At 45.0% G+C, this 72,089-nt stretch overlaps 2 long non-coding RNA genes and 1 other non-coding gene across 3 annotated transcripts; all 3 read left to right on the top strand.

The window, feature by feature from the left end:
• Positions 1-17,615: 17,615 nt before the first annotated feature.
• LOC120657921 lies at positions 17,616-17,722 on the top strand. Its single transcript, XR_005668450.1, has one exon. It is a non-coding gene; the product is annotated as a small nucleolar RNA R71 (small nucleolar RNA).
• Positions 17,723-35,916: 18,194 nt separating this feature from the next.
• Positions 35,917-48,200, top strand: LOC120653988. Its single transcript, XR_005666922.1, has 3 exons — positions 35,917-36,038; positions 36,173-36,205; positions 48,105-48,200. It is a non-coding gene; the product is annotated as an uncharacterized LOC120653988 (long non-coding RNA).
• Positions 48,201-48,314: 114 nt separating this feature from the next.
• Positions 48,315-48,965, top strand: LOC120653987. The gene is made up of 2 exons (XR_005666921.1): positions 48,315-48,407; positions 48,605-48,965. It is a non-coding gene; the product is annotated as an uncharacterized LOC120653987 (long non-coding RNA).
• Positions 48,966-72,089: the final 23,124 nt, after the last annotated feature.

The raw sequence follows: 72,089 nt of genomic DNA, 5'->3' as shown, positions 1-72,089 counted from the left end.
CATGGCCGTGGCTTTCCAGATGCCTCCAGAGTTATGCGAGGAGTTCGAGCAGTTGAGTCTGGGCTTCTTGCATCATACTTCCAGTGCAGCATTTGAGGCAGTACCGACTCTAGAGTCAGAGATCAGGCAGCATCAGAAAGATGATGAGAAGCTGCAGGAGATTCGTGAGTTGCTCAAGAAGGGCAAGGCTCCTCATTTCAGAGAGGATGATCAGGGTACCTTGTGGTACAAGAACCGGATCTGTGTTCCAGATGTGAAGGATCTTCGGAAGTTGATTCTGAGTGAGGCCCATGATACAGCTTACTCTATCCATCCGGGCAGCACGAAGATGTATTATGATCTGAAGGAACGTTTCTGGTGGTATGGGATGAAGCGTTCAGTGGCAGAGTACGTGGCTATTTGTGACACCTGTCAGCGTGTCAAGGCTGAGCATCAGAGGCCAGCAGGTCTATTGCAGCCTTTGAAGATTCCAGAGTGGAAATGGGAAGAAATCACTATGGACTTCATTGTTGGATTGCCTCGTACTCAGAAAGGGTACAACTCCATTTGGGTAGTAGTGGATCGATTGACGAAGGTTGCTCACTTCATACCAGTGAACACTACCTACTCCGGTGCTAGACTTGCAGAGTTGTACATCTCTCGGATTGTCTGCTTGCATGGTGTGCCCAAGAAGATCATATCTGATAGAGGGTCTCAGTTCACTTCTCGGTTCTGGGAGCAGCTCCATGATTCGTTGGATACGAAGCTGCGCTTCAGTACGGCTTATCACCCTCAGACAGATGGGCAGACAGAGAGAACCAACCAAGTGTTGGAGGATATGCTGAGAGCTTGTGCTATTCAGTATGGTACTAGTTGGGATAAGTGCCTGTCATTTGCTGAGTTCTCATATAACAACAGCTATCAGGCCAGTCTGAAGAAGTCACCCTTCGAGGCATTGTATGGCAGAAAATGCAGGACTCCTCTCTATTGGGATCAGATTGGTGAAAAGCAGCTCTTCGGTCCTGAGATCATAGATGATGCAGAGCAGATGGTTCAGGCTGTGCGAGAAAATCTGAGGATTGCACAGAGCAGACAGAAGAGCTATGCTGATGGCAAACGGAGAGACCTGACTTTCAGTGTCGGTGATTATGTGTACCTGAAGGTGTCTCCGATGAGAGGAATCCGCAGATTTAATGTCAAAGGGAAGTTAGCACCTCGTTATGTGGGGCCATTCAAGGTGCTAGAGCGGAAAGGCGAAGTTGCTTATCGCCTGGAGTTACCTCTCAGCCTCTCAGGAGTTCATGATGTCTTCCATATATCCCAGCTGAAGAGGTGTCTGCGAGTACCCGAGGAGCAGGCACCCCTGGATGGAGTCGATGTCCAGGAGGATCTGACTTATACTGAGCATCCGGTGAAGATTCTGGAAACATCAGAGAGGGTTACTCGGAACAAGCGCATCAAGATGTGCAGAGTTCAGTGGAGTCATCACAGTGAAGCTGAGGCTACATGGGAGCGAGAAGATGAGTTGAAGAAGACATATCCAGATCTCTTTGCTAGCCAGCCCAGCTAAATCTCGGGACGAGATTTCTTTAAGGGGGTAGGGTATGTAACACCCTAATTTTTAAATTTCAGAATTTACTAATAATTTAATTGGCTTTATTTAATTTTCTAAGGTTTATTGTGTTAGACTTGCATTTAATCTAAATTTAGTTCTACAAGTATTAAAATTTTACCATAGGTTTAAATTTTGTGTTGCATTCATGCTGGTGCATAGCTTTTAATTGATTGAGTGTGGTTTGAATTCAAATTATTACTTGAATTCAAACTTTGTTTGACTTAGTTTTGAAATGAGAGAGTAAATAGAAATAGAAAAGGAAAAACCCAAAGGAAAACCCAAACCCTTAACCCAGCCCAAACCCAGCCCGACCATTCTCTTTCCGCGGCCCACTCCCCTCCTTCACTTGCGCTCGGCCCGCTTCACCCCCTCCCCTCTACGGCCCAGCTCTTTCCCGCGAGGCCCAGCTCCCTTCTTTCCTCAACCCGCGCTCGCGCGCCACCTGCCCAGCCCGCTCCCCCGGCCTGCCCCGCGCTCGCTCCGGCCCAAACGCGCGCGCCGGAGTCCACCTCACCCCGCACTCACCCGGGCCCGTGCGTCAGCCCGTTCCTCCCCCGCTTAAACGCCGCGCACTCACCTGTGGGCGCCTTACTGTCGCTGCGCAGCCGACCCCACACGTCAGGGCTTCCTTCCTCCTTCAGCACGCCTGCAACGACCGCGCCGAGATCACAGCCGTGATCTCTGGTGACTCCCTGCCATAACCCTCTCCGAGATCCGCGGAACCTCTCCTTTAAACGCCCCGGCCTTCCTCTTGCGCCGCACACGCCACCCCTCGCAGCCCCAAGCCGAGCTGCAGCCACCCCGCAACCTCGACGCCGGAGCAGAGGTCTGCGTCGCCGACGCCACACCACTCCGCTGCACCCCAACCCCACCGGGGCCGCACAGAGCCTTTGCCTCGACGCCGTGAAGCTCCCCAGAGCCTCCACGCTCGGCCTTGATCCCTGCAGTGCCGGAATCACGCCGGACCTCAACTCGGGTGAGAAGTGCCGCCGTCCCAATTCCTCGCCACCGGTGCTTTTCCAGCCCTTCCTAACCCCCGCAGCACTCCCACAGGTTCGCTCCGCGTCGATCCTCGGAATCCAGGAGCTGGAGACGTTCTCCATCACCCGCGCCTCGAGCTCCGCCCCACCTCCGCCGCGGGTCCTCGTCGCCGACCGCCCTACACATCGTCTTTGCTCGTTCTTGAGCCTTGGTGAGCACCGCAATGATCTCCTATCCCCGCTGCGTTAGTTAGTAGGGCAAATAGGCCACTCCCGTGGCGGATACGCCGCACTCCGGCGATGAGCCGCCGCGCCTTCCGCCCCTCGCCGTGGCGAGCCCCTCCCAAGCCCGGCCGAGCCATGCTTTCGCCTCCAGTGGATTGCGCATGCCACGTGGATGCCAACCGACCCAAGCTCGGGTCGATTTGACCCCCGGACGGCCAGGTTTGGCCAAGTCCGGCGAGCCTAGCGCCCCGCCGCCACGAGCAGAGTCGCCGGCGGTGACCCGCCGCCGCCCCCACGCGCCCAAACCCTTCCAGCCGCCCGATCTTGAATGGACGTCCTAGATTAGATCTAGGACTGAGCCACCCTGAGCCCTTAGATCCAGATCTGACGGCCGTGGTGCGTGCGTACCGGTTCGGTCAGTGTTTTTGTTAAAGAGCCCCTCCCTTTCTTAGATATCAACCCGCGGTCCTTTTTCCTTTGAAAAGTAATTACGGATCGGCCCAAAACTTTGCAAGAACACCCCTGATCTTCCTAGAATTAGCACCCGCAGTCCAGGCCTTGTGTTTTTGCACGTCAGCCCTTAGATTTAATGTTTATTTACGTTTTAGTCCCTGGTTTTTGTAGAAAAGCCCCTGGAACTTCAGTTTTCTTACAAATAAGCCCCTGAACCTTGTTTTTAGCCTAGTTTACGCGTTTTAGCTCCGTTTTTAGCGTTCTTTATGTCCACGCGATCGTTGTAACGCGTAGAATAGTTCTAGAGTAGTTTTGTGCGCTGTTTTTATGTATTGATGTATTGTTTCTTAGTTTTTGTTAGTGTTTGCTTGAAGGCTTATTTCCTGTGCATTGTTTTGGCCATGTGTTCGTGAGTAGACGCTGATCCAGTTGAGGAGCCCCAGTACCAGTACCCGGAGCAGCCGTCTTCGGAGCACTTTGAGCAGCAGCAGGAGCAGTACGAGGAAGGCAAGTATAACATGAACAACCTATCATCTTTAAATACAATTTCATACTGCATTTTAATACTGTATGCCTTTAAGGATTTCCTAGCCAGTTTATATCCTTTACATATACCTTTGGGTTGCATTTTGGTTAGATGTGCTAGGTTGCTGCGCTATAACACACTCTGGTCCTTTTAATTTAAATTGATTAATGGTTTACTTGAACTTAATTCTGAGAGTGGCACTCTGTGTGGCTTGAGTGGCTCACTTCTCGTTAAAAGATGTTTTTTTAGAAACATGGTTTAGGGGGCCAGCAAGGTGCTTACTGCCTGGTTGGCCACTCTCCATAAGGACCGGTTCATAGAGCGACAACCTGGGACAACAGCGCTACCACAAGACTGGAATGGGACGGTCTTGGCTTACTAATTAGGCCATGTTGGTTCGGGAGTAACTTACCGACGGGGCATGGGGGGTGGTGAGCTTCAATGGTGGCCAGGCTACGAGGCTGGTCTGTGTGTCTTGTACCCCCTCGAGGTGGTTACCATCGTTGCGGAGCCTGATTCCTTAGCGGTTACACCTTACCAACGTGTCCTTTGTAACGGCCTCGTAGTGAGTCGCTAGTCATCTCACCTAAGGAAGTGTGATGAACAACTGGCGTAGCTCACGACTTGTGGGTAAAGATGTGCAACCTCTGCAGAGTGTAAAACTGGTATACTAGCCGTGCTCACGGTTATGAGCGGCCCAGATCCTCCTTTTGATTAGTGAAGTTATCTCCTTCCGGCGAGGGAGGTGCTTCTCGGGGTTTTCCTTGGTGGCTGGGTCTTGGTTTGGTTCTCAGTAGTAGTATGATTAAACTTGATTAATTACTATGTAACTGGGTTAATGGTAATTCATCAACTAGTAGTAAATAGCTTAAATAAAATCTTGCCAACACTTAAAAGCTAATGCAGTTGAGTCAGCCAACCTTAGAGCCTCATAGTTTGTGTTATACTTGTTGAGTACAAGTTGTGTACTCACCCTTGCCTCTTCTCTACTTTTTCCTCTTGGCTACGCTACTGCTGCTCAGTTTCTGCCGACGCGAGGGAGTTCGCTCAGCGCTACCAGGACTACGAGGACTTCTAGGTGCTTCGTCTCCCAGTCGACGTCCCTGTGGCGCCCTGCTTCAGCTTCGGAGAGCTTTATCGTATTTTTGTACTGCTTTCCACTGAGATGCTGCATCTTTGGGATATGGTGGGTCCTGCATGGACTTACCTGTCCGCGTAGTAACATTCTCCTTAGGAGAAACTTCTGGTTGTCCGGGCAGTTTCCCCGAGTTATTGTTAGGACAAGAAGAGGCTAGTTGAGCTACTTGGGTTTCTTTCATTTTGTTGAAGCTCAACTGATTTTTAATGATAGAGTTCAGGCCCTTTAGCTGTTCGACCAAGGATTCTAAGATCTTGTCATTAGCAAGAAATTTCTTACTAATGTTGTCATTAATCTACTTCTGGCCATAAACTAGGTCTTTTAAAGTAGGCTGAAAATTGTTATTAAACTTCATACCTTGTTATTGACCGAAGGGGAGGTTGGGCTTAGAATTCCAACCCTGCTGAGGACAGAAGCCTGAGTTGTTGGAGTTGTTCGCTCCAACGAAGTGGGCTTCCTCCTGGGTGATCGGGCAAAAGTTGCCCGTATGTCCAGTTTTTCCACAAGTCTCGCATGTCATGCGAGAGTCCATAATCTAGTTGGCCTCCTTGTGCGGAGACTCCAGCCTCTTCATGAGAAGGTCCATCTTGGCAGCGAGTGTTGACGGCTGTTAAGTTTAAAATAAATGCTGTCAACTCCTGCATAAAAGTATAAAGAATGAACATCAACGGTAGTGGTAGGAGTTATTACTAACAAATTCCACGAGTGTTGGTGAATTGTTAATTGTAGGGACGCAAGTCGGGAATAACATGGAAACAAGTAGAGAACGCAAAAGAAATACATAGATTATCATGTCCTACGTCTCACTTACAAGAAGGGCCCACAAACCAGACAAAACAGGCGCGCCAAGCAAGATGCACCCAAGGGATAAGATCAAGGCCCACCTATTAGCCACCTGGGGGGCGCCTGACCCCCAAGGTTGCCCGAACCTAGACGGGCACCCATCTAGGTGCATTTTGATGTGGAGTAACGCCTATTCTGCCTGATCACCTTCCATATGCACGTGTGGCGGGAACCGACCTCCGACACTATAAAAGGGGGCCCCCTCTCCCCTATCAAACACACCACCAAGTGCTCAACTCACCACTCAAGAGAAGATGTAGTGCTCCAACGCTTAGGCGAGGCCCTGCTTAGGCTAGTGCTGATAGTAGGAGGAGGGTGAGGAGTAGTTTGGGGAAGTGCCGGGCCTGTTTGCAGTCTTCTCCGCTCTTGTACCTCAACGGATGCTGGCTTCCTCTGGTATGAGTAAGTTAGTATTTATGATTCTTGTATTGTATAGTATTTTTGCTTGAGTGAGATCAGGTCTCTTACTCGCTGGTTCGTCGCTCCATATTTATATAGAGTGATGTAGTTTGCTATAGGAATTCAGACGTAGTTAGACTGCAGTAGTAACCAGTAGCGTAGACGTGGTGTCTGGGCTCATGGTTACCTTCGTTTGCCTTATATCCCACGGTCTGTGAGTGTTGGGTATTTTAACGATGCGAATAAATCCGCAAGCGCATGGATACCGTTGTAGCTTTCACTCGTGAGTATTCAAGGGTATAGTATCCAAGGGTACTCCTAACTTAGTCGGTCCAAGGACACAATCGGATATGTGGCGAGGATGGAGAGGATTCCTGCGGTAGCACTAAAGATGAGTTAAAGGTCGATCTCTCAGGTAGAATACTCGCTTCGGGCACCGGCTTACCCCTGAAATGATCAGGAGACTCCGGCCAACGGCTCTACGCTATATTCGAACATGGAGGATTACGAAGGACCAACAGGGTTGTCACCACCTGCGGCCTACCTCACAGACCGTGGGATATAAGGCAAACGAAGGTAACTCTTAGCCCAGACACCATGCCTGCGCTACTGGTTACTACTGCAGTCTAACTACGTATGACAACCAGTAGCAAACTACAGCACTACATATAAATATGGAGCGACGAACCCGCGAGCAAGAGAACTGATCTCACTCAAATAAAATTACTATGCAAGACAGGAATCATAAATACTAACTTACTCATACTAGAGGAAGCCAGCATCCATAGAGGTACAAGACCGGAGAAGACTGCTGACAGGCCGGTGCTTCCCCGAACTACTCATCACCCTCCTCCTACTCTAAGCACTAGCCTAAGCAGCGCTTCACCTTTGGAATGGAGCACAAGTCTACATCTTGGTGGTGTGTAGAACACTTGGTGGTGTGTGTTGAGAGGGGTGAGGGAGGCCCCTTTTATAGTCCTAATAGGTCAGTTCCCAGGTGAGATAAGGGCAGGAACATTGATAACCGCCTTCTAGAGGATAAGATCAATCTTCCCACCAAAGATGAGGCTGAACCGCCTCAGTAGGGGGTCAGCCCATCCATGGGTTTGGCTGAACCCCGTTTGAGGCGATTTGGGCCCATCTTTGGCCGGTGCAGTCCTTGTGGGCCCCTTGTTCAGGATTCGTGGAGCCCGGCCTTGGTTGGGCCATTTGCTCTGTCAAATGGGCCTCTTTTGGATGTGTAAAACAGGCAACGATGTTCTGTGTATTTCTGTTGTGTCTTCTGCGTGTTTTCATGTTATTCCCGACTTGTGTCCCTGTAATCAACAATTCACCAACACTCGTGGAATTCGTTAGTAATAATCCTACCCCTCGTGCTTAAGTGCCATTTTCACCCGCCAACTATACTCAATAATAAAGGAAAACTATATGCCTTACTCGCATATTTGTATCACTAACCTTGCTCCACAGTTGTTTTCGAGTTTTGTACATTTCAGATAAGCAGGAGCGGAATAAGACGAAAACACGCAGCAGACGCCATACAACTACGCAGAATATCGCGTCCGGCATCACCCACTTATAAGGAGGGCCCATCTGGCAGAGCAAACGGGCGCGCCACGCATAATGCATACAAGGAAAGACATCAGGGACCACATGTCAGCCTGCCAGAGAAGGATAAGGACGAGAGGTGGCCAGGTGGGGCTGGCCGACCCCCTGGGTCGGCCGAACCTGGCTGGCCTCCCGTCCAGGTGCATTTCGAGGAGGAGTCGCCCCCAAGTCTCCTGATCATCTTCCATACGTGCATTTGGAGGGAACCGACCTCCACTAGTATAAATAGGGCCCCCTCTCACCCCTCTCAACACACACACACTTCATTCCATTCTCTCCAAGAAGGCTCTCCTCTCCCTTTCTCTCTTAGCCAGGTAGTGCAGCTAGGCTAGTTCTCTTTAGCGAGCAAGTCGTCCTTGGGGTCGTTGAGAAATCCTCGGCTCCTGGTATGGCTTTGTATCCGACTTGTCAGACTTCTATTCATAATATAGAGTTTTGCCATGGTTGCTTTACTATCTTGATAGTTTATCAATCCATGCTTAGATCGTTCATAAGTTATGCTACGGTCTTGGTTAAGCCAGATGATTCGGGTACGGATAGAGGTTCGTTGTGCTTTCGGGCTTGCTCTAGTGTTTTACTCGTCCATTCGAAGGGAGGGAGACCTGGGGGCCCTAGAGTAGTGACTTCATACACAAGCGTGGTGCTCGGGTATGCGGGATCCTTCAAATATGACCGTGCTCCATGGTGTGAATGGGGTAGACGGAAGGTGGTGACAGCCCTGTCCGTCCGGCGTAACAGCGGTGTTGCGTTTAGCGTACTCCCCGACGTTCGGGTTCGGTGTAGGAGTTCATGCAAATAGGTAACGGGACTGGATGTATTCCGGTGCGGGACCTTCTCCCCGCTATCCCATGTTCTTGGCACCTAGAGTCCTAACCATGATCTAACATGACCCCAGCTTTGGATAGAAGCAATAGGACACCTAACCTAGCCTAAGCTCCAGTTGACTTGACGTAGGATAGAGTAGTTTTTTGTTTTATAGTTTCTCTCCTTTATTCCTTCATCTCGGAGTGTGGATGTGTGTTGTGTCACATTACCCTTGCTTATTCTTTATCTGTACTTACCCCTGTTAGAGTATTGCCTATTGCTTGAGGCACAATGTCATGGTTAATGTTGAGTACAATACCTTTGCCGCTGCCGTCGTTTGGGACACAAATAAAAGACGATACCCTTACTCTCTGGGTGAAATGCTACAACGGTATATCTGTGCGCTTACGAATCCATATGTAATCGTATTGATTATACCATGAGAGTGGCACTCCTTGGGTGCAGTTGCTAGGATGGGTTCGGCGCCCACATTTCTAGTGATTGCACTAAGGACTGCCAACAGGTATTTCTGGCGCTGTTGCTAAGGATTAACCATTCCTAGTGATTGCGCTAAGGAATGTCAACAAGCATTTCTGGCGCCATTGCCGGGGATGGCATGTGAATAAATATATTGTGCTGATATTAACTTAGACCTTGTACTCAGGATATAGTCTTTACTCTTTCAGGCTAATGTCACTTTATGTCTTCTTTTATTTTTTGATTTGAAAAGAAGACATGGGTAGTGTATGACCGGTTTCTTCCTGCTGGAAAACTGCATAGACAATCCAGAGAGGCTCGTGAGAAGGGCACGACCTCGCGTCGTTCCTCCTCTCGCTATCCTCCCAGCACAGGAACCCATTTCGGAAGCACCACTCGTTCTTGAGGCTATGGTTGAAAAGACTCTCCGCGAGTTCTTCGTCCCCTCCACCGACAATGTGGCCACTGGCCCCAATATCAATACCGGGGACGTGAACTTCGAGCTCAAATCAAGCCTCATCAACATGGTGCAGGCTAGGCCATTCTGTGGCAAGCCAAATGAGGACGCAAATGCACATTTGCAGAATTTTCCGGAGCTCTGCGACACCGTTGTCATACGGGGCGTCGCCGCCGACGTTCTCAAGCTTTGTATGTTTCCCTTTTCCCTCCTGGGGAAGGTGAAACAGTGGTTTTACAAAGAAAAGGACATCGACACCTGGGCCAAATGCTCCAAGGCGTTCCTCATAAAATTCTTCTCACTGGGCAAAACAAATGCCCTGCGCGGGAGAATTTCAAGTTTCCAGCAGACAGGGATGGAATCCATCCCAAAAGCTTGAGAGAGGCTGCAGGAATACATCCTGGCCTATCCTCTTCATGGCATGGACGAGTGGCTCGTCCTGCAAAGCTTCTACAACGGGCTCACAACGACATCTCGAGCCAACATTGATGCCGCTTTTGGAGGAGCCTTCCTCGACCTAACCATAGTCAAATCCAAAGAATTGGTCGAGAAGATGGTCTCTAATCAGGGGTGGAGTGATGAACGACTCCAACCCCGCACCAAAGGCATGCATACTGTCAAAGAGATGGATATGATTGCCGCGAAGCTGGACCTCCTAATCAAGAAGATGGAGGAAGGCAGCAAACAACCGATCCATGATCATGTTTACGCCATGGGTTCACACTTCACGTGCAAAGTCTGCGGTAACGATGGACATTCGAGGAACGACTGCCCCGAAACCCGTGAAGACTATGCCTACCTCAACAACAACAACGGGTACCGTCCACAACAAGGAGGCCAGGGGTGGAACCAGCCACGTCCACCTTTTCAGGGAGGTAATAACTACAATCCTTTTGATAATTTGAATTTCAATTCAAGCCAACCTCCCTTGAGAGAACTTGTTCTTGGCCAAGTTAAAATCAACGAAAATATAAATAAAAAGCTTTTGGCCAATGACAAATCCCTGGAAAGTTTAAATGTCAAGCTTGAAACTTTGTCTTCAACTCTTAAAAACCAGTCAAGTTTCAATAAACAGGTTGAATCTCTTCTTGCTCAAATAGCTGCTTATGTTCCTATCTCTGAGAATGTTAAAGCGGTGACCACGAGGGGTGGTAAGTCCACTCGTGATCCACCACACCCTAACCATGCAGGAAAAGCACTGGCAACCCATGAAGAAGAACAACCAACAGATCAAGAAGAAACTAGGGAACCAGAAAAGGGAACGGCTTCATAGGATTATATTGAAACCAGTTTCTGGCCGTTCCCCACCCATAACAAGAAGGCAACCGTGGATGAGCAGTTTACCCGTTTTGTTGAGATGATCCAGAAGATACATGTTAACGCCCCTCTGCTGGACGTAATGCATGTACCGACCTACGCCCGATATATCAAGGACATCATCAACAACAAACGGCCACTGCCCACCACAGAAGTTGTCAAGCTCACAGAAGAGTGTAGCGCAGCTATACTCAACCAACCCCCGGAGAAGAAGAAAGATCCAGGATGCCCCACAATCACGTGTTCAATCGGGGCACAACACTTTGGCCGTGCCTTGTGTGACTTAGGAGCAAGTGTTAGTGTGATGCCAAAAGTCGTCTACGACAAGCTAAACTTCACACAGCTCACACCAACCCCAATGCATCTCCAGCTGGCAGACTCCTCGGTACGGTATCCAGAGGGGATTGCAGAAGACATACCGGTAAAAGTTAGGGACTACTTCATCCCTGTCGATTTCGTGGTGCTGGACATGGACATTTCCAAGGATACACCACTTATTCTAGGAAGACCATTCCTAAGCACTGCGGGGGCACAAATCAATGTTGGAGCCGGAGAAATCCGCTTCAATATCAACGGCAAGGAAGAAAGGTTCCCATTTCAGCCCAAGGTTGAGCAATGCTCTATGATCAAAATCAAGTTTGGGCCAAATTCACGAGGCATACAAGAAGTCGTGGTAACACCACGAAAGAAGGAAAACATGGTCAGCCTCGTGAAAGAAGTCATAAAGGAGGGTAAGCATGAAGAGGTGGTAATACCAGTCCAGACTACTCCACAATATCAACCCTCCTCATCAAGAGTAAAAAAAAGCGGAGAAAGCACAGCAATCCGTCACTGCTCCTCCTAGGACGGGTGCTCAATCATAATCAAAGAGGAGTCGTGCACGTCGGACTTTAAACGACGCACCCTTGCCAAAGGTAAATTGGTATTTACCTCATATTTATTTTCCACTTTTCAACATTTTCTTTACACCTTATTTGTTTTTCTCCACTGCAAGTTTGAAATTTTCAAAAAAAATTCTGCATGCTGGAATTTTTCTAGCATTTTTCTCTTTTTACAAAATACCAAAAATATTTTTTGAGTTTTAAAATCCTTTGGGAAAAATAATGTGGACATCTTTTCGAGCAAACTTTTGGCCGTGCACCATATTTTCAAAGAACTTAACCGTTGAGGAAGCACCAGGCTGAAGGGGGACATCAGGGGGCTCACCCTGGGGCCAGCCGACCCAGGGCCAACGGCTCCTGGACCCCACCTTCTCCAACGGCTCCATAGCCATTGTGGCTTGCCTCTCCTTTGGTGCACGCACCATCTTCTCTTTAAATAGGGGCTGAGAGGGGTGTTGAGCTCCCTCATACTCACACACTCACTCACACTCTCTCTCAGACATTCTTGCTCGGGTTTCCATTGGATTTTGGCTCAAGTTTGGTTTCAAGAAAACTCTCTCACTCATTTCTTTGCTGCAAGATCATCTGCTGATTTGAAGGAATAACTCTCGGGTAAGAATTTCATTTTGATTTCGCTAACATAACCCAAACCGAGTTGTTCTTGTTCGTTCTTGTTCGCTCGTGTTGCAAGCATGAAGGGTGTAGGTCGGAAACTTTCTGGAGCTATCAAGAAGATGACAGGGTCAAGCTCATCTCGTTCACGGGGTGGCTCGAGCTCCCGTCATTCCCCCGAACCTACACCAATGCCAACCACGATGGACTATGAGCAAGACGAACAAGAGGAACTAATAGAGGAGCAAGCTGAAGAATCGCAAGCCAAGGACATGGAAATAGATGAAGATGATGCACTGTACCTCGACTTGCAAGACGACCACGAGCGTCAAGCCTACACCATGATCAAGAATCGAAGCTTTGGTCATACCATAGCCTTCGATCCGGACCTTCTCGAAAAAATAGGTATGGACGTTAACTTCACTCGTGTTTGGCATGCGGTTGGATGGGATGGTTTTGTGCCCTTTGAGAAGAATGGTTCTCGTCTCCTCGCCATCCAGTTTCATTGCACTCTTCGGGAGGTGGACGATGGTGTTTTTTTCCGACTTTTTGGAGTTGAACGCTATTTTAATTGGAGAAATTTCAGTCACCTCCTTGGTTTTAGCACGCGCTTGCCGATTTCCCTTGCAAAAGCTTGCCGCGGTTTTGATCGACATGAGTTTTGGGGTTTGATTTCGGTTATACGCCATGGTCAACAAAATCCAAATCTCCCCCGCACAAGCAATGGTTAAGCAATGGCTCACAACTTTACGGATGACGGGTCCTATTGAATGCACTTCTTTGGTTACCCGCATCGCATCAAACATGGGAATCTTAGATGGGAACCCCACTCCCTTCATTGAGGAGCCCCATGTTATGATCGATGAGGCGTACTTGGTTCAAGGCTACACGCTCAAGAAAGGCCCGGATGACTCCTTGATTTTCTTTTCGCTTGGTTATGCAAATGAAATCCCGTTGCCAAATGTGGGGTATCATTTGTATAACTGCCATTCGCTAACCATCCCTCTTGTTCCACAAGAGGAGAGCCGCCGGCATAGTGTTTCTGGTCTTCCTAGCAGGGTTACAAGAAGCAGGGCCAGAAGGGAGGAATTCATGCAGCAGCAACCTCAGCCTCAACCATAGCAATATGAGGCTGGAGGTTCGTCATGGCAGAGTGCCAGCTCCACCGAGTGGGCATGGCAGGCCTCAGGGCACCGGTCCACCAGTTCCAGCTCCAGCGGACCCCCATGACATACAACTTCTTCCAGAGGTTTTGCCACTCTGACTCGGCAGTTGGGCGAGCTGAACATGCGCACCACCAACATCGACGAGCCGCTGGGCCAGCACATCGAGTCAACTCAAAACTGGCAGCAATACACAGGCGAGAGGATCTGCAATCTGGAGCAGCAACAGCAGCAATCCCAGGAGGAGTGGAGGGCCTACTACCGTTGGGCTGGGTTTAATCCCAACCAGCAGTAGTGAGCCTGAAGCTAGCTTGGGTGAGGACCCCTCATGAGAGGTACCTTGTACCAAACTCTATCTTTACCCCTTTTCAAAACCTTGCATCAAACCAAACAAAAATTTGCAAAATTCTGAAAATCCATAAAAATTACATAACTAAAATCAAATAAAAATTGGCAAAACCCATAAAAATCCAAAAATGTTTACTTGCTTTCCAGTATGTGTAGTAAGCATGTGTAGTTTTTCCTTGTTGAGATGATGAATAGTTGTTCTGTTAGTTCCTTTCTTATGCCTAGTTACAACCTTGTGCTTTGCCTAAGTTTTAAGTTTGGCGGCTAAATTGTTCAAACCTTAATCTCGAAACTTGTGGGTAGCGAAAAGCATAATTCGAATCTAGGTTGTTGTGGGTTATGATATGGCTGAAAAGAGTTGCTATGATCTTCTCCTATGTGATGCTTGATATCCGGAGTATTTCTTTTCAAAAATAAAATAAAGTTCCTCGGTGATATGCAATTCCTATCCAGAGCCATATGAGTTACCAGTTTGAAAAGCCTTTTCTACATATGCAACTTGTCTTCTCATTGAGCTTTGTCAAATTGTTGTGACCCTTTGTGAGAATCACTTCATACGCCCATGATCAAGATCACGTACACGTCCACTCGCATGCTATACTTCTACACCCGGAAGATAGCAAGTACATCCATGCACCCACAAATAAAACTCCATGTTGTACCATGTGTATCTCTCTCCAAAGTTATCGTTATAATGTATGGGCTATAAAAAAGAAGAAATAAAAGATGCATACCCAAAGAAGGTATGCCACATGCCCACAAGGCATGTCAAAAAAAAGAGAGAGAAAAGATGCATACCCAAAGAAGGTATGCCACATGCCACAAGGCGTGTCAACAAAAAAGAAAAAAGAAGAAAATATAGCCCATACCAATATATATATATATATATATATATATATATGTATATACATATATATATATATACATATATATATACACACAAGGGAGAGAGAATTCATATAAAGAAGTTTCATCCACCATCCACCAAAAATATCCACACACTTGCACATCTTGATCAAGGCTTATGACTTGTTTCTCCTTTGGATCCGGCCTTTGACTTAGCAAAATGTGAGAAGCAGGTTGCCTTTACATCCTCCATACCTACAGATCCATCAAAAAGAGCCATTAGAAGTAGGATGGAAAAACAAAGGCACATAAAAAGGCCTTGGTGAGGAATGAAACACATTTGAGCGATCCGAGAGATCACCCGAGGAACTTACAAAATTTCTTTTCAAAAATTATATAAAACCTCCAGATTGACGGTTGAACAAAGGAGTGGTAAGTGGTACTCTACAAAGCCGTTTTGACCCTCAACCGCCAAAGATAAGGATGATGTTATAAGCCCCACAGAAGTAAGGTAAAAGGTGTGAACAAGGCAAACTTATTTAGAATGAAGGTAAGAACACTCGGTTGTGCCTTGGGCATAAGTCAGGAATGCGACATTGTAGCAACTCCTGATCAACAACCTCAGTCTAAAACTTTGCTCGGGACGAGCAAAGGGCTAGCTTGGGGGAGTTGTTGACGGTGATTAAGTGCCATTTTCACCCGTCAACTATACTCAATAATAAAGGAAAATTGCATGCCTTACTCGCATATTTGTAACACTAACCTTGCTCCACAGTTATTTTTGAGTTTTTTACATTTCAGATGAGCAGGAGCGGAATAAGATGAAAACATGCAGCAGACGCCATACAACTACGCAGAATATCGCGTCCGGCGTCACCCACTTACAAGAAGGGCACATCTGGCAGAGCAAAACGGGCGCGCCATGCATAATGCATATAAGGAAAGACATCAGGGCCCACATGTCAGCCTGCCAGAGAAGGATAAGGACGAGAGGTGGCCAGGTGGGGCCGGCCGACCCCCTGAGTCGGCCGAACCTGGCCGGCCTCCCGTCCAGGTGCATTTCGAGGAGGAGTCGCCCCCAAGTCTCCTGATCACCTTCCATACGTGCATTTGGCGGGAACTGACCTCCACTAGTATAAATAGGGCCCCCTCTCACCCCTCTCAACACACACACACTTCATTCCATTCTCTCCAAGAAGGCTCTCCTCTCTCTTGCTCTCTTAGCTAGGTAGTGGAGCTAGGCTAGTTCTCTTTAGCGAGCAAGTTGTCCTCGGGGTCGTTGAGCAATCCTCGGCTCCTGGTATGGCTTTGTATCCGACTTGTCAGACTTCTATTCATAATATAGAGTTTTGCCATGGTTGCTTTACTATCTTGATAGTTTATCAATCCATGCTTAGATTGTTCATAAGTTATGCTACGGTCTTGGTTAGACCAGATGATCCGAGTACGGATAGAGGTTCGTTGTGCTTTCGGGCTTGCTCTAGTGTTTTACTCGTCCGTCCGAAGGGTGGGAGACCTGCAGGCACTAGAGTAGTGACTTCATACACGAGCGTGGTGCTCGGGTATGCGGGATCCTTCGAATATGATCGTGCTCCACATTGTGACTGGGGTAGACGGCAGGTGGTGATAGCCCTGCCCGTCCGGCGTAACAGCGGTGTTGAGTTTAGCGTACTCCCCGACGTTCGGGTTCAGTGTAGGAGATCATGCAAAGAGGTAACGGGACTGGATGTACTCCGGTGCGGGACCTTCTCCCCGCTATCCCATTTTTCTGGCACCTGCAGTCCTAACCATGATCTAACATGACCCCAGCTTTGGATAGAAGCACTAGGACACCTAACCTAGCCTAAGCTCCAGCTGAATTGATGTAGGATAGAGTAGTTCTTTGTTTTATAGTTTCTCTCCTTTATTCCTTCCTCTTGGAGTGTGGATGTGTGCTGTGTCACATTACCCTTGCTTATTTTTTATCTGTACTTACCCCTGTTAGAGTATTGACTATTGCTTGAGGCACAATGTCATGGCTAATGTTGAGTACAATACCTTTGCCGCTGCCGTCCTTTGAGACAAATAAATGACGATACACTTACTCTCCGGGTGAAATGCTACAATGGTATATCCGTGCGCTTGCGGATCCATCTGTAATCGTATTGATTATACCACGAGAGTGGCACCCCTTGGGTGCAGTTGCTAGGATGGGTTCGGCGCCCTCATTTCTAGTGATTGTACTAAGGACTGCCAACAGGCATTTCTGGCGCTGTTGCTAAGGATTAACCATTCCTAGTGATTGCGCTAAGAAATGTCAACACTCCTACTGTTGATGTTCATTCTTCATGTCTTTATGCAGGAGTTGATGGCATATATTTTGCACTTAAGGACTGTCAATAGTGAGGTAGGCCGCAGGTGGTGACAGCCCTGCTGGTTCTTCGTAATCTTCCACGTTCGGGTATAGAGTAGAGGCATTGGCCGGAGTCTCCTGACCATTTCAGGGGTAAGCCGGTGTCCGAATCGAGCATTCTTACCCAAGAGATCTACCTTTAACTCATCTCTAGTGCTACCGCAGGAATCCTCTCCAGCCTTACCACTTAATCTTGGTGTGTCCTTGGAATGACTAAGTTAGGAGTTAGTGCACACACGTTCATTGTGGAAACGATACCCTTGAATACTCACGGGTGAAAGCTACGACGGTATCCATGCGCTTGTGAATTTATTCGCATCATTAAAATACCCAACAATGAGCATATCGACATTGTCGATATGATGAATTCCCTTGCGGGTCTGCTGCTGCCTTTCTCCTTTTTAACTCTGGATGGAAGCAATCTTCTCTACCAGCGCTTTCACTCCAGTGACGTCGAGCGAAAGGAAGGAACCATCTGATGCTACATCGATGTGGTTTTGAGCTGGCGTGTTCAGGCCATGGAAGAAACTCTGAATAATCAGCCATTCTTCCATGCCGTGGTGGGGGCATGCTGCAATGTATTCCTGGAATCTCTCCCAAGCTTCCGGGATGGCTTCATCCGAAAACTGCCGAAATCTAGAGATTTTGCTCCGGAGGGCATTGGTTTTGCCCACCGGGAAGTACTTCATCAGGAATGCATTGGAGCAAGCATCCCAAGTGGTGAAGTCTGCTTTGTTGGTGTAGAACCACATCTTCGCCTTGCCTAGCAAGGAGAATGGGAACAGCCAAAGACGGACGTTATCCATCGTGGTACCTCAAGGGTTGATAGTGCTACTCACTTCCAGAAAATTCTGAAGGTGAGAGTTGGCATCCTCAGATGCCTTTCCACAAAACGGACTCGCTTGAACCATGCTCACCAATCCCGATTTGAGCTCAAAGCCATCATTGCCTTGGTTGGTGTTCAGTCCAGTAGGGATGTGGCTGCTGGACGGGGCCGAGTACTGCCTAAGAGTCTTGGCAATATGTGGTGCTGAAACGGATGAACAAGGGTTCCAAGTGGGTTTCTTCTGGGGTAGGACGACGCGACGTCTCATAATTCGCCCAATTCTTTGAGGATTCAGATCGAAGTTGGATGGTAGATCAAAATCGGTCATGCACTACTCTGCATCGATAAAACGAGAGAGAGAGAGAGAGCAATGGTAAGCCCGCTAAAACTAGCGGTGATAAAACAGTAAAGTTTATAACTCAATTATACAATAATTTTAGCCAATTGCTTCCCCGGCAACGCTGCCAGAAATGTTTGTTGGTGTCTCTTATGCTCAGTCTGAATAGATATTCTGCAAGTGCACAGAATCACTGGTGTAGAACTTTTCCACGGAGTATTCCGGGGTATCATGAATTCCTCAGGGAAGCAGTGTATCATAAATTGTAGTGATGACCTTTACTGTATCTATTAACTGACTAATTTAGCAGGGGTAAGCCAGATAATAGGTAAGAATAAATGTCCAGTCTATGACTGTCTGACACACAGGAGATTCTATACCTTAAAGAGGTAGCAGCTGGGAGGACAACGAGCGAGAAAGGACTCCTGAAACACTTCTAAACAACTGAGCTAGACTCACTAGAACTAATCTAAGCTTCCGTCTTGATGCCGTCACCTGAAGCTTACTTCGGCGGCCTAAGAGAAGGACTCAGAAAGGGATGAAAAGGGAGTCCGACGTCCTTCGGCAACTACTGCTATGAAAACACCCGAACGTGGTGGACTATGAGGGACGGACAAGGCTGTCACCACTTGCCGCCTACCACTGTGGTGCCGTGGGGTGGAACACACTTCCTAGCTAGTACTGAGTCAGACACCATGTCTGCTCTCGATACTAGAATTTCTCTTGAGGCCTTCAAGAGAAATCCCCCTCAACCTAGTGAACTAACTTGAGTTACACTAGTCCGGGCGAGAAAACTCGTAAGACAAGCTCTGACAAGCAAGAAAGATAACTTAAACTGAACTAGAGGTAAACTATTTTCGTAGACAAGTACTAGTACTTGAGAAGATAAATAACTTGCAGAAAGTAAAGCTGACTCAAGTAAATAAAGAAGATTACTTATATTAAAATAGTCAAAGGAAAAGATACAAGAGCTTTACCGAGCTCCGATAAAGACTCCGGATCCCCGAGACAAGCTCGACTCGACTCTAACTCCCAACTACTAACCTACTCTAGAAATGTGAAGAGAGAATTGCTCCTTTGAGTGTGTGTTTCCAAGTGATGGAGAGGGTTTTATTTGTAGCCTTCCAAGTTCGGTTGATGGCCGGTAAGTCAGGTAGCGCCAGGTGCACGCAACTGTGGCGATTGTGCTTAACTTCCACACAAAGCCGAAAGCTGAGTGGCTGCAAGGTGGGACCGGGCGATCTGGCCTAGGCCGGTCGGCCTGGCCCTGTGCCACCTGTCCACCGACCTTTGCGTGGACGGCTCTTGATCACTCTAGGAGGTTAGTTCTTCAGGTAGTTTCCTCGGATGCTTGCTTCCTAGGCCGGGCTGCCCGGGAGAGGCCGGGCGGCCTGGCTCCGGGGCCTGTTGTCCCTCCGTTTCGCCGACATTGCAGATCAACGCTCCACAATACCTCTGAGATGGGTGGTTTCACCATTTGACGATCTGGGCTCTGGCTTGTGGGTCTTTTGCTTGATCCTCATGCCTTCAGGGTCCACCAATTGAATCTGAGGTGTTCACCTCGGTTAGGAGCATTGTGAGCATGTCACGTTACTCCTATAAAGAGATTGCACCCATGTATGTGGAGGTGTCAGGCCGACCGGCACGGATTATGCCTGGCGGCCTGGATCTTCTCTGATTTTGACTATCTTTGGACTGTGTGGGGTACCATATACGTGACTGAAATAGCAAAAACAGAGGAAAAAAAAGGTCACTGTGCCGAGTGCTTTGACCATAGCACTTGGCAAAGTTTATTTTTTGGGCACCCTGGTCCCACTATTTGCTGAGTGATATGGTCTCGGCACTCGGCAAAGGATCAATGTTTGCCAAGTGCATTGACAAAGGCACTCGGCGAAGGTTCAATTTTAGCCGAGTGGATAGACCAAGGCACTTGACAAAGGTTGAATTTTTCCCGAGTGTCTTCCCGTTGCGGCACTCGGCAAAGTTGCCATCACCATCATTTGGCCGTCCCTCTTACTCTTTTTTGCGGAGAGACATAAAGACACTCGGCAAAGTCTTTACTGAGTGCCTGATAAAAGGCACTCGGCGAACTCGGCTTTGCCGAGTCTTTGGTTGCCTTGTGATGTATGCCGTGTGTGGCACTCGGCAAAAGCTTTCCCGAGTGCATTTAGATCTTTGCCGAGTGCCCTAGGCACTCAGCAAATAAGAGGAATACAGTATTGACACTACGAAAATCGCACTACTCCTCCGTGATAGTTTGGATATCTGGACAGCTACATGAACACTACTTTCAAAATACTTGGTTCGCAGATATCTAGTGCTTGAGATATTAGTGGCTGCAGAGTGCAAATGAAAAAGAGTACATTGTATAATTGGAATATGGAGTGCAATTAGATATGCTGTCATGGCTCTTTTCGGCTTATCAAATCCCTAGTAATTCAGGTTCAAAATTTGAATGACCTGGCTGTTTTCAGTAATTCAAAACTTTAGATTCAGGCATAACAAAAATAGGTTTTAAAACTTTACAGTATCATGAACAGGGACCATAGTTATGATATATGTTTGTTCTTTCTTTTTGATGTATTAATTCAAATTCTATGAGGATCTTAAGGTATACCATCTCTGGTTACATCCATCCTTGTTCATCTGTTGTGTGCATAGTATTTTAGGTGAAATGGACGCGTAGGATTGAAGTTAGTTCTCTTTTATTGTTTCGCAGTATCTCATATGTCGTTTGGTACGGTTTTCATACAGTATATGGTAGCATACCATCAGTCCTTATATTACATAAAAAAGCACACTAATTGAGAGCTCAAATTTTGGAAATAACGACTTGAATTCGAGCATTAGGAATTTATTCAGTTTCAATTAATCAAACTGCAAACTTGACCTTGCCGATTGTACTAGATGAGTGCCCATGAGTTGCTACGGGAACTAAAAATTCAAATTTAAAATGAAGCAAATCTGCTAACAAGTAATAATAATCCTCGTGTATAATATTTTCATCCCAAAATGTATTGAGACAAATCAAACCCATAGGTACTCCATCACCACCAAGTCCAGCTAAATATGCAAACGAATGTACAATAATTTCTATTTATATCGTTACCTATGATGCATTTCACATGTGATCATCAACATTAACTAATGGGCCGCTAAATAAAGAAGATATAGGCATGGCTAAATGTGTTAAATACTAAAGATTCTTTCAATCACAAAAAATATATAGGCATGGTTAATTTGCATATATTCTGTGCTTATGATTTTATACATGAGGCACTGTCAAAATTTAAAACAAGTCTAAACTAATTAAAAATCAAATCTCGTCCGCGACTTTTCTCACTGCCCTCCCTTCTACATCCTCTCGTCTCTCAATGTCCAGCGGACCCGGATCCACGGCATAGTGCCTCCGACCCTGGCCAAGGGGGCACGGTCGGGTTAGGCTCCACCCTAAAGCTTCATTGACTCTTCCTGCTCCTCTACCACCTCAGTACCCCACAGCTTTGAGCCTCCACCGCACACCAACGATAAAAGCCATCGGCAGCGATGGTCCAAGCCTCGGCCACGGCGATCGGGCACCCCACCTCCTTCCCGCACAGCGAGACGGTATGGGAAGCACCACCAGCATGCCTAGGTCTCGCCTTGACCACCAGCCATGCCTCAGAACTGATGGAGCGCCGAGCACCAAAGCGGCGCCCACAACCATGGCTTGATCGTGGCGGCACCCTAGCGTTCCGACACTGTTGGAGAACGGCTTATTAGTGCCGGTCACAGGGCGTATTAGTGCCGATCCCTGTGGCCGGCACTAAATGGCCGGCACTAACGTGACAGACGTTAGTGCCGGCTACTCTGACCGGCACTAACATTCGTATGTTAGTGCCGGTCCGTAATACCAGCCGGCACTAACGTGTCCGACCCCGCCTGAGTCCTCACAGTAAGGTTAGTGCTGGCTGATATAACTAGCCGGCACTAAATGTTTTTTCTTCTTTATGTTTCTTTTCTTTTCGTTTTTATACGTATGACTATGCGTATTTCTACCGTATGTGACTACATAGTCGTACTCTTTGCATTGCACAGTATTACTAGAACAGCATATTACACTAACATTATATATATATATATATTTTTGTCATGTATGGAACACTTAGGAGTTCAAAAGTACATGAGATATTACAAATTATTAAGCACATTAACTATAGTAACGTATCAACTTCCTCGTCGTCGGATCTTCTTGGACGACGCTTATACGGAGATCGCCATGAAATTTGCCCTTAGGATTTATGACTTCATCGAGTAGAAATCCGCATATAGCTTCTTGAATTGCCCTGATCCAAGCGATTTCAATGAGTTCATCTTTCATCCACCAACGCTGTCACATTTTTCGATAAAAACATGAGAATAAAAAATAATGAATTAAAATAATGAGCAGATGTGATTGTGCTCACGTACATTGAATGCCTCCACTGTCATTTGCCCTTTTTCACTTGCAAAAGAGTTGATCCACTCGCATAAGTAGTATCCACATAAGTTGTTTCCTTGGCCCTATCTCCAACACTATGGACAAATGTGGGTTACGATATAGAATTTTTCTGATGTTTATTGCGAATGACATTAGTAGCGAGAGTATATTCATACCGGAAAATCAGTCACCCAATGAAGAGGCTCGATTTCACCTATGGGCAAGCCTATGTGTTTGTGGAGGTAGTGACTCCATGCAGTATTTACCACCTCGATGATATCTTGGTACTTTGATATATCTTGCCTTAACGAGTCGTACACCAAGACCTTGTGCTCCTCAATCCGAATACAAAGCAATATCCAATGAAAGTTGTGCATATACATACGCATAACCAATTAATGTTGATTATAATAGTTATTAAATAGTATTATTAATATGAAGGGATTGAAAAAAAGAGGCTAACAAAGAACGACTCACTGATGGTTGTATGGCAAGAGAATGAAGGGACACATGCTATTTTTACGCAACCCCCTGTATATAACATTGACTATGTCTCTAGGATTTTGCGCTAACGATTTCTCGTGTATAATATCGGGGTCGAAGAACCCGACGTTATGGAAGTTCTTCTTTCGGCAAATTTAAATTTTTGACCTACGGGACACAAGAAAAATGGGGATCAGTCAACACACAAGGCTAAAAATAATGAAACGAGAGACAATACTTACATGCACCATACACTCATGAGGGACTTGTGAAGGGCATCTTGATGGTATAAATCGTAAAGTGCTGCAAACTCGATATATACATCATCTGCCCCCCCGCTAGAAATGCTCATCTTTAATCCGAGCTGGTAACATCTCTAATTCATTAGCTTTAGATTGCACGGCATACCATTTGTGTAACTCGGCCATTCTCGTTGGTAGGAATGGTAGCAACTCTGGCCATATCAAAGGTTCACCAAGTACAAACTTTTTCTTGCCGCGTGCATTCTGTAGGGCCTCCCCAAGCAATTGAGCCCTTGTTAGATCAGTTTGCAATATCATCCCAGCCATGGTCAACGGATCTCTTGATTCATCGGGACATTCTTCACGCGGCAATATCAACGGAGGGATCGATTGTTTGGACTGCTCTCCGAGCTGGGGAACGGTCTTTGCATTAAGCCGCCGATTCTTGGGGTTGCTGTAGCACTTTCTGATCTGACGATCATAATCCGACTCCCTTTCTTTCTCCTTGGTGGGATCTTTAATGAAGTGTTTAATGAAGTGTGCCTTTACACCCGGATCTATTTCTGGCTTCTTGTTCGCAGGCTCCCTCAGTAGCTTGCGCTTCAGCAAGAAGGTTTGAAACGATTCTTCTGCCTCTTCCTCTTCTGGAGCCTTCGCTTTCTTCTTTCTTTGCTGCTTATGAGATGGTTGGACCGAAGGTACCGTGTATGCCTTCTGTCGCTGACTCTGATTCTGTTGTGCGGCTGGTGATGATGCCGGAATTGGCTCGCTTTGTGCGGCTGGTGATGGCGGATCCTGTGCGGCTGGTGATGGCGGATCCATGCTGGGGTCCTGTGCAGGCGGTGGAGAAGGTGGGCCAACACTAGGATTCCTGTCAGCTGGCGTTGGTGATCTTTGCCTTGAGCACCGAGCGGAATCTGTGGCTGCTTGCACCAATCTTATGTCGCGCTTTGGCCACGCGATCCATGTGTGTACGGCATGTTGTAGTTCTGTTTCTTCAGGACCTATAGGGATCGGGAGGTCCAAATCTTCCCAGCGTTCTTCAATAATTCGGTCAACAAACACTCTGGCGAATCCTTCAGGAATCGGCTGGCAATGTATTGTCCCGCCTTCTTCTTGGACTTCCGCATAACCCTCAGCACAAACTTTGAGCTTTTTCCCATAAAGAACCAGAAGCTCACATTGGGTCCTAACGGTGATGTCATCAATGGGGTCCCTCGGCCTGTCGGCACCCAAATTAGGGTGCTCTGTGGAAGCAACACTACTACGATGCTGAGAAGAGGGGCTGATCTCGACATTGGCAGCTGGTTGGTCCGAGCGTTGCCCAACTGCTGCCTCAAGTGACATTATCTGGTTTTCTAGGCTACAGATCTTCTCTGCCACTACTGCCTTGCTTCTGCATCGGCTTCGGTAGGTTTCGAGATCTCCGGAAAAGCCATATTTCCTTGGAACTACGCCCACGCCTCGGGTCCGTCCAGGGTGTTCCGCATTCCCAAGAGCGTAAGTCAGCTCGTCATTCTCTCTGTTGGGCTGGAAGGTTCCTTCTTCCGTACGCCTCATTGCGTCGTCGAGTCTTTGGGCAGCCTCTCTTAGTACGTCGCTAGTCACAAACATTCCAGTGTCGGGGTCTAGTGTGCCTCCATGAGCATAGAAGTAATACCTTGCTCGTTTGGGCCAACTCAAGGTCTGCGGTACGATTCCTTTTGCAATTAAATTATTTTCCATCTTTTCCCATTTCGGAACAGCAACCTTATAACCTCCAGGCCTAAGTCTATGGAAGTTTGTCTTTTTGCTAGCATTCATTTTGCCTTGAATCGAGGCTGCCATGCTGTCAGCACTGTGCTTGTAATTCACGAATTCATTCCACCACTCTCGTTGCTTCTTCCAGACTTTATCAAAATCTGGTGTGAGGCCCTTGTTGACAAAGTTTGCCACCAATTTTTTCTTGAACAAGCCGAACTGAATTGACATCTTCTTAAATGCCCATCCCTTTACTTTGTCAGCTTTGCTTGGGGGAAAGTTGAAGTGCAATGACACCTCTTTCCATAACAAATCTTTCTCTGAATCTGGCACGATATCTTCAGGTCGATCAGAGACTTTATTTCTCTTCCAAAGCTTGTACTTTATGGGGACGCTTTCCCTAACAAGATATCCCAATTGATTTACGAATGTTGTCTTAATTTGACCAGGGGCTAGTGGCTCGCCGGTTGTTTCGTTGATCTCCGTGATGGTTGTACATCCTACCATCTTCCTCTTGGAGCCATGTTTCCGTTTATGCTTCGTCGATCCTGATGCCTGAAAGAATCGCAAATTTATCAAGCGGGTTGCTAGCAACTAGTGGACGTCGCGGCAGGTATGCGTAACCTTCATAACCTGCAAGCAAGGGTTCCAGATCGATAATTATTGACTGAAACATTCATAAGAATTTTTAGCTGGAGCACGACTGCTTACACAAGGACTGAAATCATCAACAAAACACAAATAGTTCGCAGCTGGGCCGCTTGTGTCACAAACAATATCTTGCTCCTAACATATATATTGACAAAACGTTTATCCTGATGCCTGAAAGAATCACTAAACTTTTATACCTCGGCTTCCTCGACATTTTCTTCTTCCTCCCCACTAATATCTTGCTCCTCGTCGCCATGATAATGCTAGTTTAAAAATTGGCTGCCATAGTTCTCGTCCTCATCAAACTCTGGAGCTATGTGCCCAGTACTACCACGAATGAGCTCGTGCATTAACTCGTCTTGGTTGTCCGTAGGATCCATTTCCACTACCTGAAACAATAAAAAAAACGTTAAGTATTTTCTTCCAGTCTTGATTACCTTGCTTTGTTACAAAATCCAAAATTCCAAATGTTTTTTTTGGCTCTGTTAAGGGCATACTATGCCATGCTTTAATCCTAGGTGAGCTCATGCTCAGCTATGGTGTTATGGCTGTAATTGTTTGTTAGGGATGCAGCACTAAAATTACTTAGGACAACCAAACCAGAACAATTAATACAAGCTACTAGATTCGGATGAAAAGGCACTGGATTTTGTATTATCATGACAAGCAGAAAACTACTACTACATGTTATCTATCTGCTAAGTTTCTGTGACATATATTCCACTCAAAAGCATTTCAGGAAAGTTATTTAATCACAAAGGTTGCAGAGCTGAATGCAGTGTCGGTTCTGATTATCAGGGAAGAGGAATCAGTGATCTAATAAATTTATAAACGCCATGCAGAACAAAAGTGGAACCAAAATGATAAGCATTAGAAAGCATCAGTGATCTCCAATCTGTACCAGGGTGCATAGGTAAAAATGAGCTGAACCAGGTCAGATAAAAATGCCTATGAGGCCAGCACATTAGCAATATGCAGACAAAATGATCCATGTGGTTCATTTTCACAGCAAGCACTGCATCACCTCTTTGTAATTTCCTATTGCTCTAAAGTCATGAGATTAAAATGGTCCTCATTCACTGGTTCTAGTAATTTCACTTAGGCGAGCAGTGCACCCCTCACCATCACCTTCCACACTTAATTAATCCCCAAACTTGACATGAACCTTTCAGACAAAACTGGAACCACAAACAAAAACAAAACCTCCATATGTACACCTTGAATGCATTTTTTCAGGTTCTGGTCTATCATGGAATGATAATGTTATCTTAAAATATAGGCATTGTGGCCAGTGCTCCTAAGCCTCAGCCCACAGGAAAGTTCTTCAAACATTAACCTTGTGCAGCTTACAAGTATACAACTTTGCTAATTCTGAAGAAGGCCTAGATATGGGGGCAGTTTGATGACAAAACTAGCAGAAAACCCCTTTCTAATTATCATGGTTATTCCAGCTTGAGCTATTTCAGAGTAGATCACAGCAATGAGAAAGGCCTGACATGGCTATCCATAATATCAACTAAAAGTTTGCTCTATGCTAGATATGTGGATATGTATACTCAGAGTGGCACTAGTAGCTGCTAATTTACCGCCTTGAGAAAAGAATCTAAACCCTGAATTCATGCTGAGGTGCTCCGGCTTCCGTGCATCCATTGCCGGTCCATCTGTACAAATTAAAAAAAATCATGCTCATTATCCCTAAAAACAGGTTACTATGAAGTAATTCAAAAAAATGTAAATGTGTCATAGGCCACCTATCTAGTAAATTTAAACTAAATAGAAAAATAAATTGGCACAATAACATATACACATGTCACCATGAAATAATTCAAAAAAATCATTCTAAATGTGTGATAGTCAAACTATATAGTAATCATTCTCTAAAAAGCAACAAATCAATTCTACCTTGCTCAAATTAATGAACAAATTAATAAATCATGCCCATTTTCCATCATCCTTAAAATCCTTAAAATTTTGCATAATAACATATACACATGTCCCCGTGAAATAATTCAAAAAAATTACTCTAAATGTGTCATAGTCAAACTATCTAGAAAACATTCTCTAAAAAGTAACAAATTGATTCTATTTTGCTCAAATTAATGAACAAATCGGAAAATTATGCTCATTTTTCCTCAACCTTAAAATCACTATTTTCTTTATCTAGAAAGCATGAAACAAAGAATAAACACCGTGAAAGAAGAGTGGAAGAAGCTACTAACCTTTGGTGCACTTGGATGGGTGAAATCCTCACAAATTTGGGGGAAAATGGGCAGCACCTCCCCTGTAACACGCCATGAGAGAGAGGAGGAGCTCGGCCAAATGAAATGGTCGGGCTGGGGAAGAAGGAGTGCCTGATATACGGGGCAATTTAGTGCCGGCTGGTGGCTCTAGCCGGCACTAAGTGTGGACTTTTAGTGCCGGCTAGATTCACTAGCCGGCACTAACTTGCAATTAACCAAGTTAGTGCCGGCTAGACTTTCCAGCCGGCACTAACGTGTCTTATGACCGTTGTGCCATGCGCGCGGACCGTTGGGGGATGGCACGTTAGTGCCGCTGGTGTTGCTAGCCGGCACTAACGTGCCCGCCTTGTACTGAACAGGCACGTTAGTGCCGGCTCCTATTTGACCGGCACTAACGTGTTGGTATCAATATGACATTCTCCAGCAGTGCGACCTGCTAGGAATTTAATATAAAATAAGGATTTAAATGTTTACTTAAACCTCGTAAAAATAAGAAAATTAAATGAGTATCACTCCTTATCATAAACCTAGAGCTTTTGAATTTTGGACATTTCTATGATTTATAGTCAATAAAATATGTTTTGAAGACATTTGAACTTAACCTATTTTTGAATTATTTCCCATTTGAAAAACCCTTTACACCCTCCTCCTGCCTTACCCACTGTCTCTGCTGCACAGGCCCACCCACCAGCTACATTATCCGACTATTGCCGTGAGGAAGAAGAAGACAGTGGAAAGGGTGCTTCGGCGGTTGTATTTTCTAGGGAACTGTTCAAATGGGTCGATGGGGTGTCTGAGATACTGGTGGTGCGAGGAATTGGATTGAAACGACATGATGATGGCGAATTTGGTACGAAATGGGGAAGAACTGCGCGAACTAACATACATGAATCAATTTCGCCAAGAAAGCACATGAACCCATCGGCGGCCTCATCCACAACGCCAGCCGGGTAGATGGAACCCGCTGACGGCGAACACGCACGTACCAGGCTGCCTCGTGCTCGGGGCTCCACCAAGCGCCGGCGATGCTTAGGGCAGCTGGGAGGCTGTGCTCAGGACGATGACTGCTAAGGGAGGCTGTGCTCAGGGCGGCGTTGATTTCGCAAGGACCTATGAAAATGAGCGACGGACAGGGGCAGCATTGATTTTACCAAGGCGCCAGAAACCGAGTGGGGTGCTTATTTTAGTGAGCGGCACCCAGATCGATCAGGACGTTTAAAAATTGCGATAGGGATTACGATGGCGTGGGCGGGATGGAGCCGAGACGCGCAATCACCCTCTTCAAATTATTTGTAGCAGAGATAACTGGCTAATAATCTCTATCGGTTAACAGCCACATTGGCACTTAGTACATAGCATCTGAAATCCAGGAATGTAGTTTTCTCCCTTTTTTATTTCATTGCGATAGTACGGAAAATCAACACCAGGCTTACAGATAGCCAGTAAGGGTAGTACGGAAGAATAATTTAGAAGAAGCTTTTGGAACACCCTTGCTCAGGATTTATTACTTGAAGTAGTTGCACGATGCTAGTTGTAAAACATTTTTATTTATGCCAATGCAATCAAGGGATGATGACAAAATATTCCAACTCAGAGTGTAAATGCTCGATAACCATGATAATGATGCACCCATGAAATGTATGATTGCAATGGTGGTGCAATGCAACAATGGGATGTTCCATGCACAAATGAAATAGTGCATGTGATATGATGCATTTGCCATGATGCTGGTTCAATGATGCATACATCATGATGCAAGGATGACAATGCTCTCGATGTATGCATGTATGATATGCATACGCATGATGCACATGATTCACGCCCTGTAACCGTTCTCTCATGGCTAACACCTTGTTAGCTCTATACCCTTAAAGTAAGGAGCGAAAGTTAGTACACTAGTAAGGTTGCATAAAAGGGGATTGTAGTGAGTTACGTCATACAAACCTAGGCACCAGCGCGCTCCTAGTGGCTCAATCATGTGGTTGCAAAGCACATGAGGCCCTAGGTTCCGTCGCGGCATCCAGGTCATGTGATTAAACACCACCACAAGAAATCAAGGATAGCAACCCAATAGTGCCAGCAGCGATAAGATAGGTTTAAGAAACCGAAGGCAATTCAAAGTTCTACTCGGAGCATACCCGTTAGTTAGCTCACATTTTCTCGATGACGATGATGCAACACCATGCACTGACCAATGATGTGAAAATGATGTGATGCATGACTGTTGCACTAATGACTGTATTTCAAAAGTTATTATTGTCATGACCTTTTTAATTTATCCAAAACTACTGAGCAAGAATGGAATGTACCTGGTTCCAGTGTTAGAATCAAAATAGCCAGCAAGATCAGGCATAACATCAAGAGGATTGGAATGGTTATTGAATGATGGTGTTTTGTCAACAAACATCATGGCTTAGCCAGGGAGCCATGAAGGAAAAAAGAACAATGGTTTTGTTGGAATAGATTCAAGGCATTGATCAAGGGTTGGATTGATTAACAAGCTAAAATCAAGGGTAAGGTTCACACAAGATCCAAACCACTGAAGAAGATCTTCTCAACCAAAATTAGCCTAACAGATGGCATCGATCACACTACCACAATAGAAAACCTAGGGAAACAATTAGGTACAAGCAACACATTTTAGTAAAACAACCCAACAAGCATGACAATCAAACTAACTCAAGATATGCCAAGATGCATGCACGTTCTATCATTCCTCACCAACAAATGCCAAAAACTAGGCATACGGGGACAATCGGTGGCACATATACGTACTCTCCCTATATATACTAGTCGTTCTTACGTTCAAAGCTTACGTAATGTGGTTAGCGTACCTGCAGAAAAACACAAGATATAAAGAGATATACAATTCCATTTCTGGACCCTTCGTGCCAGCACACACGAACGGTCCCCATGTGTCCTACACCACACGGGTAACGCATATGCAGTTTCCCACATATTTACACATACATTACCATCCACTATAGAGATGGCACCCAAACGTTCGACGCTGAATGGGCAGCGCTTCATACGTTACCGGGGCAACGTAACGTATTCACTTCCCGTACAAATCGCCTTACGGGACACCCAAGGGTACACGTGTCCTAAGGTACACGGTTATGTCTAACCACATAACAGGTCTTCACCTCGTAACATTGCCTTACGAGATGGCCGTGATTATAATCACACGGTGGGAAATCCGCACTCCATATCAGGCGGCAGATAGCGACAGGCTCATTTGAATTGAACCTTATCACCTCCTCGTATGCTCATCATACGGGACCCACGCACGTATGAAACATGTGGGCTATTCTAAAGACTATCAGAACACTCACCTTCCTTACCTCAGCGTAGGTGCGTCGTTACAGAATAACAGTTATGCACAAAAGTAAGGTTTAACAAAATGTAAATGCTGGAAGTGCTGGAATAAAATAGATATATAGATGCCACCATAGCTAATAAAACCTAGATAGGGCATACGAGCTATCTATCTTATTCCTTAGCGCAACTAGCGTCAAACTTTCGAAACCGAACATTTTGCAAGCCAAAAAGTTAGTTTTAAACTTAATTAAGCATACAAGTAATCATCCCCAATGCGTTTTGGCTCTGATACCAGCTGTGACAGAACCGCCCAAATTAAACCAGCTTAAGTGCGCTAAATATCATTTTAAGTATTAATCAATCCACCGCGCACTTAAAATGGTGTAATCCGGCAGCCTGCTGGGTTAAGGATCGAAAAACACTGGAAGTCTCGCACGAAGACGAGCATAGATGATTACAAGCAGACAAAAAATTTCAATTTAATTTACAAAGCAGAGCTTTACAAAATGAGTTTAAACAAATTATCAGAGTTCAACATGCAGCGGAATTTAAATAGAAGTTTAGTTTAGAAGAACAACGATAACTACGCTGACGTGAGGACGTCACATCGATCCCACCGATGTGAACCCTGGTTAGCTCCAACCAACAGCAGCTACCTGAAAATAGGGTAACAACAAACCCTGAGTATACTAATACTCAGCAAGACTTACCCGACTATGGTATATACTTAGCCGATTCCTAAATATGCAAGGCTTTTGACTCTGGAGTTCTTTTGCTGAAAAACCACTAGTACTGGAGCCTTACTTTCAATATTTTAGCTCCAATTATTTTGATAAATAACACTAGATTTGACTGAACAGCTAATACACACATGGATGATCATATTATCTTTTTAAGAACATAACCAAACATCCACCTTTCATTTTTCTGTCCTTTCAATCCTTACTATGATGTGACGCATTGACCAAGGCTCTCATATCCGCGAGTCACGGCAAATCGATCCGATTTAACCTTGCAAGGTGGACCTAACTCACACGCCAAGTGCGACCCCGTCGAGTCACACCGAGCAACTGTTCCCATGATTACCCCGAAGCCTGAATCAAGCCCGCCAGCACCCGGATGAGGAGCCCCACACGTGCGAACACCGCGTGAACCTGTGGACGACTACCTCATCCGTCATCCCTACCCAGCACCGCAGGTCGAGAATCAGATTCCGACGTAATTTAGGTAATTAGCTTACCGGTTTCGACTACCTCCTACTTCCGGCATGTGATTAGTACTGTTCAATTCTCAGTCAAAGGGCCAACAACAGAACGGTCCTCAATCGACACAGGCGGAGACTCAACTTTTCTTTAATCCATAATCATGTCCAACTTTCCTCCGCCCGGTCTCCATTTTGTTTCCTCATTAATTCATTCTCTGGTAACATTTCCATAAGTAACAAGACCTATATCTCGCGAGTGACAGAAAATCACTCGACTTTTACCGAGTTCCTACTTAGCAAAGCATTTCTAACGACACCTGCATACTAGTAAAAACTCATAGGTACCTAGGGAGAAACATGCATACTAGGGTTCCATACAACTCCTAACAACGTAAATGCACAATACTTAAATAATAATATTGAATACTAAAATTAAGGGTTATGCTCCGGGCCTTACCTGGGTTTGACACAAAGTCAGTTAGTTAGCTTGCAGTCTTGCACCGGCTTGAACTTTGCTTACAGTGAATACTTAAATAATAATATTGAATACTAGTTGGAAGATATCGTGTTTCTTACACTTTGCTTCTTTAACTTTCTCTAAGTTCTCAATTCTTATCTGCAACGGTTCCTACCATCAACATCGAACTTATCTGGTGTGATTGTTTCCTGCTGGCTTTGATGGTTGGTCTGCTCCTCTTCCCTTAAGAGTCTTCCATTCTGAATCTTGGGACGAGATTCTTTTAAGGGGGTAGGGTTGTAACACTCCAAGTGTTAATCACCTGTAGTTAAGGTTAATCATGTGTTTGGTATCGTCATTAACACTAATCGTGCATGCATAAAATATTTTGATTAAATTTTGCTAGTACTTTAACACATGAAATGATGCCTAGTTTTCAATCCACAAAACATGCTTTAAAAAAATAACTATTAAATTCTTGCTTAAATAATCTTTTGCCTAAAAACAAAGTTGTAGAGTTTGTAGTGGTGAAAAACTTTCGTGTTTATGGTTTTTTCAAGTTTTAGCACAAAATTTGAAGAAAACTTTTAATTTTGCTGTGAATAGGACATTAATGCTTTGGTGTCAAAATTTCAAATTTAAACCATGATTTAATTTTTGAGTTTAGGGCGGTCAAAATTTTATTAAAATCGAGTCAAACGAGTTTCCTATGCTCGCCTGCGACGCCGTACGCGCCCATGCCGGTGACGGCAATAGCGCCGGCGACCGCCACACGTCGGCCGTCGCGGCGAACCACGTCCTCCGCTCGCTCCGTCCTTATCCCTCTGCGAAGCCAACTCGCCTTTCTCCTGTCCACTCTCGCCCTCTCCCCGAGCCGAGCTCTCTGGTCGCACGCCATCGCCGGCCGAGCGCCACCCCTGCGTCACGCCCTCGCCCCTCAAACCCTAGGCCCTTTCCTAGAGCCCAGGCACTCGCTCTCCCTCCCTTTCCCCTCTCCACTCCTCCCAGAGCTGGGCCGAGCTTCTCTGCGCGCATAGGTCCGCCGCCACCCGCTATTGTCGCCGCCGAGCAGAGCTCGCCATGGAGCCCTACCTTCGGCCTCCTTCCGCCCCAAACGACCACCCAGCCGCATTCCGCACCTTCCAAGGAAGTTCATCGACCCAGCCGCGCCCTCCCTTGCTCGCCGGAGCGCCGCCGCCGCGGAGCACCATCGTCCCCGCCCCCACCTCGCAGCGAGAGCCCCTCTCCGGCCGCCCCCAACCCCGTCCGAACCGACCAACGGGTAGAGCTCGACCTCCTCTTGCTCCTCCCCTTCTTTCCCCTCGCCGCCGGTGAGCATCGTCGCCGGAATCGAGCTCCCCGTGCGCTCCTCTATTCCAAATCGCGACCAGGGACCTCGGGCAAGAATTGAAACAAGTTCAGGGGGTTATCTGCATAGCTATAGACTCATGTGAATAGTGCAGCGAAGGGTTGTTTTGTAATAATTGGCTGAAACTTTGAAAAATCATAGTAAATCGTAGAAAAATCAGAAAAATGCAAACTAAAATTTGTTGGATTCCTTGTTCTAAGATATACAACTTTATTTACAGGTTCATCTTCAGTTTCTAAATAGTTTTTACTCTAGTTTAAATGTTAGTTTAAGTGGTTGCAAGCTTTGAAAATGCATAGTAAATAGTAGAAAAATGGAAAAAATGTAAAACCTGTTGGGTTAGCTTTTTTTGACATGTATAACTTAGGAAAAATATTTAACATACTGGTTGTCTAATGTTTCTGTGATGTTTTGATTTAATCATAAATAATACTTGTTTTAGCTTGTTTATTTAATATCTGCAGTTTTGGAAGTCGAAAAATTATGAAATTTATGCAGTAGTGTACTCTTAGAATGGTTAGTTCACTATAAAAATTTCATGTCCAAAAGCTATGCACATGTGTGTAAATATATTTTTGTTCAGTTTGTCTTGTTTAAGCTAAAATAAATGCTTTATGTTAGCAATAAATGTTGGTAAATTGTTTTTACACTCTTTATTACAAAAATTTACCTACATTTATTGCTAATATAAAGCATTTATTTTAGCTTAAACAAGACAAACTGAACAAAAATAGATTTACACACATGTGCATAGCTTTTGGACGTACGGGACGAGGCCAAGAGAGGACGTTCCTGGCTTGGGATTGACCGACGAGGACGTCGGTCTCTTAAGGGGGTGAGGATGTGACATCCCAGCCCAAGGGCTTAATAGGATTAATGGAATACTCATATCAACAAGTTGCAACTTCTTTTCCGGAAGCCGATCTCGAAAGGACTCCAAAGTTAAGCATGCTTGGCCCCGAGCAATTTCGGGATGGGTGACCGACCGGGAACTTCTTCCCGGGTGCGCACGAGTGAGGACAAAGTGCACAGAAAAGACATGTGTTGGTCTGTGAGGGTAGTCTATGTCCTAAAAAGCTGCCAGATGTAAGCGGGCCTAGCCTCGGGGAGGCGGGACGTTACATAGCTGCTCACGTATTAAGGTTCTGTCGCTACCTTGTGACCGACGCCGCCTCTGGCGCCGCCCCTACAGGCCACCCCATCAACTATATTTTTTGCTTTTTAGCCTTTTGCGTGAAAGTTTTTCACATCTAGGCTCTTTTGTAACGATTTGCAAAAATGGACCCTGGGGGTTGGCGCCGTAGTCTAAGGCGCCGAGCTAACACGTCTTGGCGCCATAGTATACGACACCGAGTTGCCACACCCGCATGCCGAGCGCGATGAGTTGGCGGTTGACGTGGCCTGTGCTCAGCGCCTTGGATAACGGCGCCGAGCTCGGCGCCACAGATCTCGGTGCCATGATTTGTGGCGCCGAGCACTAGCCACATACCGCTCCGCGCATTTGCCTACCTGACCAGCGTCCTCTCTCTCTCTCTCTCTCATTCCCAACTCTCGGGTTTTCTCTCTAGCCTACCATGCCAAAACTCCAGAACCTAGGTATTCAACCTTGGAAATTTCGATTTGATCCGTATATCTTCAGAAGCAAGGTATGCTCTCTCACGTCCTCAATTTGTTCGCATTGATTCGGTCAGCATTTTGTACAATTTGCAAAATAAGATATGTTATTAGTTAGGGTTTGAAGCATATTCGTAATATGTGTATATATGTTGTTGAATGGTAGGATGCCAAGGTGTGGTAAGGCTAGTAAACCAAGGTAAGCTCCGTCAAACTTTTTAATTTGTTCCTTTAATTCTTGTTTAGGGTTAATATGTCATATATTTTGATTAGGGTTCGTGTGGGAAATGCATTCGAATCACTACTACAAAAACGTTGATTTGTCCCGGTTGGGAAACCGCTGTTGTCCCGGTTTCCCAACCGGGAACGCCTGTCCGGGACAAAAGGGGGTGCCCTTTTGTCCCGGGTGTGGCAACCGGGACAAAAGAGGACCTTTTGTCCCGGTTGGTAACACCAACCGGGACAAAAGGTGCAGCCAGCGCCCACGTGGCTGGTGCACCCTTTTGTCCCGGTTGGTGTTACCAACCGGGACAAAAGGTCTCTTTTTTTCATGTTTTTCTTTTCTCAATTCTTTTTCTATTTCAATTATACTTTTGCATTTCAATTAAACTTATGTATTGGAATTCAGTGTGTATGATCTCCACTAATATATACATATATATAGTTACTTATATAATATTTGTCCTAGATAGTTTTCATATATAAATTAATTCACTTATATATATATATATATATATGTATACACATATCCATACATGTGAATTCCTTTACATATGAAAATGTCTAGGACCAATATTATATAAATATATATATACACATATATATTATTGGAGTGCTTATATATATAATACATACATACTCCATCATATTTGCATAGGTATATTCGTTCTTAATTACATAGTAGAATTCGCCTTTTGGAAATTTAATACATACATACTCATAAATAGAAATTTAATACATAGACACACATATATATTTACATAGTTATATTCGTTCTTAATTACATATATACGCGTAGATTGTCATATTTGTTGTGATTGTCAATATTAGATATTCCATCATAGTAGAATTCGCCTTTTGGATCGAGGACTTGCTCAACAATAAATCCGAAGAATTGTTCTTGAATCGCCATAATCTTTTCCTCCGGTATGAGTTTATCGCGCATCTCCCCGACCTATGGAAAAAGGGGATAATTAATTTCGACTAATTAAAATACGAGTTCAAATATTAACAAGTTTTTTTTACTTACTTCCTCCTCCCAATCTGTCCAGCCCTTTGGAGGACCTACCAGACCATGGATGTTCTCGCATACATAGTATGCGCACAATACAGTGCCTGGTTTCTGCCTCATACACTTTAAGAGAGAAGAAATTATCAGGTATTTACATGAATATATAATAAAACTAATGAATCGTGCAACGAATCATCCAAGCGCGTACCGGAAAATCTGTCTTGATCTTCAATTCCTTGTCAAATTTGCCTGGATGATTTTTAGCGAATTCTTTCCAAACCTTGTGCATGATTAGAACAATTATAGTCAAGTAACAAAGTGATTCAAATTATCGGTCATGGACGGAGTAGTGGTAGAATTACTTTTTCATCATGTTAAGAAGATTTTCGTATTGTTCTGGAGGTCTCCTCAATGAGTCCATAACCACGAGTAGGCTCTTCTCGGGAATTATGACAATTAGGACAAAGTGTTCACTGCAAGATTATACGGAGGCAGTTCTTGGTAGTTAAGGTTTAAACAATTCGATTACATAATAGAAAGAGTTAGACGGAAGGAATCACTCATGCAAAGTTGTAAGGAAACAATATCATTTGCTTGTTGTGATGAACGCTTATGTACTTGAACAAGTTTTGGAATATGTCATCGGAATTGTCACGTAGAAGCCTCCAATTACAAGTAATTGGGTCGATGAAGCCGAGGTGAGAGTATCCCTTTCTTCTGCAAGTATGTATCTCCATTCTACATGATACCGAATAAATCAAGAGATCAGTATGTTGAGATCATGCAAAACAATACGTAAGGAGAGTAAAATACTTACAGAACCCACAAGCCGACCATAGAGATGTCGAGGGCCTCCTGATGGAATAGTTGGTAAATTTATTCCCAGTTTATCCATATAATGGCCTCCCCCCGTAAGAAATCGTCATCTTTAATCTTTGCGCCCTGCATGAAGATGCAATCGGCCATCGCACGCATGTAGTGCTGGTGCAGCTTATACATTTGCGTTGGAAGCACAGACACTACTTCGGGGGGTACAAGAGTTTTGCCGATCTCAAACGTCCATTTGACGACCACATCGGCCTTTGGAATATCTTCTCCCCTGCAATCTGAGCGGCCGTCAGGTTTGATTCTTTCAGAAATGTAACAAAGTCTTGTTCTTGCGTCGTCTGTCCCACTACGAGAGGCTCTATTGATTGTTTCTTTTGGGCTCCGAGCTATGGAACGTCGGACGACGACGACTTTGATTGTCTCTTCTTTTTCTCAGTAGTTTTGATAATTGTGCGTTCGTAGTCTGAAGGGGGGTCTCTCGGAATGAATTTTCTCTTATTTGCTTCGCACATTCCCTTAAAAAATTTCAAATCTATCGGATTTATCACTTTCTCGGGCTCCGGCTTCGGCTTCGGCTTGAAGTGCTCTTTAACTCTTTCTTGAGTTATCCGATCGCATTCTTCAAGGCTCATGTCCTAGGGTTTAATAGGAGCCTCCTTGGTTTTCTTCTCCTTTTCCTTCTTCTTCTTTGGAGGCTCCTTAGCCGGTGCAGCTACCTTCTTTGCCGGCGGCCGTTTCTGCTTCTTTGCCGGCGGCGGAGGGGGTGACCATGGAGGCGACGGTGACGCTTGAGTGTTCATCGGCGCATGAGATGATGGTGATGGAGAATGTGCCGGTGAACCTTGCCGAGACAGTGCTGCCCTTGGGGAGTTTTGCGGAGATGCCGGTCTTGGAGAGGCATGCTGAGATGCCGGTCTTAGTGTTTGATCATCCGACTTTAGGACAATGTAGCGCTTATCCCATAGGATGTAGCCATGAATGGCTTCTGCTAGTGTCCTCTCCCCATCGCCTCCAGGAATATCAAGCTCAAGCGTCTCCCAACCCTGGCACACCTGCTCCACGCCAACTCTTGTGTATCTAGGCGGAATTTGTTGGCCGTGGTACACGTCGCCTGGTTCGGTTGGCCTGGCGGTACCGTACGCAACAGTGAATATTAAGTTCTTAACGGCAGTCTGCAGGTCACAAGGTGTCCGGTGGGTGATCTCATCCACTGGAAATCGCTGCGGGGCTGACGCTTCAACTGCGGCCTGGATCCCCGTGGGCTCGGCGATGGCGACGTCTGTGGAAGCGCAGCTGCTTTTCCGCTGAGACAGGTGATCGGCTACGACACTAGGCTCTGGAGGCACCGTTTGCGCTTGCTGTTGCTGGCTCATTGCTACGGCCACTTGGCGTTGAACGTCTTCCTCCAGTCTTTGATCATGTGACATGAGCCGTTCCTCTAGCCTTCGCAAGTGCTCCCGCTCATCATTCTTTCTTCTTTGCCGGCTTCTATATGAATCAATGTAATCCCTGAACCCATACTTCCACGGAACCACGCCTTTGCCTCTTGTGCGGCCCGGATGCTCTGGATTCCCAAGGGCGTAAGTCAGCTCGTCCCTCTCTCTATCCGGCTGGAATGTTCCCTCGGCCGCTGCTTGTATGGCCTCCTGTAGTCTCTGGGCTGCTCGCTGGATGTTTGGCCCATAGATGCAGTCACCAGTCATTGGGTCCAAGCTTCCCCCGTGACCATAAAACCAGGTCCTTGACCTTTCAGGCCAGTTCATGGTCGCAGGTTGGATGCCTCTGTCAAGCAGATCCTGCTCCATCTTCTCCCATTTGGGTACTGCAAGCTTGTAGCCTCCTTGGCCTAGAGTGTGATGGTACACTTTCTTCGAGGCGTTGTCTTTGGCCTTCTGCACCTTCTGAAGCCCAAGCTCTGAAGACTTGTATTTCACAAATGCATCCCAGTGACCTCTGAGCTTTTCGAGCTCGCCGGTAAATACGGGTGTGGTCCCGGTCTTGATATATTTCTTCGTCAAAATTTTCTTGAATGATCACAGCTGTTCGGCCATCTTACTCAGGGTCCAGCGCTTGCATATCTCTTCGGATTCAGCTGGAACCGTGAAGTTTTTCTTAAGCTCCCGCCAGCACCATTCTTTTTCTCTTTCGGGTACCGCATCCCGTTCCTCGCTTGGATTGGACGCTTTCCAGAGCCTGAAGCTGATCGGGATGTGGTCCCTGACAATACATCCAGATTGTCTTATGAATTTTTTGGCGGCAGCTTCTGGAGCGATCGGTTCGCCATCTGGACCAACTTCCGTTATAATGAACCGCCCTTCCAGTTTTTTTGTTGGGCCTCGCTTCGTCTTTTTCTGCTGCGACGATGATCCAGACGGCTATAAAAAAACATTCATAGTATTCATATAGATTCAGATGAAAATATGATTGTCACTACAAATAAGTATAGTTGTGATATGTACATTAGCACTTTGTTCAGCAGCAGCGTCATCCTGAATAGATGGTGCCTCAATTCCATCACCGGACATATTCAAATATATGTCGGTATTGCTGCCATCATCAGCTTGTTCAGCGACATCTCCTTGACCTTCGCCAATCATATTCAACAGGAACTGTTCGTCTTCCGCGTCTGTGTGTCGCGGGTCCATCGTAACTAAAATATGAATACAAATAAAACCCTTAAAAAAATTATCTAAATAATCCACTCCAGAAATTTGCGGCTGGGTATGCCGAATATAGAAAAAAAATTGAAGCTAATACGCAATATAGTTGACGATAAGTTGCATAACAAATCCATAATCGCACCGTTCGGCTGCTGTTACAGCTGCCACCGCCATTTTGCGCTGCCTCAACACGCGGTAGCTACAGCCAAGTGCTGTGGAACGGTGCAAATAATAATCGGTTGCGGCCTCCTTCGCACTGATGCTGGGGTACTGGCACTGGGATGGCGAGGGGCTTGCGGCTTGCCCCTGCCGGAGTTGCCGTTGCCGAGTTGGGGAGGTCATCAGGATGAGAGAGCCGGATGCCGGTCGCCGGAGTGCCGCCAAAGCCGATCTAGGGGATAGGTGGAGGGCCGAGGGCCGAAGGCGAAGGGCTCAAAGCCGAGGGCCGGAGGTGCACTGGGGCGAACGCGGAGCCGGGGGGACGGGGGCTCAGGGCGAGCTATGAGCAGAGACGGAGAGAATGATTCTTTTGCATTTGGGGCTTCCTTGCTAGGCTTTATTGAATTGGGTCCATAAGTTGTATATGATACTCTCTCCATGTCAAAATAAGTATAGTTTTTTGCATCCAAATTTTGTCCCACAAAAAATGTAGTTTTAGCTTGTAATGAGATTCATCTAATTAAAGCAATACTAATTATACCAAGAAAGCATTGCATAGAAGAACGTATAGAGCGAATCAAATATTCAATAGATATTATTTTTCTAGTTTCAATGTGTATGCATTCATTAAGGATCTAGAAAACCAAATAAATAATACAGTTTTCAATCACAATTGGTAGAAGTAATTATAGGTAACAAAGTTATTTTTTTGAACGAGTAATGTGTTTGAAATTTTCTAAAACTACAATTTTTGTGCAATGGAGTATATACATCTATGCACCGGCGGAGCTACATGTCGGCAAACATGGGTTGTGGCCCCCCCTTGGCCCAAATGAAATCACATAACATCATTTCAAGTTTAATTGGTTCAGTGATTTTCCTTCTTAGTTAGAGTATTCAAAGACCAATCACCGAGCATATTGTCTTCTTTACTTCATTTCCAGTAAGAATATAAAGAGAAGAAGTAGTTTTGATGTCTTCGTTCGCAGTATAAGATTTTGGCACACTTGAATGATATATTGTTTCGGTTGCTTCTTGTCTCTACCAGTTTCAACAGGGAGCATTGAGTGTGCTTTTTCTACCTTGAAGATCATCAAAATAGGACTGCGCAATACCAATACGATGAAAGATGAATTTTTTTTACAACAGCTTGCTAGTATATATGTTTATAAGTTAAGTAAAATGATATTTTTCTCTAAATTTTGGGTATGCCTAGGCATAAAGGGGCATACCCCTGGCGCCGCCCCTGAGCAGAGAGGGTGGCGGCGCGGCGGCGTGCAGTGGAGGCTGCCGACGAGGGCGTGCGCGCGGAGTGGAGGCCGGGGGCGGTGAAGACGAGGGCGGCGGACGTCAACGGCGGCGGCGCTCGCAGGGACGACGGCGCTCGGTGACGTGGGCTCACGAGGCGGGGCTCTGGGCGGCGACGTCGACGGCGGAGGTGCTCGGGGAGCTCGAGCGGTGGGGGGAGCAGGGGAACGGATGGCGGGAGGGAGGAAGGGCGAAGGAGGGAGGAAGCTAGGAAATATATGGGGGGGCCTTTTGTCCCGGGTGGTGGCTTCACCCGGGACAAAAGGGGCTTTTGGGCGGGCCGGGAAAATTCCCAGCCCGCGGCCCACCTTTAGTCCCGGGTAGATCTACCACCCGGGACAAAAGGGGCCGTTTTCCCTCGTTCCCGCCTAATGTTATGTTTGTTTTTGTTTCTTTTTACTTCTCTTTTAAAATTGGCTTTCATTTGTTAATTCAGTTAATAAAATTATGATTCCAAAAATTATGGAACAAAATTTCTTATCTCTATATAAACTTGATACACGCAACAAAAATAATTAATTTTCATTCAAGTGATTGGGTCAATGAAATATCTAACTTTTTTGAAACCATATTTGTTATTTTGACCATGCAAAAATATATTAGGTGAATTTTTTTTTTCAAACTGTTGCCTTTCAACAGAAAGTGGATTCTATCATGATATTAACATTTAAAAAGTGAATTTTAGATAAAATTAAGCAATTTCATGATATTAATGAGTAGTGTGTGAGTTTGAGAGATTGTGTGTGTTAGTGAGAGAGTATAGTGTGTTAATGTGAATGTAATTTCATGAAATAAATAAAATTTGTTGAGTAATCCATTATTGAATGAAAATTATAATTGAGTCTAGTAATTAAGTGAAAAATATATAAAATAATATATATAACACATAAAGTATAATTGTACAGTACATATATAATAAAAGTATTCGAATTGCGATTATGTTTTTATACAATAATATAAAATGATTCAAGTACATGAAGGATTAGCAGTAACAGACTTTCTCTTCACAAATGTCCCTTGATTATGATCACGGCGCAAGTATGGAGCATCATCATTGGCTAGCAGGATGCATGGATCAGCATTTACTTTGAAAGGTGGAATGGCAACAAAATTATTATATTCTTCTGAAAAGTCTGTCTTGTCCTCCACTCCAACGATGTTTCTCTTTCCTGATAGAACTATGTGTCGCTTAGGCTCATCCTTTTGCTTGTTTATCCCCTTCTTTGGCTTGCTGGACATGTCCTTAATGTAGAAAACCTGAGCAACATCCTGGGCTAGTACAAATGGCTCGTCTCTATACCCAAGATTGTTGAGATCAACTATTGTCATCTCATACTCATCTTTTGTTACCCCTCCTCCAGATAGCTTAACCCATTGGCAACGAAATAGAGTCACCTTGAAATTGGGACCGTAATCCAGCTCCCATATCTCTTCAATGTAGCCGTAATATGTGTCCTTTTTTCCATTATTGTCCGTGGCATCCATACGAACACCGCTGTTTTGGTTGGTAATCTTTTTATCTTGGGCTATCGTATAAAATGTGTTTCCATTTATCTCGTACCCTTGGTATGTTAAGATATTCCAAGATGGTCCCCTAGCCAATAAGAACAGTTGTTCACTTATATCCATGTTATGCATTAGATGCTTCCGCAACCAGCTGCAGAAAGTGTTCATGTGCTCACGTGTAATCCATGCCTCAGACTTTTCCGGGAAATTGGAGAGCAGAATTTTCTTGTGTTCCTCGATATATGGGTCAACCAAGGATGATTGTTGAAGAACCGTATAATGCGCTTTCTTGAATGAGAAATCATCTGTGCAGACATAAGATTTCTTTCCTAATGTACCCTTTCCAGTTAGTCTCCCCTCATATCGCGATTCAGGGACTCCAATCGGTTTAAGGTCATCAATAAAGTCAACACAAAAGTCAATGACCTCCTCAGTTCCGTAGGCACTGGCGATGCTTCCTTCTGGACGAGCTCTATTACGAACACATTTCTTGAGTACCTCCATGAACCTTTCGAATGGGAACATGTTGTGTAGAAATACTGGTCCGAGGATATCAATCTCTTTGACAAGGTGCACTAGAAGATGTGTCATGATGTTGAAGAAAGATGGTGGAAATATCAGCTCAAAGCCAACAAGACATTGCACCACATCGTTTTGCAGCTTTATCAAATTCTCCGGGTCAATTATCTTCTGAGAAACTGTGTTGAGGAAGGCACATATCTTCACGATGGTTAACCGGACGTTATCAGGCATAATCCCCCGCAGCACAACCGGAAGAAGTTCGGTCATAAGCACATGGCAGTCATGGGACTTGAGATTTGTAAATTTCTTCTCTGCCAAATTTAAGATTCCTTTTATATTGGATGAGTATCCAGATGGAACCTTTATACTGCTCAAGCAGTCAAACATGGTTTCTTTCTCTTCCTTGCTAAGAGTATAGCTGGCAGGACTTAAGTATTGTCGTCCATTATCTCGCTGTTGTGGATGTAAGACATCTCGTTCTTCCATACGTTGCAATTCTTGACGTGCTTCTACTGTATCTTTTGTCTTTCCGTACACTCCCAAGAATGCTATCAGGTTGACGCAAAAATTCTTCGTGAGGTGCATCACATCAATTGCATGACGAACATCTAAGACTTCCCAATATGGTAGCTCCCAAAATATAGATTTCTTCTTCCACATGGGCGCCATTCCGTTTTCGTTCGGAATAGGTTGGCTACCAGACCCCTTTCCAAAAATAACTTCTAGATCTTTTACCATGTTGAAGACGTCTTTACCACTACGGTGCATCGGTTTTGTTCGGTGGTCCGCTTGGCCTTTGAAATGCTTGCCCTTCTTTCGTACCGCATGCCTGATGGGAAGAAACCGACGATGACCCATGTATACAACCTTCTTACAGTGAGTCAACCATATATTATCGGTATCATCTAAATAGTGTGTGCATGCTTTGTATCCCTTGTTCGAATGTCCTGACAAGTTACTAAGAGCAGGCCAGTCATTGATCGTTACGAACAGCAATGCTCGTAGGTTGAAGTTTTCCTGTTTGTATTCATCCCACATCCGTACACCTTCATCGCCCCAGAGCAATAAGAGTTCTTCGACCAATGGTCTTAGGTACACATCAATGTCATTTCCGGGCTGCTTTGGACACGGGATAAGCACTGGCATCATGATGAACTTTCGTTTTATGCAGAGCCATGGTGGAAGATTGTACAGACAAAGAGTCACAGGCCAAGTGCTATGACCACTGCTCATCTCACCAAAAGGATTCATGCCATCCGTACTCAAACCGAACCTTATGTTTCTCGCATCCAAATCAAATTTAGGGTACGTTCTATCTATTTTTCTCCACTGCGACCCATCAGCGGGGTGTCTCAACATCGAGTCTTTCTTGCGTTCCTCTTTGTGCCATCGCATCAACATAGCATTATCTTTATTTCTAAACAGACGCTTCAAACGTGGTATTATAGGCGAATACCACATGACCTTCGCAGGAACTCTCTTCCGGGGAGGCTCCCCCTCGACATATCTAGGATCATCTTTTCTAATCTTGTAACGCAATGCACTGCATACGGGACATGCATCCAAATTCTTGTACTCGCCTCGGTAGAGGATGCAGTCGTTGGGGCATGCATGTATCTTTTGCACTTCCAGTCCCAAAGGGCAAACAAGTTGTTTGGCTTCATACGTTGTGGCAGGCAATTCATTGTCCTTAGGAAGCATTTTTTTAACAAGTTTGAGTAATTCACCAAATCCCTTGTCGGATACACCATTTGTCGCCTTCCATTGCAGCAACTCCAAGGTGGTGCCAAGTTTCATAAATCCATTTTGACAATCTGGGTACAACAACTTATGGTGGTCCTCTAACAACTTCTGGAACTTCAACCTCTCCGTTTCACTCTCACAGTCTGCCTGCACATTGTGCAATGCCTGCCCCAGATCGTCGCTGGGATCATTTTCTGCTACATCTACTTCGGGCTCTTCCATGGGAATATCGTCATCGAATGCACCGATTCCAGCATTCCCGGGAAAGTGGTCGTCAAAATCTTCTTCTTCATTGTCTTCCATGGTAACCCCCTGTTCTCCGTGCTTCGTCCAACAAACATACTTCTTCATGAAACCATTTGCCAAAATGTGGCTGTGTAGGATTCTTGAAGATGAGTAATCCTTGTTATTGTTGCAATGAACACACGGGCAGCACATAAAACCATTCTGCTTGTTTGCCTCAGCCACAGACAAAAAATAATGCAGGCCATCAATGAATTCTTTCGAACGTCGGTCAGCATTGTACATCCATTGCCGGTCCATCTGCATTTTAAATAAATCGATTTGAATTCTTTACACGTATCGAATAAATAAAATATATCAAACCTAAATTAAACTAAATGTAACATAACATGAATAATTAAAAGATATGCAATATCCATCATACATCTTGATTAATTAAAAGGAGTACTTAATCCATTACAGAACTTAACAAAGGAGTACTATACATGAAATTTAAAAATTCGGTCAACAACACATAGGTTTTCAACCGTCCTTGCGTTGGAACGCAGAATGTTCTAACGGATTTCTTGCTGGCGCAGAAGAAGATGGCGGAGCTGAAACCTCCGAGTTTGGTGGTGACGAACCGTAACGCCGCAATAAATCCTCAAGATCAAATGGAGGTTCCTCGCCCCTTGCCATGCATTCTCTATATTCTTTTTCCAAATAACGGAGCGCTGCCCTATGAAAAGCACTAGGTTTTTTGGACCGACAACCTACTCGAGTTGTGCCCTTCTCTCCAGAAGGACAACGATCACCCCCACCGGCGCCACTCTCTCCAGCTGCTGAAGCCATATTTTACTGAAAAATACCTTTATTTTCCACATAATTATAAATTCTTACCATTACAATGCAAAAATTATTTACTATTACAATTACAATGATCAGATTAATAACTCTTGCAAATAACAATGAAATCATATAAAAAAGACAAAATGTATCATTAATCCTAAAGAAATCTCTAATTAATTGAAAGAATTCTCTATAACTTCTAATTACTTTGACACCCTTCAGTTCCAGGAGTACACTAGAGTACTGAATAAATACATTCATGAATAATTCATTCATATTACAAAAAATTCTAATATACTCATTTCATTAATTCATTCATGAATACAAAAATCAACTATCCACAATATGGTCATGTATACAAGTACATCACATGAAGTGTCTACACTCATTCTAAAAATTTCTACTATCCACATACTCATCTAAATCTAAAAGAAAATCACACCTACATATGCAATCTAGCTAAATGTCCAAGAAATGAGCTAGCTACACATTTTCTCTATTTCTAAAGCATGAAATGAGCTATACAAGCCAAGGAAGAAGAGAAAAACAAGCCCCAAACCTTTAGCGCCGATGGATGGACGGGGAATCAAAGATCTTCACAAATGTGGTGAAGAAATGAGCAAGAACTCCTCCCTCTCCCGAGCCGAGAACAGCATGAAACAAGTGAGCTGAATGGCTCGGGCGGGGGGAGAGGGAAGGGGATAAGGGGGCCAAGGCCTTTTTTCCCGGTTGGAGACACCAACCGGGACAAAATGGGGGCCTTTTGTCCCGGATGGTAGTTCCAACCGGAACAAAAGGGTACGCGGGCCTTTTGTCCCGGTTGGAACCACCAACCGGGACAAAAGGCCCCCATTTTGTCCCGGTTGGTGTCTCCAACCGGAACAAAAGGCCTTGCCCCCCCCCCCCCCCCCCCCCCGCGCTGACCCGGCTAGCCGTTGGACCCGGGACAAAAGCCACCTATTGTCCCGGGCCCAAAGGCTGCCGGGACAAATGGCCTGGAACGAAGGCCTATTCTATAGTAGTGAATGATTGCCGCTACCTAGTTGTGTTTTTGCGGTGATCCTTGCAAGGTTGCCAAGTTCGATGAAGAGGAAACTTATAGGCAGAGGTATTGGTTGCGTGAAAATTATGCATTTGATCCTACGACTCGTCAGATCAGCATTGGCTTGATGGTGAGAGTTGTCTAGTGTGTCGCGCTTATTTATTCCACAACAAATTTTGTGTGTTTGATTAAATTTTTAACTGTTGAATGTTTTTCCCCTGCTATGTGATTTTGAGCCGTGGATTGACACTGAGATCAAACAGGAAGACAAAGAATGGATGGAGAAGTTGAAGCAGTGGGATGCAGAGCACAAGGAGCGGGTGGAGAGGAGGTGCAAAGAGGAGTGTCGCGCTTATTTATTCCATAACAAATTTTGTGTGTTTGATTAAATTTTTAACTGTTGAATGTTTTTCCCCTGCTATGTGATTTTGAGCAGTGGATTGACACTGAGATCAAACAGGAAGACAAAGAATGGATGGAGAAGTTGAAGCAGTGGGATGCAGAGCACAAGGAGCGGGTGGAGAGGAGGTGCAAAGAGGAGGCAGCAAAGAAGGAGCGCGAAGCTGAAAGGCAAATGAGGTGTGAAGCTGTGGCAAGGGAGGTGAGGGAGAAAAACTTGAATGTGCTCATTGTGCAAAAGCAGCAATGGAGGAGAATCCTGATGCTTTGAGGAAGGGAAAGTGGCCTCATTGCACTCAGTAGTATCCTTCAGTTACTTGCTGTATGGATTAGTCATGAACAATGTTGTCAAGTATTGGATTTCTAGTGTACTGTCATGTATTGGACCATTGTTATGTCGTTCGGTTGCTAGCTCTATCCTTTAGTCATGAACTCGATTTGTTAGTGTCATTTATTGCATCACGTACTGGATTATTGTGCTGCTGATTTATTCATGTCAGTAAGAATATTACTTTTAATATTGAACACAAAATGAAACGAGCGACCGTCACGCGGGAGGAGAGGAGATGCAGTGGATTGGTTCGGACACTCGCGGACCGTCAGGCGTCCAAAAACGATCGTAGCGGACTGTCCGCAGCCAAAGCGTTCGGACAGCCGAACCGTTGGCCAGTTTCACTAAAGAAGGGGCGGACCGTCTGGTGTTAGAGCGGACCGTCCACACTTCTAAAAGTCCGGATATCCGAACCGCTGCCAGACGTTCAGACATCCGATCCTACGGACCGTCCGCCACTTGCAAGCGGACCTTCTGCTTTGCACTAACCCATAATGACCTATCATAACCGGTCTAACCGTTCGGACTGGTCCCGACGCAAGCAACTCAAATTTTGTAAACAGTTCACCAAAACTAACTTTATGATTCTTTATGGTGTTATTCATCTTTTACTTAACATTTCCTTTTATTTACAAAAAGATTTTTTATGCACAAAAACATGAGAAGAGCCAAATGAAACCAAATTGATTTCATTCAAATTATTTGGTTGATTTCTATTTTTGTTCAATTTATTTTTGGGCTGTTACACACGTGTACCTCAATGTTAACGGATATGTTTGTCGTTACGTGTAGCTGACTGGATAATTGACCAAATACGGTTACCGATTGATATCTTAAAAGTAATGTTAGAGCATTAATTGATGTTCAGAACCATGTATTATTATTATTATTAGGAAAAATTACGATGTATTATTATGAGGAAAAAATTACCATATTGATGATCTAAGTCAACGTTCCTTAATGCTTAGAGGGGGGTTGATCTCTATTATTCAAAATGGTTGGGTATCTCTCGAAGGATTTCTGATAGCGTCAATTCATTCCCCTTTCCCTTATATTCTTGGTTTTCTTATACTCCCCTTAAACGCACAACTTCACCAGGTTGCTATAATCTCATAGAGGTCTCTAGTTTCCTATCAGTTTTCTGTAATTGTAGCCAAGCAATAAGGAGAGGCAAAATCGGTGATATATATGCACGAGCACTTGATTTCTTTTGTTTATAAATGGCTGTTTGATTTTCCATCTCATTTTCTTCATGATCAAACGTGCTGCATTTAAATTTCTTGTCTCTAAAACTTTCACTCTTTATGATCAATTCCAAACGAGCTAACATTACAGGCTAGATGTGTGTAGTAACATGTTCCTAGCAATAATCCTGTACATGCAGTACTAGTCATTCAGTAAGTAGTAAACAGAATTAGAATTTCATTCAGTATTTCACGAAAAAAAACGCAAGAGCTTCCCTTGTTTTACGAGCATTATGACGGCCACAAACGTAACAAGTGATCATCGACAATATCCATGCAAATAAATTACAAGTACAATACACACATGATACCGATGACGCGAAAAATTCCCCCGCCGGACGGGGAACCTCCGCGCTCCACGTACGCTAAAGCCGGGAAGATCTGTTTTGCTCCGACGTACCGAACCCAAAGGCACGCGTGTGGTGCGCTCGGCGTGCCAGTCAATTTGACCTTGTTGACGCTTTTTACGGATCAACACACGAACGCGCTAGGTCGCTTGAAAATTTGAAATTTGATCAAAATTTTAAATAAATTAGCACGGTTGGCCCCTCCTAATAATGAAAAAATAAATTCCTGGCTACGCCCTGCCTCCAACCCTTCTTTATTAGTTCAAATATTTGTAGTACTTCTCCAATTTAAGAATCACCCATTTGCACCCTATTTAAGCATATTATTGTCAACATCAAAGTTGATGCATTTGGACGAACGACACCTTGCTTATGCCATTGTCATATCTCTATATCATGCTAATTTGTTGGATCACCGGTACCACCATATCCTAGACCCATGTTACTCCATCCATTCCAAATTATATATCGCTTTAGATTTATTTTATCAGTAATTTTAAAAACTAGTGAGGAACTTAGAAATTACATATAACAACATTTGGTCATTAGAAAACCCGTTAAGAAACACTGATTGTGGTATGACATATAATAATACAAGAAATATAATGAACCTTTTCCTCAAAAAAGAAATAATGCATGGATTCGCAAGCTCAAGGGGAAAACAACAGATGCCACACACCTTGAGGAGTTCATCTCCCTATGGATAAGCATCCAAGATATATGTTCAATTGCAACCACAGATGTAAAGACTAGTCCATCAGATGGCGCTGGACACAAACCGGCGAGTACTACTCGGTAAAGTCGGCTTGGAAAACAACTTATTCTGGAAAGCCAAATAAGTCTGAGAAGGTAACAACTTGATTTGGAAAAGCAAAGGCTGGGAATTAACAAGTGCCACTTTTTTTTGTTTGGACTCTAGTCCATGACGAAATTCCAACAGCTGACAACCTTGCTAATCAAGAATGGCCGCACTACCAAACGTCTTGCGTTCTGTGTTATGGGCCACACAAGAAACCTGGTTGCTATTAAAAAAAAAAACTGGTTGAACCTTTGCCTGCAACACCTTTGCCTGCAAAGGCCCTTTCTCCAACACAGTCTGGATGCTTGTCCTTGTCTGGGAACATTTCACCATCTATCCCGTTCCCCACAAATCCACACAACAAGCTAGCTTTCAGTCCGGAGGACCGCCACCCGGGCTTTCTACGCTGTTTGCATCTGGATCATGCGGAATCTTTAAAAGGGACGAATAGCAAGGAGGAGTTTTCAGAACGATTCTCAGCCACCACTCCATGTTGTCCCAAGCGTGCCATGGAAGATCTGCTAGAACAGAAAAAGAGAGCTTAGAGAGTAGATCTCCTATAAGTTTTAGGGTCCCATGAATTCCTTTGTGTTTGTCTTGTCTTTCTTGACAAAAGATTCAGCTCTATATTGGGTTTTAAGTTAAACCCCTTGCTTTCTCTGCATATAAACCTTCTCGATCTCCACCTATAAATGAAAGGCAGAGCTCCTGCCAGCTTGCCAAAGAAAATAAAAAGGATCTATTCTCGCAAGATCCGGGGAGCAAGAACTAGGGTTCGTGCCCAAGAGTTTCTAGCTAGCCAATGCTAGTGATGATGCAGCCGATCAGAGCCAAGGCCGCCGCCAAGTCATCAAGCTCAGGCACCGACGCCGATGACGCCAGGAGCGGCGAGGCCGGCGGCGGGGGACCTGCCGTCGAGCTCCCTTTCCACCTCACCGAGAAGATCCTCTACAGCATCAGCCCGCTCGCGTCGGCGCGCCTCGCCACCGTCTGCAAGTCCTGGGCCGCCGCCGTCTCCGAGCGGCTCGCGAGGCCTGTCCCCCACCTGTTCGTGTACCTGCCACCGGACAACAAGTCCGACCACCGCGGGGTCGTCGTCTCCGTCCCGATGGACTCCGGGGGTCCTCCGGCACAAGTGATCCCGAACCGCGTGCTCTTGGCGGACACGAACGGCCTCCGGTGCGTCGGCGCCACGCCGAGTGGTTGCCTGGCCTTCGCCAACTGGTGCTGGTGGGACACTGGCGTCCTCCTCGTCAACCCGATCACCGGCGCGCGGCGGAAACTCGACGGCGAAAGGCTATGTCGGGACCCGGTTATTGCCTCCGGCGGTGATGCTGACTCCTTCATCTCCATTGGCACCGATCACCTCGTGCTCTGGTGGCGGGCTGGCGGCGGCGAGGAGTGGTCGAAGTGGACCGTGGCGGCGCCGGCGGCCGCGCATCGAACGGACGGCATCATGTCAGTGGTCAATTGTAACGGCCGCTTCTACATATTGGACAGGGACGGGCAGGTGTCCTTGATCGACGCCACTGCGCCGCCGCCGCTTCTTATCGAGAAGCTCCCGGTGGTGAGCCTGTGTGACCTGTTCCCCACTCTCGCGACAGCGATGGCGACGGGCCACTTGCTCGAGTCCGACGGGGAGGTCCTCTTCGTCCGGCGAGTGCTCGCCTCCGTGGAACACCGCGGGGTCCCGTTCTGCAATCACGACATCATCACTGATGAGAACCTCTCCATCGTTGGCTTCGAGGTGTACCGGCTGGACGTGGACGGCCGGCGCTGGACGGAGGTGAAGAAGCTGTCTAGCGACCGGGCGCTCTTCGTAAGCCCGGTGTCGTCGTTCTCGGTGCGCTCGTCGGAGACAGAGGGCTGCAGGAGCAACTGCATCTACTTCGTCGACAAGAAGCGGTACTGCTCCTCGTGCCTCCGGGACGACGGCAACACCTGGGGCGTGTACTCCATGGAAGCCCGGGAGGTCTTGTTTAAGCACGCTGTCACCCGGCCGGGACCATGCTCGTCGGCGACGTGGTTCTTACCTAGGGTAGTATAAGACTCTTGATTATTTTTATCCATTTCCGTAGCCCAAGGTTTAGGTGTCACATCTGATTTTGAAGTAATAATCGAGGTCGTTTGGATCAAAATTACAATACACTCATATAACAATGAAAGTGAACAACATTATAAATAAATAAGTGTTTCAGATCGCATTTGGTCATTTGCAGCGGATCATTCAAACTCCACAGTAGCCGACTAGAGGATCATACACCTAGTACTTCTGAATATCTTTTGGAAAATTCTTAAACTGGTCTTGTTCTGAGCAAGTATATTACAAAATAAATGATATGCAAGGCTTAAACAAGAACAAAAACTGGCTAAATACAGCGGTAACAATTTTAAATAAACAGTTGATCATTAACAACCTATTACTAAGCCATAAGTCTACTTAATTAAAATATTTACCACAATGCAGGCTCAACTATTTATTAAATAAATAATTGAATATTCTAATATGATGGGTATACCTAATCTAATTAAAACAACATTAAGATTGTAGAGATGTATCAATTAAGATGGAAGATCGAATCTAGCTGAGACTGTCCTAACTAAACTGATCCATCTCTAAACACAATACAATTAAATTTAGAGATGATATACCAGATAAGCAACGCTTGTGTCGAGCCGATTATAATATCAGACCTAACTGAGAAAGTCCTAGCCATGCTAGGGCAAGTGAAGATGACGGATCTCACTTATCATTGTAGGTTGAACTCAATGGATGCAGCCTATGCGCGAAAATGAGAACTCGTCAGAGAAAACCTCGTGAGAGGGTGGCGATGTGCTGAAAGTTGTATTGATCGGGAGATGATTGATATAATAGCTGGGGCTTACATTTATACCCTGGACTAACAAAACTTGCCTAACAAGAAATATTTCAACAAAACTTGCCTAATAAAAAATATCTAAACAAAAGGAAACACTAAGATACACGGACTTTAATTTCCCTTCTGTAGAGTGCCGGTGTCTCTTATGCTCAATATGAAATGGTATTCCGCAAACGCACAGAATCACCGGTGTAGCACTTCACCATGGAGTATTTCGGGGTATCATGAAAATCCTCAGGGAAGCACTATGGTAAAGTATATCGTAAATCGTAATGACAATCTTTACTGATTATATCGACCGACTAATTCAGCAGGGGTAAGCCAGATGAATCCATAAGATAAATGGCCAGGCAAAGACCGTTTGACACAAGAGACTCTATACCTTAGAGAGGTAGCAACTGGGAGGACAACGAGCGAGAAAGGACACCTGATACACTTCTAAACTACTGATCTAGCCTCGCTAGAACAGACCTAAGCTTCTTCCTTGATGAAGAGAACCTGGAGCTTACTTCCGCGGCCTCAGAGAAGGACTCAGAATGGGATGAGAAGGGAGTCCGACAACAGTCGGCAACTACTGCTATGAAAACATCTGAACATAGTGGACTACGAAGGACGGACAAGGCTGTCACTATTTGCTGACTACCACTGCGGTACCGTAGGGTGGAACACACTTTCTAGCTAGCACTAAGTCAGACACCACGTTTGCACTTGGTACTAGGATTTCTCTTGACGGGCCCTCAACCTAGTGAACTAACTTGAGCTCACTAGTCCGGCGCGAGAAAATCTGTAAGACAAGATCCAACAAACATGAAAGATAACTTAAACTGAACTAGAGGTAAATTACTTCTGCAGACAAGTACTCGTATTGGGAAAGGTAAACGACTTGCGGAAAGTAAAGCTGACTCGAAGTAAACAAAGAAGATTACTTATATTAATAAAGTCAAAGGAAAAGATACAAGAGCTTATACCGAGCTCCGATGACGACTCTGGATCCCCGAGACAAGCACGACTCGACTCTAACTCCCAACTACTAATCCTACTCTAGAAATGAGAGAAGAGAGAACTCCTTTTGGTGCGTGTTTACAAGTGAAGATGGGGCCCTATTTATAGTAGTTCAAGGTCGGTTTAGTGGCCGGTACTACAGGTGTACACTACCTTTGCTTGGCTTAGACTTCATGTGAAAGCGTGTCTTCAGAGGCTGACAAGTGGGGCTGGACGGCCTCCCCTAGGCCGGCCAGCCTAGGGAGTGGCCACATGTAATGACATTGTAAATCAAGGCCTCCGGAGCCTGTCGACGCTCCATTTAATGACATTGTAAATCAAGGCCTGAGATTGCTCCTGGGTTGGGTATCATCGACGTTTGATCATCTGGGCACTGACTTGTGGGTCCTTTGGTTGATGCCCATGCCTTCCGGGTCCACCGACTGAATCAGAGGCCAATCCCTGGTTTAGGGGCATTGTGAACATGTCACATTGCTCCTGTAACAAGGATGCACCCATGTATGTTGAGGTGTCAGGCCGGCCGGCCTGGCCTGGATTTTCTTTGTTTTCGTCCATTTTTGGGCTGTGATCTCCTGCAAGCACAACTCATACAAAACTTGTGGAACTTGTTAGAATTAAATAAAATATGCATGGAACATAGTGTAAAATCTCATTTTTCCCGAGAAGTTGACGGTCAAAACGTAAAATAATGACCGTCAACATAGAGTCCTTATTAATAAAGTTTCCTTAATCGATTGTGTCTTTCCTTGATATCAAATCATAGACCTCCCTCCATATACTCCATTGGCAATAAAATTACCAAAGTTTGGTGCGAACAGATATGGAACATATTAAACAATACAAACATACCTATTACTGGTGCTAACTGAACAAATTAAAGTATTACAACAAAGCCTTAGCAAAGTAAATAAATAAATACTAAAATCATATTTATAAATTATATTAAAATTTGTGTCACTAAAGTTAGAAACTAAATAAATTTACCAAACAAGGTTACGAATACATTCTGGTGAGGTACATAATCTATCAGAGCTACCTATAAAGTATTTCAATTGTACTTACCAAGATTTTTCTCAAGAATAAACTATTTATGAACATAGAAATACAAATAGAACATAGATAAATCAATTAAAGTACAATGTAATATGGACAACAAAATATTCTGAAGCAAATAATCGTCAAAATAGCACACTATTGTTGACATCAAAATTTTCAAGAATAATTTTGGTAAGTAAAAATAGAGCCGATGAAGAATCTCGGGAAGGCCGATGGCCCATTCGGCTCAAGATATCAGAAGATTTAGTCAGAGCTGATGTCGGCATGGCCAAGGTATGGTCAAGAGATTAGTCAATGGCAGCGCAGGAAGCTGGCCAAGATTCGTATGAGAGGATAGTGTCTTCAGAAGATCCAATGGTCCGATGACTCTTTTTGAAAGTATCTTGTAAATATAGTAGATTTAGTTTTCTCCTTTTAGAACAAATCTGTTTAAGTCATGATAGGCCAGGAGTCTAAGTTATCAGGTTATAAATAGTAGACCTTAGGGCTTTGTAAGACAACACATCAATCATACATCTTCTTTCGGCGTCACGTCAAAATCCTAGGAGTAGGAGTAGAGTAGAACTTGACGTATTCTTCAGCAATCAGAGCTGCATAGGTTAGATCTAACCTCTAGTTTGCTCGTAAGTATCATCTTTATTAGATTAGATACATCACTTTAATTTCATTTAGTGTATCTACCAGTTATCGATCTCATCTAATTCCTCACAAGACTGTCATGGTTAGGTACAATCTTTTATGGGTTTCTATTAGATTTCACAATTTGATCAGAGATCTATCGGCTGCTATCTAACACTTTTTCTGAGGATCTAGATAGCTGATTATTTTAGCGATCTTGGTCTTATATTAATTGATCAAATCTTGTACCTTGTCATAGTCAATATTATCGGTCGATTCGTGTAACTTGATTTTATCATCTAGGCTGTCTTGGTTAGGTCCGTTGGATTTTATGATTTGGAGTTAGATTTGTTGGTTCGACTCGATCTGTTGTGACTTGAGTTATCAATCGGTTATCTCAGCCAATCACAGCCTTGAGCTAAGAATAGATCCTTTTGTAATTGTATTCATTGACAGGTTTTGTTCACTACTAGTAAACTAGCTATTGCAAACGAGCTATCACCGCCGGTTCAAAGTGAACCGGCGGTGATGCCTCATCACCACCGGTTCCAAAGTTGGTGGCCGTAGCGGCTGTTGGAATCGGTGGTGATGCACCTCATCGCCGCCAGTTTGTAACACGAACCATTAGTGATGGTGCCGTAGGGTATCACCGCTGGTTCGTAACACGAACCGGTGGTGATGAGGCACATCACCATCGTTTTGTGTTATGAACCGGCAAAATTCCAACCCCTCATCCTCTCACCTCCTGGCTCGCGCTAGGTTTGTGGCTAGCAATCCTTTGGATTCATACCATTTATCTTAGAATTAATCATGCATTTTGTGATGAATTGATCAAGGAGAGTCTCTTTTTCTTCACTTTAGGAAAATTTCTCATGAACATTCATCATGAGGGCTACTCTTTTTGGTTGTTTGAGTGCAACAACTTGTGCTAGTTTAATGGTTAACAATCCATTGGATTCATGCCCTTTATTTTAGGATTAATCATGCATTTTCTATGAATTTATCATGAAGATTTTTTTTATTTTAGGATAATTTCTCATCAGAAGTCATGATGGAGGCTCATTAAATTTTGAGGGCTGGACGCCTAGACTTCACATACTTGATTCAAGGTACGAACCAGCTCACACAAGGTCATAGACCTAAACACACTTGACAAGCTGCATGCAAGCAGACCTAATTCATGCAATTAACAGGCTCGGAATGCATTTTCCACCAACTTTCTTTGATATATCAGTGCATCTTATCACTCTCCTTGTTGCTCAGATAAAAGCTCTTGGTCCAATCTTGTTGTATCAGATGTTTCCTTTGGAGAGGTTGATGAGTGTTCTAAGGAAGATAGGGTATAAGGATGAACCATTCATATGGGCTAAAGATGTAGTCCAAGTATTCTATGCAAAGATGTAGTCCAAGTCTTCTATGCAAAGGACCTAGTGAATGAGGGCAAACATGCGGTACTCCCAGGTAAAAAGGAAGATCATCGGCGTCGAAAATATGACCGAGGATGAAGGAAAGGGATTCTGGGGTATACCTCCACTTGGACTTGATATCGACATTCTTGTGTTTGAAGAGTGCAAAGAACTATCTTACGTGCGACTATGATGCCATTGAAGCTACCTTTTCTATATTTGTGTACCATTTAAACTATGTAATATTTAGAGTGATCTGAAGTATTTTTATTAATTATATGCCTCCACTTCATATGCTGTAAAGACTTATTGATTATATGTGCCAGTAGAACTATTAATTATGTGCCTAATTTTAGCAAATGAAGAATAGAATAGGCAGTCAACCACATCTAGTATTTTTCCATGTAGATATGTTCTTACCAGAGCCAAAGAAACCGGATTCACATTTTTATCATTTTTCTATAATTTTCTACATTATCAGCCTATTAGACAATGTACAAGAAATCAATAAATCAAAATAAACCTACAAAACTTTTTCTACCAACCGTAACGCTACCCAGTACACATCTAGTCACTTAGAACCCAGACCCGCGCGCAGTCAACTAGACCTAGACCAGTCAAGGCCAGCTATGGCCGGACCTTGACTGGCCGTTCCTGGCAACGGTGGGGATGGCACCAGCAGCTTCACTGCGGCACGAAGCTCTTGCAGCACCACTTGGCATTGCCAAAAGACAAGCCGACAATAGCCGACGTCGAGCAGAAGTGCCCACGGCGGCGCAGACGAGCGGCATAGCCGCATTCCAACGAAACCGATAGCGAACATCGCGAAATAGGAGACCACGAGCATTAGTGGCTCACTAGCGATCTATTTTGTGGTTGGATGATGAGAATGATGGCCGGAGGTAGGAGTTCGACGGTGATGGGCGGAGGCGCTCTCCATGGCGATCCAATGGTCAGGATCTTGAGGTCGCTTCTCAGTGGGAAAAGTGGGGGAGATTGGTGGTGGAGGCGTGGTTGTGGCGATTTGGTTTCTATGGCTTCGGGCTCACGGATTTGGCCGGAGCAGCACCGGCGGTCATGGTGGTCTTGGTCTGCTCGTCACGAATTGGAAGAAAGAAGGAAAATGAGAGAGGGAAAAAGGAGATAGCTGCCCGGACTCGGACTGCGAGTTTATGGTGGTCCGTGCTGCAGCCGAGCTCGACAAACAGAAGGTCGACGACATCCTGATGGCCGAACAGTGGCTAAGAACAATAGCTACAAACTTGACTTCTGCTGTGAACCACCTATGTTTTGATTCAAATTTTCACAAATTTTGTGTTTAAACTCGAGGTTTGGTCAATACAAAAGTTTGAGTTGTAACATAGGAGGACAGTTCTTGTATTCAACTTTTGTTGATTCATTGCACGCTTTTGGAGATATCTGACATCAAATTCGAGTTAAAACTCGAGTTTGCAGGAAAAAATTCAGATCTGCAGTGCATTTCTTTTCTATTCTTTTTGGCCGACTTTAACTCAGGTTTAGAAATATTTAAAGTCGTCTTCTCGGTCTACACATAGGGCTAGAGGTTTGAGTAGAAACTTTAGAATGTTTATTACATATAAATTTTTGTGAGAAAGAAGGTACTAAAGTTGTGGTTTCAGGCTGTCAGGTCGCAGACTTGGAAAACATTTCAGTGGTCCAATATTTGACTAACACTCTGAACTATTAAATTAAGTTTTCACATGACAAGATCATATTCATATTAAAGTACATACATTGCAATATCAATTAGCTGCTGATCAAATTTGAAATGTTTAGCAAAGATATATTTTTAATTAGCTTCTCAAAATAGGTACTTTTGGAAGTTCCAACACTTCTATTTTTGTGTTAGTGATGTCTAAACTAAAGATTTCAACCATGTTTATGAGTCACAATTGATGAATTTGACATACTTAACAATATTTGAGCATAAAATTTATATTTTCTTTTTTTCCTTTTCATAAACAATTAGATGCAAAAAAATGCACATGCAACATACTAATAATATTGCGGATGATTTACGTCTAATAGTTTTCCTAAACGCCATAGGTGTGACAATTACCCGCGGTTTAGGACAAAATTTGCTATTCCCTCTTACCATAAGTTAATTAGGACATCCACATGGTCCAAGACTACGCTTTAATGAACTAACAATTTCTACAAAAATATAGTATATAAAATGAAAGGGGTATATTACAAAAATATTTATTATAATCAATCTAGTAATACTAACGTTGCGTGTCTAATCGAAAAGTCCATTTTTGGCCTCCCAACTCTTCGCGAAGTCTAATTTTGACCCCAACTTCCTAACCCTTTAATTTAGGTACCTCAACTTTACGAACCGGTCAATTTACACCCTGAGAACGGTTTTTGAGAATAGTCTTTGGGATTTCACGTTGATGTGGCGGCAGTTTTTGGCGGTCAAACGCCGCATGGCGCTGACATGGCAGCCAACAGAGAGAGGGAGAGACTTAGAGAGAGAGGAAGCAAACTAGAGCAGAGCTCATCGACGTCATGGGTAGACCTCCCGACCCACCTCATCGTCTGCCTCCTCGCCCGCTTCCCCTACCTCCCCGACCGCGCGCAGATCTCCTACCTCAAGAAGCACTGCAGGATGAGGAGGAGTTGCAGAAGCCGGTGTCGACTGCGGTGGCGCGGGCATGCGTGCCGGGGCTGCCGGATGCTACGGCGCGCACGCGGGTGAGGAGCCAGTCACCTTGAGCGAAGTGGCCACTTGCGTGGAGGGCGAGGAGCTGGGCAACAGTACCCTCCGCCGTCATCGGAATCTCTCGCCATGGTGCAGCCGCCGCTCGCAGCTGTCGTCCGCCATGGCCAGCACCTGCTCCTCCACCATAGCAGGGATCTCATCTTGGGGTCCTCGGGCCCTGCCACCTCGCCCGGGCCACCGTAACCCATTGAGGATCTCGCTTGCCGAGGTTTGAGAGAGCGAGGGAGGGAGAGGCAATGCTGCGCTAGGGTCGGGAGAAGGAGGGAGAGACGCCACCACCACCGGGGCTACAACTCCACGCACGCCGGGGCTGTCCAAGGAGGGAGGGAGAGAGAGGCACCCAGGCTCTTCGGGGAGGGGGAACGTTGATGGTCCCTAAGTCATAAAATCAATCGTGAACGCATGTACCTTTTCATGTCATTCCAATAACCAAACTTAGTTATAGGGCTTATAACTAATCAATTCCACAAGTTTTGGTGAATTGTGATTTGCAGGCACCCATACGTGAAATAAAATGAAAACATACACAAGACGCAACATAGATGCATAAAAGATCCAATCCTGCGTCACACTTACAAGAAGGGCCCATTTGACAGAGAAAACCGACGTACAAAGCCCCGGCACCGACATACACAAGATGGGGTCCACTTGGCAGTGTCCAGGACGAAAGGCGGTGCGAGAGGCACCAAAGTGGAGCTGGCTGGCCGACCCACAGGGTCGGCCGAACCTGGACTGACACCAGTCCAGGTGCGTCTTGGCTGGTGATTCGCTCTTATCCTCCTGAAGGTGGTTCAAGGTGTTTCCATATTTAATTCTGGCAGGAACCGACCTCCTTGGGCTATAAAAGGGGCCTCCCTCACCCCTCACAAGAGGACACACTTTGGAGAGAAGAAGGAGAAGGGGAGAGTCCACCTTAGAGCTATCTTGTAGAGTAGGGTAGGGAGTGTGTGAGGAGAAGTTCGGGAGGAGTGCCGGAGTTGTCAGCTTCCCTCTGCTTGTACCTCGGTGGATACGAGTCTCTTTCGAGTAAGTATCCGGATTATCGTCTACTTGTTGAGTTCTTATCTGAGTTAAGCTTTCGTTATCTTTTGCTTGCGGGATCATCGTCCGTTCTCGTGACGGTTGCTCTAGTCTAAAGGCTCGAGTCGTGGACGGAGTCGGGGCTAGAGTAGTAATCGATAGCGTAGATGTGGTGTCTGGGCTAGAGGTTACCATTGTTTTCATACCTTCTACATGGTCTGTTGGGGTAGGCGGCAGGTGGTGACAGCCATATCCGTCCTTTGTAGTCTCCCACGTGAGGGTTGGGTGTAGAGCTAATAGCCGGTGTTGGCGTTCCCTAAGTATCCATTTTATCCCCTGTTTAACTTTGATAATGGCATGAATTTAATATCAAAATCACTAACCATCCTAACCTCGGCCCAATAATTGGTCGTTTTCACATTTGCACATATATTTTGGAGGTACTTCATTTTTGCAGGTTTTTTGCCAATTTTGGAGCATGAAATGACGAGGCCCATGATCACGCGGTAACACGAAGAAAGACGAAGGCCAAAGCCCGAACAAAGGACCAAAGGCCATGATGACTAGAAGCCCGTTCATGCACATCCACCCTCCAATGAAGCCCAAAGGACAAAGCCCACAAGGTGAGATCAAGATACTTCGGAGCTAAGCAAAGCAAATAGAGATTTAAGGAAGGATTCTCCATCCTATCCTTTCCCTCGAAGATATCTCGAAGATAATGACGTCCAACGGGGTGCAATCGTGAAAGGGATAAACTCCAGAAGACTCCAGAAGACTTGGGGAGAAAGGAGAACGCGAGGCGGTGAAAGAATGGGCCAGGCCGGCCGGCCTAGGGCCTTTCCAGGGTGCCTCGGCCTCCCCTTCGACCTAGGGTTTCTTGGGGCTATTTAAAGCCCCCTCCCCGAGGCTCATGCATCAAGTCATTCGGGAGACGACGCCAAGGAGCAGAGAAGATAGAGAAACACCTTTCGGAGAGCCAAGGGTCGTGCTAGCTATCTAGGGGGCTTCCCTAGCCGACGTGGCAACCTTGCCCCGGTTGTGATCTTGTGATGTACAATCATTCATGGTGAAGTTACATGTGATTCCGAATCTTTAGTGACCATGTTCTCTCTTTCGATTTCGTTCTTTTCTTTGGGTTTGCTTCATCCTAGATCTATTATCGAGATAGATCGCTTAGCATGATCTTGTAGTCATGGTAGCTAGAGATTCATGGCAGAACTACCAAAGGGGGTTCGACTTGTTTATCATGCTTCGGGGTATCTTAGTCCAAAAGGGGGCGTCGTGACAGGGCGTTACTTTAGTAGACGGGTTATCGAAGGATTGGATTGGAGATTTTGGTTTAAAGATGCTTTTCATTGAGATTCACATCTATCTTGCTTCACTACATCTAGCTTTGAACTACAACATGTGCATGATCTAGGTGATCTAGATTGGTTATCTCTAACTTTCTCTTACTACCTTCGGTGTTTGTCGCTTTTAGTAGATTAGATTCGTTTTACACCATCTCAACACAAAGGATTCTCTATGTTAGTAGATTGTTTCTTGTATCTTTGGTTCCGTGGATTGATAAACCTTGGGGGAATACTCTAAGGGAAAAGCTACACGATCCGTGCGCTTGCGGTATACAAATTGGGGCGCTAAGGAGCGTCAACAAGCTTTTCTGGCGCCGTTGCCGGGGAACCATCGATTTAAGATCCAATCTTACTTGCATTCGTAAATATTTCTTTTTCTTGATTTTTATTTTTGACTTTTTGTAGATCTCTTATTTTTTTGTGCTAACTAAAAAAACGGATATATTATACGAAAATCAATCTAATCTAGAGTTTGCTTTATTTTGCTTTTTTTCTTTTATGTTTTAGATCTTGTATATTCATCTTTTAGATCTCGTATATATTTTTCTTTTTTTTCACTAACCCCTAACAGGAGATGGACGGGAGCCTCTCCAACAAACCCGAAAATTTTGTGGAATATCCAGAAAAAATTTACAGGCAAAGGAGACGTGAAGCACGATCAAGGAAGTTGGAACTAGTAGATCCAAAAGACGAAGCCGACGGTTCATCATCTTCACCTCAAGTGACTCCACCAACAAGTCCAAGGGAGGTGCCACTTCACCAAGGGATGGCGCTACCGGAGCCATTGCGTACGATCGGAGAGCTATGCACTCCGGACGTTCGGGACTTGCCGATTCAAAACCTCGACAACATCGGAGTTCCATTCGAGATCAAGACTTCAATCATAAGGATGGTGCAAAGCTCGCCCTTCACTGGAAAAAAAGATGCTAACCTACATCTTCAAGCGTTCCTCCAACTATGCCGCACCTTCGACATGCAAGGGATGACTCAAGATCAAATAAGAGTGAGGCTCTTTCCGTTCTCTCTACTTGGGAGAGCGTTGCAATGGTTTCATTCTCTACCGCCGCACATGGTGCAAAATTGGGAGTCCTTGATGAAGGAGTTCATGAAGGAGTTCTACTCGCCGGGCAAGACCCAAGTTTTGCACAACAAGATTGCTACATTCGCGCAAACCCCAACGGAGACTATTGCAGAAGCCTATGAGCGCTTCAACGACTACATCTGCGCCGTACCTCACCACAAGTTCTCAAGGGAGGATGTGGTCCAGAAGTTCTATCAAGGCCTCACTACTGCATCAAGGGGGATCATTGACGCATCGGCCGGAGGTTCGATCATTGAGCTCACGCCGACTCAAGTTTTCAAGCTATTCAAGAAGGTGGCGGACAATGACGCATGGGCATCATCGGGGCGCCTACAACCACTCCAAGCCATGGGCGCTGCGAAGAGTGTATTGCAAGTGGAACGTGAAGAAGTGCTAGAAGGGAAGATCGACTCGCTCATGAGGAGGTTGGAGAAGATGGAGATGGAAAAGAGAGAAGCCCAAGCTATTGATTTGAAGGTGGCCGAAGCAAGGTCTACATGTGAAGAATGTGGAGAGTACGGCTATGTCCAAAAGAATTGCCCGGAGAAAGCCAAGATGCTCGACTACATGAAGAAGGGAGAATGGATCCCGCAATCCAACTTCCGCTACGGGCAGGGTAGACCTCAATTTAATGCTAGCTCTTCCATTCAAAACTCGGTGCCTCTTCGTATACAATTGAAGGAGTTCATGGAGGAGCAAGGTAAGATCAACAAGGACACCGTCACCAAGTTCAAGGCTATGGACAAGGTCTTGGAGAATATTGATGGCAAGGTGACGGAGGTCGGGAGCTCTAACCTTCAAGTACTCAACATGATGAAGATGCTAGAGACGCGAGTAGCCCAGCTCGCCGGACGCTTACCTAGCAACGAAGGGAAATTGCCCGGGCAACCTCAAAGTCCGGAGACGGCAAAGGCAATTCAAACTCGCTCGGGAAAAGAGACCGAAGAACCCGAACACGCGGCGGGAGCAAGGAAGCCTAAGCCAAGAGTTGAAGTGGAGACCATCATCAAGGAGAAGGCACCTACTCCTACGCCGGAGATAGTCACCGAAGAGCCGGAGTTTGAGCTAGATGATAAAGACACCAAGATTCTTCCACCAAGGCCACGATACCGCAAAGGTAAACATGAAGATGAGCATTTCGACAAATTTGTTGACGTGGTACGAAGGTTGAGCATCAACATGCCGCTCTTGGACGCTCTACAAGTTCCAACATATTCTCGCTACTTCAAAGACATCATGGGAAACAAGCGCGAGATACCGCCAAGCACTGTCAAGCTAACCGAGGAGTGTAGCGCGGCAATCGTTAATGAAGCTCCTGAGAAGGAGAGGGGCCCCGGATGTCCTACCATCCCGTGTTCCATTGGATCTCTTATGTTCGAAATAGCACTTTGTGATCTCGGCGCAAGTGTGAGCGTCATGCCAAAGAACGTGTTCGAGAAGCTACGCTTACCGGAGCCGGAGCCCACCGCCATGTGCCTAGAGTTAGCGGACAATTCCGTTCGCTATCCTTTGGGAATCGCCGAAGACGTGCCCGTGAAGATTGGAGAACACTTAGTCCCCGTTGACTTTTTGATTCTCGATATGGGAGAAGGGGGCAAGGCGCCTCTCATACTTGCGAGGCCTTTCCTCAAGACACAAGGGCGAATGTTGGCGCTCCTTAAGTACCCATTTTGTTATACAATTAGGAGAGGTTTTGGTAAATTCTTCGGGATGATTCATGTACTAACCCGCCACTTGGCACCCGAACTTGACCGTTTTCGATTTTGTCCTAGATTTTGGAGCATGTTGTATTTTGGCAGGAAATTGGACATTTTCAAAGATGTTTCGACGAGACCCATGATCATGCAATAACACGAAGAAAGACGAAGGCCAAAGCCCAAGCAAAGGACCAAAGGCCATGACGACTAGAAGCCCGTTCATGCACATCCACCCTCCAATGAAGCCCAAAGGACAAAGCCCACAAGATGAGATCGAGTTACTTTGGGGCTAAGCAAAGCAAATAGAGATTTAAGGAAGGATTCTCCGTCCTATCATTTCCCTCGAAGAAATCTCGAAGATAACAACGTCCAATGGGGTGCAATCGTGAAAGGTATAAACTCCAGAAGACTTGGGGAGAAAGGAGGACGCGAGGCGGCGAGAAAATGGGCCAAGCCGGCCGGCCTGGGCCTGTAAGGAACATGGCAGCTTTGATACCAATTGAAAGTGATCGGGTGCTCTAGCCTAAGAGGGGGAGGGGGTGAATTAGGTACTTATAAAAACTTAGACCTATGGCTCCAACTAGTTTGCACAAAACTTAAACTAAAACATACTATCTAGATGTGCAACTAGGTTGTTCTAGTGTGAAACTTAAACTTATCATGTTCTCATTGATAAACTTAATAGTTTCAAGCAACTTGATCATGAAAATGCCGAAACTATGTACTCACGGTTGAATATTCTTGTGAATGAGATTAACTCTTTAGATGTGAAGAAAATTGAAGATTTGGAACTCATTCGCAAGATCCTTTACTCACTTCGAAGGCCGGACTATGATTTGGTGACAACAATTCTATATGAGAAAGATCTCACAACAATGACACCAAACAAAGTCCTCAACAAGGTGATCGCCCATGAGCTACGCCATGACATCAAGCCAAGAGCGCCACTTTCTTCACCAACACATAGTGCACTTGCATGCAACCAAGTCAAAAAATTGAAGAAGATGGTCATCAAAGGTAGCTCAAGTGATGAGGAAGAAGAGGATGCAAGAAGCTCCTTAAGTGATGATCAAGAGCCAATGCACCCCAACCTCTACAAGCAAGTAAAGAAGATGAACAAGTGCTTGAAGGAAATCAACTCCATGGGGTATGTAGTCTTCCTCAAAGATGGGCATCACCATCAACTTATGAAGGTTGAGAAGAAGTTCAAGAAGAACAAACAAACGAAGGAGAAGAAGCCCAAGCATGAATCATTTGCCATATTTGGTGAATGGGTTAGTGGTGGTGAAGAATCAAGTGCTAGCTCAAGCGATGAATCAAGCAAGAGATTCACCACCCGCACCAACTTCGGATCATCATCAAACACTTGCCTTATGGCCAAAGGTATGGATAGCGATGTAAGTGATGATGACTCCGATTCTCCTTCAATTGATGAACTTCTTGACCTTGTTCATGAGCACCAAAAAGTCATTAAGAAACAATCAAAAGAAATTAAAAATCTTAGTGCTCTCAAAGACCTAAATGCTTCTCTTGCTACAAACTTGGAAGATTTGATGTGCAAATTCAAATTGCTTAGCAAGGAACATGAAGAGCTCAAATTAAAATTTGATAGCATTAATGATACTAATGACTCTTTGGAAATAAAGCAAACTATCCTTTGTGCAATTCCTATCTCTAGGGTAGATGCTTCAACTTCTTGCATTGATTTAATTGATGATTCTTGCTCTAACCCTTGCAATGAGAAATGCAATGAGAATGTTGTTGTAGAATCATGTGATGATCTCATTGCCAAGAAGAATGATGAGCTCAAGCAAGAAGTGGAAAGGCTCATGAAGGACTTATATAGATTGAAGGGCAAAGGCATGGAGAGCAATGTCAAACCTTCTCAAGATAACCGTGAGAACATGGTGAAGAAGCTTGAGAAGGGGTCCACCGTGACTTGCTCAAAATGCCACAAAGAAGGCCACAAGTCCAACAAGTGTCCTCAACCAAGGAAGAAGCTTTCGGATGAGAAGAACAAGAAGAAGCTTACAATCAAAAGCTCTCTCATCTACACCAAGCCCAACCGAAGGAACAAGAGCAATAGCACCACCTATGTGATCAAGAAGAAAACAAATGGCAAGGTGGTTGCTCACAAGGTTGGGAAGCAAGAAAGGAGTTGGAACCGCCCCATTTGGGTGCCCAAGGATGTCATCATCAATATGAAGGGGCCTCAAATGGTGTGGGTTCCAAAGGAGACTTGAAGCCCAAGAATGGCTATGGGGGATTTGGAGGCTTAGCTTACAAGTTGAAGTAAAGGTTCAAGCCAAAACAAGCTAAGCTCACAACTTGGACATTCGTTGCCCAAGTCCCCCATGTAAAGGTAATGGTAGCTAGAATTCAATTCAAGCATCATATAGCTCCATTGCTTCTTGCTAGGATAGTTGTATTGCATCTCCTAGTGTTATATATGGTGGGTTGCTTGTTCCATGATTCTAACCCATGAGCAACCTACATGGTTTGATAAGTGTGTAGAAAGCTACACAAGATTACTTTTCATGGTACATGGACTTCATGAGGTAAGTATTTCATATGTGTACCATGAACACAAGCTATAGGGTAAACTTCCCAATTGTGTCAAAATCAATGTGCATACATTTGCTTGGTGATTCAAACACTAAATGCACATATTTAGGGGGAGTTCACTCTATGGCTTGTGATTTTGAGACTAACAAGTTTTCAAGTTTATCTTTTGTAGTCTCACGGTGGAGATTAACACTCTAAGAGAATGTGTTTCACGTTCAATGTGAATAAACAACTCTATAAGAGTGATTAGATAAATTGTGCTTTCATGCATATTGAGTCATGCTCTATTGAACTTAAATACTCATATCTAAGTTCATAGGCTATGTGCTCATACATTTGCTTAACCTTGGTGTACCAAGTGCTCCTCTTGTTTAAAGACTTTCAATTGGTTGCAAGTCACTTTCTTTTGGTACATACAAGGTAAACAAAACCCCCGGAGGTATGCAATGTTTTAAATTGATTCAATTGGTATCTTTGTCATATCCTATTTTATTTAGTGCTACCTCCGTGCATGATATGATCTAAGCTCTCTAGTTATAATATCTAGTTGTGCACTTGATTTTCACATCATCATGTTGTGTACACATGTATGGAGAGTTTAGTTCATGTCATGCTAGTTTTGTGATTTTGTGATCCACTATAGTGAAGTTTTCAATTGGTATCTTCATTGATATCATACAATTGGATCATGAATCATGGAACGAACTCCCGAGGCTACTAATCTTCTCTTGAGCTATATTGTTTTGCAAGACCTTGTTTTTAGGAGCAAGACCTTTTAGGTGATTTGATTCCAAAGGGGGAGAAAATGTGGATCAAAGCAAGGTGTTTTCTCTAGGAAAAGAAGTATATCCCAAAGGGGGAGAAATACCTAAGTAAATCAAGTCATGAGGGGGAAGTAGCGAAAAAGGGGGAGAATAAAAAGGGGGAATCATGGTTTTAGGGGGAGGCCAAGTCATCATTGGATGATGGTAAACATCCAAGCAAGCGTAAGCGGTTTCAATTAATTTCAATTAGTATCAAGTGGTTAATTTATGTCAATTTTTGTAAATTTATGCTTGCTTTGGTTGTGTTGTCATCAATCACCAAAAAGGGAGAGATTGTAAGGAACATGGCACCTTTTATGCCATTTCAAGTGATTTTGGTGATCGAATGACAACACAACACTTGGACTAATATGATTGTTAAGATGATCATTCTCAGGCTTTTAGGTGCATCCGACGCTTGTCGGAAGAACCGGCGCTATGAAGTTTGGTGTAGAAGGGAATCGAAGCCAAGTCAGCCTATAGGCACCGGTTGAACCGACGGGTCAAAAAGGGCATCGGTGCATTGGGCGTCCTATGTTCCAGAGACGATGCAAGTCGCGCAAGAGACAAGTCTTCAGCACCGGTTGAACTGGTGAACCATCGGTGTAATGACGTCAGCGCCCAGGAGAAGATCCTTAAGCACCGGATGAACCGGTGATACATCGGTACAAAGCATCGGTTCAACCGGTGATCACTGCGTCAGCTGTCAGAAGCTCAACGGCTACTTTGGGTTGTGAGTGACCGGATGAACCGACGCTACCCCTACCAGAGGCATCGGTTCAACCGGTGATACGCAGAATTCTGCTGACCGTTGGAGCAACGGCTACAAGACTTGGTGGCCTATATATACGCCCCCTATATATACGCCTCACCCCGGCCATTTGAAGATTGCTGGAGTCCCAAGACACCTCATACACATCCAAGAACATCTCCAAGCCATACAAGAGCTCATAGATCATATCCTTAGCTTATAGCACTAGCTTTGTAAAGTGTAAGTGCTAGATTAGCTCTTAGTGAGTGTGATTGCAAGGCCTTGAGCCTTTGTGCTGTGGTTCTCTAGTGAACCAAAACAAGAGCTTGGTGCGTCGGCACCTTGGAGCGTGAAGCTCGCCGGCAACGTCATCGACCCTTCGACTTGGTGTGGAGCGGCGACGACACTTTGTGCGGGGGACGTGGAGACCCCCATCCTTTGTGGAGAAGCTCCTTAGTGGAACCCGGGGCCAAGGTGACCGTGATTGTGTTCACGGAAGAGACTTGGTGGCCGAGTAGCAATACTCTTAGTGAGTGCTACAACAACGTGGATGTAGGTGTGCCTTTGTGGCTAACCGAACCACGGGATAAACACCCGCGTCAAGAGTTTGCTATCTCCTATCCCTCTCTTTAAGCTTCCGCATTTCATACTAGCAATTTGTGTGCCTTTACTTTCATAGAATAGTTTCTTGATAGAAAAGGCTATAGGTTGCTAAACTCTTCTGGGATAGGGGTTTCACACTAGAACAACCTAGTTGCACATCTAGATAGCATGTTTTAGTTTAAGTTTTGTGCAAACTAGTTGGACCCATAGGTCTAAGTTTTTATTAGTATCTAATTCACCCCCTCCCCCTCTTAGGCTAGAGCACCCGATCACTTTCAGGGCCCATTGAGCCGGCCGGCCCAGGCCCTTTTCAGGGAGTCTTGGGCTCCCCTTCGACCTAGGGTTTCCTGAGACTATTTAAAGACCCTTCCCCCAGGCTCACGCAGAGTTCATTCGGGGAGACGACATCAAGGAGCATAATCGAGTTAGACACAAGAGAAACGCGACATCGGAGGCCTCATCGTCCCTCGGCGCCGCTACAAGTTGGAGGACAGCAAGGGATCCATCCCTTGCCGGAGATTTCATCACCATGATCGACTACGCTTCGCCTAGCTTCATGGGGTAAAGTCCTCGTTTGTTCATGGGGTTGTAAGGAGATCTTGAGTTATAATTGTCGAATCCTTTATGAGATTGATCTATCACGATTCTTGTTGATGATGCTTTGATGCTTAATTGTTCGCGACTTGGCTTTGGGTTTGCTTTGCTCTTGAATGGTTTACTTAGATTACATCAACTATCGTGTTCTTGTTGATTCGTTACCGGTTATCCTCGTGTAGTGACAGTATGCGGGAGGGAAAGGTTTTGATCTTGGAACACACCTTTGGTAGATTAGATCCGTTCTTCGTTGCTTGGCGATTACATCTCTAGTGATCCTAGACCCTATGGACAAATGCTCTTCATATCTTGTGCACACACCTATCATTGCTCACTAGTCTAGATTAGATTAGAATGGTTAGATTAGATCTATTTCACACTCAATCACTCAATATAGATCTTTTACCAACATCATTAGTGCTTAGTTAAGCATAGTAATACACTTGTTCCGTGGATTGATAAACCTTGGGGGAATACTCTAAGGGAAAGGCTACACGATCCGTGTGCTTGCGGTACGTAAATTGGCTCTCTAAGGAGCGTCAACAAGTTTTTCTGGCGCCGTTGCCGGGGAACAAGCGATTTTGCTACGTTTAACTTTGTATTAATTTTGTTGGTTACTAACACCTAACCTTTTCCCTAGAAAATTTTTGGTTTTTTGTTTTTGTTTTGATTGTCTAGATGGCCCATCTCATTCAACACGTGGAGGAAGGAGAAAAATCA

Source organism: Panicum virgatum, chromosome 1N (assembly GCF_016808335.1).
Source record: "Panicum virgatum strain AP13 chromosome 1N, P.virgatum_v5, whole genome shotgun sequence".
NCBI lineage: Eukaryota > Viridiplantae > Streptophyta > Magnoliopsida > Poales > Poaceae > Panicum > Panicum virgatum.
The sequence above is the reverse complement of the archived record's forward strand: the minus strand, read 5'-3'. Positions and strand labels throughout refer to the sequence as shown.